General features: G+C 38.7%; 4 protein-coding genes across 4 annotated transcripts; all 4 read left to right on the top strand.

Moving 5' to 3' along the window:
- The first annotated feature begins 11,657 nt into the window (after positions 1 to 11,657).
- On the top strand, positions 11,658 to 39,939 carry scamp1 (secretory carrier membrane protein 1). The gene is made up of 9 exons (XM_053478927.1): positions 11,658 to 11,811; positions 24,620 to 24,697; positions 24,799 to 24,906; positions 32,141 to 32,252; positions 32,665 to 32,793; positions 36,272 to 36,431; positions 37,451 to 37,552; positions 37,656 to 37,773; positions 38,002 to 39,939. The coding sequence occupies exons 1-9, from the start codon at positions 11,755 to 11,757 to the stop codon at positions 38,149 to 38,151; spliced, it is 1,014 nt and encodes a 337-aa protein (XP_053334902.1). The 5' UTR covers positions 11,658 to 11,754; the 3' UTR covers positions 38,152 to 39,939.
- A 4,736-nt stretch (positions 39,940 to 44,675) lies between these two features.
- On the top strand, positions 44,676 to 48,331 carry chchd10 (coiled-coil-helix-coiled-coil-helix domain containing 10). The gene is made up of 4 exons (XM_053478812.1): positions 44,676 to 44,866; positions 45,554 to 45,779; positions 46,326 to 46,467; positions 48,180 to 48,331. The coding sequence occupies exons 1-4, from the start codon at positions 44,826 to 44,828 to the stop codon at positions 48,197 to 48,199; spliced, it is 429 nt and encodes a 142-aa protein (XP_053334787.1). The 5' UTR covers positions 44,676 to 44,825; the 3' UTR covers positions 48,200 to 48,331.
- Positions 48,332 to 49,492: 1,161 nt separating this feature from the next.
- On the top strand, positions 49,493 to 54,849 carry ddt (D-dopachrome tautomerase). The gene is made up of 3 exons (XM_053477935.1): positions 49,493 to 49,675; positions 53,426 to 53,601; positions 54,653 to 54,849. The coding sequence occupies exons 1-3, from the start codon at positions 49,568 to 49,570 to the stop codon at positions 54,723 to 54,725; spliced, it is 357 nt and encodes a 118-aa protein (XP_053333910.1). The 5' UTR covers positions 49,493 to 49,567; the 3' UTR covers positions 54,726 to 54,849.
- Positions 54,850 to 61,585: 6,736 nt separating this feature from the next.
- Positions 61,586 to 67,811, top strand: gstt1b (glutathione S-transferase theta 1b). The gene is made up of 5 exons (XM_053479141.1): positions 61,586 to 61,786; positions 63,942 to 64,029; positions 66,029 to 66,179; positions 66,305 to 66,481; positions 67,492 to 67,811. Exons 1-5 carry the CDS (start codon positions 61,675 to 61,677, stop codon positions 67,687 to 67,689), a joined length of 726 nt encoding a protein of 241 aa, XP_053335116.1. The 5' UTR covers positions 61,586 to 61,674; the 3' UTR covers positions 67,690 to 67,811.
- Positions 67,812 to 69,655: the final 1,844 nt, after the last annotated feature.

Here is a 69,655-nt window from a genome sequence, read left to right as displayed (position 1 = left end):
GTGTATGATTAACCTTAATGCAGATATTTAACATTATGCAGATTTCTGTGCTTCCCTACATGGAGGTGCTGTAGAGCATGGAGGTGATTGGGCTGGTGGCTAGGGTAGGCCCTATTTTACTTTTTGTCAGATCAGTTGTACCAACTGGAATAAATACAGTCTCATCCATCTGTTGTCTTACTTTAACACTGCAATGCCTGCACTGAAGCTTGTGACAAGTAGAAGGGGCTGCTCCAACTAAAGACTCACTTCAGGAAGATTGTGCTTTAACTGGCTTTCATAAGGCTTGTTCACATGGACGTCTCACTGTTAAGAATTTATTTTTATTAAGCCTTTATTTGTCACCTATACATTACTGCACAGTGAGATTCTATTATCACATATCCCAGCGTAACTGTAGTCAGAGCACAGGGTCAGCCAAGCAAATAGAGTCAAGGGCCTTGCTCAAGGGCCCAACAATGGCAACCGGCTTAAACCACCGACCTTTTGATCAGTCACTCAGTGCCTTAGCCCTCTGAGCTACCACTGCCCCCTCATCATTATACTGGAGATTTTTTTAATCTTTCTAAAATAAGATTCAGAAAAAGCATATTTTTGAGCTTTGCATGTACTTCTTTTCTTTAAAATATAGGAAGAAAAAAAATTCACACAATAAAAATTTTGTTTATATTGATAACCTTCATTTACACTATATTGCAAAAAATATTTGCTTGCCTGCCTTTGCATGCAATTTTTAATCCATAGGGTTTAATGTAATCTTGGCACCCATTTGCAGCTATAAAAACTTAAACTTTTCTGGGAAGTATTTCCACAAGGCTTAGGAGTGTGTTTATATATATATATATATATATATATATATATATATATATACATATATATAGATATATATATATATATATATATATATATATATATACATATATATATATATATATATATATATATTTTTTTTTTTTTTTTTTTTTTTTTTTTAACCATTTCTCATGATCATGTTGGACCTGGTGTAGGGTTGTCTCTCAGGAGTTGGGCTCGGCCCCTTACTTTCACTGAAAGGAACTCTTAATTCTTTAGCATAACAAGTCATTTTGGACAATTACATGCTTCCAACTTTGTGGGAACAGTTTGGGGATGGCTCCTTCCTGTTCCAACATGACTCCACACCAGTGCACAAAGCAAGGTCCATAAAGACATGGATGAGTGAGTTTGGTGTGGAAGATCTTGACTTTCCTGACCTCAACCTGATAGAACACTTTAAGAATGAATTAGAGCGGAAACTGCGAGCCAGGCCTTCTCATCCAACACGAGTGACTGACCTCACGAATGTGCTTCTGGAAGAACAGTCAAAAATTCCCATTAACACACTCCTAAACCTTGTGAAAAGCCTTCCCAGAAAAGTTGAAGCTGTTATAGCTGCAAAGGGTGGGCCAACATCATATTAAACCTCTATACAAACCCATTTTAAACAGTGGCTTGTTACAGTAGTTCTATAAATGTTTATTTTGTTCATTTAAAAAGAAAGCAAAGTAGAAAAGGGGTCATTATTGAAGAACATTTTGAAGAATTTTCTCAGAATGAGGTTATTACTGTCACATCTGAGCCACCTCAGTCCTGGGGAGTAAGATCTGGCTCACCCGTCTACTGAGCCGTCGCTTTGTCTCCCCCTAGTGTGTCTGCGTGTGTAACATGTCCTCCCTAATTCTTAGATTACCTGCACCTGTGTCTACCCCGTGTGTGTCCCTATTTATTCCAGCCGAACCCGTAGCCCCTCGTCTGTTCACTGTTTTCATCATGCTTTGTGTTCCCCCATGTGTCTGACCATTGTGTGTTTTTGTGTTAACCCAGGACTGAGGGAGTCTGCAGGCGGAGGACCTTTTTGTTTCGCTCACGGAAAAGTTCAAGTTCAAGGCTGACCCTGAGGCAGCGCTGAGTTCCTCGCAAGGCTGTAAATCCAGTCGTTTTGGTGTGACCTAAGTACTCTTCAATATTTCCCGCCTGCAGACCCGGCCTGGGGAAGCTCGTCCCCATTCAGTTTTGTTATCTTTGGTTTCGTTATGTTCTGTGTTTGTTTTGGTCTTTAAGGATTAATAAATATTCTCATTATTTCTAGCCCTGCGTTTGCGTTCATTCCCACCATAATCATGACAGATGAACAGACCTTTTTGAACACAGCAGGGACACCCCTCCCTGAAGATGAACCCCCCTACCTCGATTACGTCCGACGACAGCAAGGACAGATTGACGCGCTAGCGAGGTCAGTTCTCGATCTGGCGCGCGGCGTCCAGAGCCTCGCCACTGGCCCGTCCTCACCCCGACGCCGGTCGGCACGCTCTCCACCACGCGCAGCCCCACCGGAGAGATACGCCGGAGACCCCGAGGGGTGCAAGAAATTTCTTCTAGCCTGTGAACTCTATCTGGCCGACTTCCCTGACCTTTCAGAGGGGAAGAAGGTCAGTTTCGTCATTCAGCAGCTAACGGGGCCGGCGATGGACTGGGCCGCAGCGGTATGGAACGCCGGCGGGAGCACCACGTCTAGTTACCAACAGTTTCTCCAGGAATTTCGCGCGGTTTTCGACCATCCTGACCACGGAAGGACGGGGGAACAACAACTGCTGAGGCTGAAACAGGGACAATCGACAGTCGCGGACTACGCCGTGAAATTTCGGATCCTCGCCGCGGAGAGTGGCTGGTGCGACAAAAGTTTGCTCGCCAGGTTCCGAGATGGACTGCACCCCGACCTGCAACTGGAGCTGGCATGCAGGGACGCGGGTTTGTCGCTAGATGACAGCATTCAACTGGCGATTAAGCTGGACCAGCACCTCCGTGGACATCGCAGATCGTATCCGGCGAAAGGAGCCAGCGGAGGGTCCGAACCGCGTCGACAGCTCAGCCTCAGCAAAACCCCCGTCGAACCGCGCGAACCGAGCCCGCCGGAGCCAATGGATGTGGGCACATCCCGCCTGTCGGCCCAGGAGAGACACCGAAGGCTGTCGTCGGGGTTATGTTTTTACTGTGGGGGGGTACACATCAGCTTCGCAATTGTCCGTTACGCAAAGTAACTGCACACACTCCACCTCGCACACACCACAGTTTTTGTGTACAAGCCACTTTATCATTTAATAACCATTCTATTTCTGTGTTTCCCTTAATAGATTCTGGTTCGGCTGGAAACTTCGTCTCATCTGCAGTCCTTTCCTCGCTGCAAGCTCCAGTGTCGAAGCTTCCGCACCCGATCACAATTAAAGCTCTAGATGGCAAAACCTTAGTATATTCACCTGTTGAACATCTTTCCGTGCCCCTCCGGTTAAAATTTCCCGGTCATGCAGAGGAATTAAAATTCTTTGTGATTCCTCAGCTAGACCAAGCCGTCGTACTGGGTTTACCATGGCTCAGTTCTCACAATCCCAATATCGATTGGGCAGGCTCACGCATCATTTCCTGGTCCCCAAGATGCGCTAAATTCTGTACACCGTCCACGTTAACGGTCCAAACCACCACTATTGAAAGTCCAACCGCCCAGGTCTCTACCACAGTGCCATCTGAGTACACTTCGTTTAAAGAGGTATTTAGTGTTAGGGCAGCCGGACGACTTCCCCCTCACCGTCCGTGGGACTGCGCGATTGATCTCTTGCCGGGGAAAACACCGCCTTGCTCACGCATTTATCCATTGTCCGTGGCGGAAACGCGGGCCGTGGAGGAATACGTGACTGAGGCTCTCAGTCAGGGGCTCATCAGCAGGTCCACGTCACCTGCGTCGGCAGGTTTCTTTTTTATTGAAAAAAAGGCGGGGGTCTACGTCCGTGTATTGATTATCAAGGGCTCAATGCAATTACAGTAAAATACAAGCACCCATTGCTCCTGGTACCGGCCGCTATCGACCAGCTCCGCGGCGCGTCCATATTTTCCAAACTCGACCTCCGCAGCGCCTATAACCTCGTTCGTGTTCGCAAGGGTGATGAATGGAAGACTGCATTTAGCACGACATCAGGTCATTACCAATATAACGTGATGGCTTATGGACTGGTAAATGCACCTGCGGTGTTTCAGGGGTTCATGAATGACGTATTTCGACATATGTTGAACCGTTTTGTCATAGTATATTTAGATGATATCCTAATATACTCGCGGTCATATGTCGAACACGTCCGTCATGTAACCGCCGTCCTTCATCTACTAAGGGAACATGGGCTCTATGTGAAGGCAGAAAAATGTGAATTCCACAAGAGTGAGATCGCATTCCTCGGCTATCACATAGGACCACAGGGGGTCGAAATGGATGCGACCAAGGTAACGGCGGTGCAACAATGGCCGGAACCCAAGACAGTAAAGGCGCTACAGAGCTTTCTTGGGTTTGCTAATTTCTATAGGCGCTTCATTAGGGGCTTCAGCACAATGGCAGCACCGCTCACCGGTTTGTTAAAAGGGAAACCACAACGGCTACGCGCGTTTTCGCTGGAAGCACGTACGGCTTTCCAGCGCCTAAAACACGCTTTCACTTCTGCGCCTATTCTAAAACTGCCTAACCCAGAGAAGCCCTTTTTAGTCGAGGTCGATGCGTCGTAGGTGGGGTTGGGAGCAGTGCTGTCACAGCGCCACGGCCACCCAGAAAAGCTCTACCCCTGTGCTTTTTTTTCACGGAAATTGACACCTGCCGAGCGCAACTATGATATCGGGAATCGCGAACTGCTAGCAGTCAAAGCGGCGTTAGAGGAGTGGAGGCATTGGTTGGAGGGGGCCAAATATCCATTTGTGGTACTAACAGATCACAGGAATCTAGAGTACCTCCAACAAGCAAAGAGACTTAACTCTCGTCAAGCCCGATGGGCGCTCTTTTTCACGCGTTTCAATTTTATCATCACGTACCGCCCCTGCTCGAAGAACATAAAAGCGGATGCGCTATCCCGCTGTTTTCCGGCGCCGGATCCGAATTCGGATCCTGAAACCATACTACCTCCGTCACTTGTCGTGGCTCCGGTACTGTGGGATATCGACTCGGAGATCACCCAGGCGACGCGGTCCCAACCCGTGCCGCCGGGGTGTCCACCGGGCCGAACCTACGTCCCGGAATCACTTCGGGAACGAGTGACGATAGAGGCACACTCCAACTTATCTTCAGGACACCCCGGCGTTTTGAGAACCTACCATCTCCTGGAACCAAAGTTCTGGTGGCCAAACATGCGGGAAACCGTGAAAACAGTAGTTTCGTCTTGTGCTGTTTGCGCAACAACCAAAACCCCTCGATGCTTGCCAGTTGGAAAATTAATGCCCCTGCCCACACCGAACAGACCATGGTCCCACGTCGCCGTGGATTTTGTAACGGATCTGCCGGTGTCAAAAGGGTACACTACAATATTAGTCGTGGTAGATCGCTTCTCTAAGGGATGCAGATTTCTCCCATTTGGCTCGCTTCCAACCGCCCTCCAGGTGGCAGAAACCCTATTCGATTCGGTGTTTCGCTACTACGGTATTCCGGAGGACATTGTTTCAGATCGTGGTCCCCAATTCATCGCGAGGGTCTGGAAAGCTTTCTTCCAGAAGTTGGGGACCACAGTTAGCCTAACGTCGGGTTATCACCCCGAATCTAATGGGCAGGCAGAGCGGACTGTCCAGGATCTCGGGAGGTACCTCCGGGCATATTGTAGTAGTCGACAACATGAGTGGGCAGACTGCTTATTCTGGGCGGAATATGCACAAAACTCACTGAAACACTCCTCGACCGGCTTAACGCCGTTTCAATGTGTACTGGGGCACCAACCACCGCTCTGTCCATGGGATGCCACTCCCACCGATATCCCCGTGGTGGATCAGTGGTTCAAGAAAGCGGAAAAAGTATGGGAGGATGCGCACACAAAAATCTCCCAAGCAGTTCGCCGTTTTAAAAAATTCGCCGATAGACGGAGAAGGGAAAGTCCTCCGCTCCAGGTAGGAGATCGAGTGTGGCTCTCGACAAAGGACCTTTCCCTCAACCTCCCATGCCGCAAACTCTCCCCTAAATACATCGGCCCCTTTCCCATTGTCACATGCATTAACCCCGTCTCCTTTAAGTTACAGCTACCTGCACATATGCGTATTAACCCTGTCTTTCATGTGTCCCTTCTCAGGCCAGTAGTACGAGGGCCCTTGGACGGAGGCGTCGCAGAGCCTTCGCTCCCCGGGGCTGTGGAAATAGCGGGCGCCCCTGCGTTTAGAGTCAAAAAACTTCTAGACTCCCGGAGGAGAGGAGGTGTTCTGCAATACTTGGTAGATTGGGAGGGGTACGGACCGGAGGAGCGCAGCTGGGTCCCGGCCCGTGATGTGCTAAGCAGAGAGCTCATTACAGAATTCCACCTGACACGGCCGGATCGCCCAGCACCCCGACCTCCGGGCCGACCCCCCCGCCGGCAAATCCCGCGGGTCGGTGGGTCCCGACTCCCTCCGGTCACGCAGAGAGCGCGCCCGCACCTCTCCCGGGCAGCCGGTCCTGGGAGGGGGGGTAATGTCACATCTGAGCCACCTCAGTCCTGGGGAGTAAGATCTGGCTCACCCGTCTACTGAGCCGTCGCTTTGTCTCCCCCTAGTGTGTCTGCGTGTGTAACATGTCCTCCCTAATTCTTAGATTACCTGCACCTGTGTCTACCCCGTGTGTGTCCCTATTTATTCCAGCCGAACCCGTAGCCCCTCGTCTGTTCACTGTTTTCATCATGCTTTGTGTTCCCCCATGTGTCTGACCATTGTGTGTTTTTGTGTTAACCCAGGACTGAGGGAGTCTGCAGGCGGAGGACCTTTTTGTTTCGCTCACGGAAAAGTTCAAGTTCAAGGCTGACCCTGAGGCAGCGCTGAGTTCCTCGCAAGGCTGTAAATCCAGTCGTTTTGGTGTGACCTAAGTACTCTTCAATATTTCCCGCCTGCAGACCCGGCCTGGGGAAGCTCGTCCCCATTCAGTTTTGTTATCTTTGGTTTCGTTATGTTCTGTGTTTGTTTTGGTCTTTAAGGATTAATAAATATTCTCATTATTTCTAGCCCTGCGTTTGCGTTCATTCCCACCATAATCATGACAATTACCTTAATAAAGTGCCTAAATATTATTATTGTGCTTCTGGACAAACCTGCTCCATTGACGTTTAATCAATTTTACTGGCTGGTGTGAAAAATAAAACAAATAACAAACAAATAAATGGATGTATTTCACTGCGTAAAACATGGCCCAAACAAATTACACAAACATTGGGGAGTATGTGCAGTGGTGGCCAATTTATGCCATATATTATAGTTCTCCCTGTGCACAAAACAGGTGATGTCAGGTAATTAGCTCTGGCCTATCTGGCTGAAGAGTACATTAGAATCAGATGGTTGGAAATAAGGCAGCTTAGTGGTTAGCACGGTCGCCTTGCACCTCCAGGAAGCGGGTTTGATTCTGTGTGCATGGAGTTTGCATGTTCCCCCCATGCAGGGTGAATTTCCTCTGGGTGCTCCGGTTTTCTCCTACAGTCCAAAGAATGGCACATGTGTGTATATGTTTGTGAATTGGCACTCTGTCCAGGGTTTACCCTGCCTCGTGGCCTATGTCTCCTGGGATAGGCTGAAGACCTCTCTGTGATCCTCTATACAGGATAAAGCAGTATTGATGATAAGCTAGTGAGTGGTGTGGACCAAATATGGTGCAGGACTTTTATTTTCTTTAGCTGGGTGTCCACCTCTGCATAAAAATATGCCAAAAACTAGCAAATTGCGAACTTCTGTGGTGAGTTCCTGTACATGATCTTCGGGAAGCAACTGAGCAGGCATGGATTACTGCAGACGTCTTTTTGACTCCATGCCCCGCTGGATACAGCATGTTTTAAAGAATAAAGGAGTTCATACCAAATATTAGTTGTTGTGTCGCAATTTCACTGCACAAAATCAATTATTCAAATGATCTTGATTGTCAAGTTATTAAAACTTTAATTTCACTTTTGTCTCAATATTTTTTGACACCAATGTAGATCTTTTCAAGGGTCAATCATGTCTACCATTTCCAAGTTCAATCCACACCTGATGGTGATAAAGAGCATTCAATTCTCTAAGAGATTCTATACGTTAATAGTTCATAGCAGTTTCATTGTAATGTGTTTATCTGGCACAATATTACATGACTGTATAAATGATATCTCAAACACTTCTATAACCTCTGTAAGGCAATTAGGAGCTATTAAATAAATACCCTACTGAATGCCTTTGGGATGAACTGGAACTGGAACGCCAACTACACCCCAGTTCTTGTCACCCATCATCAGTGCGAGATCTCATTAATGCTCTTGTGGCAAAAATCTCCACAGCTTTGCTCCACAATCTAGGGGAAAATATTTCCTGAAGACAGCAGCAGGACTAAACCTAAAACTTTAGACCATATTGGGCAGCTTTTCTTTTTGGACATTATAAAAAAACAGTACAGTTAAACCTTGGATTGCGAGCATAATTCATTTAGAAGTGTGCTTGTATATCAAAGCAGTCATATTATAGCACACACTAACGGAATCACTGCTACTGTATATGACAGAAAGAGACTGGGTCTCTCTCATGACACAATCCCGCAGCGCACGAGAGAGACAAAAGCACATTGTGTGTACTACTAGTATGTCAAGACCTCGTACCTTTAGTCTTTTTACATTTATGTTTAGGCAGACGCTCTTATCCCGAGCAACTTATTTTTTTTTCTTTTATTTCATTATACATCTGTGGGTTAAGGGCCTTGCTTAAGGGCCCAACAGTGGCAACTTGGTTGTTGTGGGGTTTGAACCATAGTCCAATGCCTTATCCACTGAGCTACCCCTGGCCCCTAGAGAATTTTATTCGCTCATGAAATAGAATTCCTCCAGCAGTGTTTTGATATACTACTACTATTACTACTGATGATGATGATGATGATGATGATGATAGATAGATAGATAGATAAATAGATAGATAGATAGATAGATAGATAGAGAGTTTTATCTAAGACTATCTATCTATCATCATCATTATCCTCATTAGTAGTAATAGTAATAGTAGTAGTATATCAAAACACTGCTGGAGGAATTCTATTTCATGAGCGAATAAAATTCTCTATCTATCTATCTATCTATCTATCTATCTATCTATCTATCTATCTATCTAATCTATCTATCTATCTATCTATCTATCTTTTTTAGACTTTTTTGATCCTAAAGGAAATTCAAGCCATTGAAGCACAAATAGAGACAGTAACTTAAGAAAGGTTTGTAGATGTTATTGCACACTGTGTATCTTACATATAGTCAGTGGATATTTATTTATAAATATAAATTTATTAGTGCAATGATAGACACTACAGGTCACAAGTAATAATGAAAAGGACATTACAGTTTTTCTCAGTCGCTTTGGTGCGTTTCTCAGAACACTATTAACATTTGCACAGCAGTTAGTGCATTTCTCAAAACAATTAGTGCAAACTGCAAAACCTAGTGGATAGCCTGCAAAAGCACGTCACATGCTCAAAATTAATAATCCATTCCTCAAAAGCAAGTATTCATGTCAATGAAACTGTCAGTGCCATCAAAATGAAAAGTCTTGACACCATCTTTATGAACAAGATAGTCAAATGGCTTTGTCATGTTTTCATTATGACAGTTTATAATTTCAGTGTTTTCCATTGCAAAAATATTTGGTGACACCTGAAAATGCTCAAGACAGCACTATGCCCTACTTGTACAGCCATTTGAAATGTGCAGTGTAGATGTTATGGGCGTTTTGGGAGTAACTGAGACACTGAATACGTACGTTTTACATTTTTACTGTATAGAAGTGTTTGTAATTCTACAGAATTGTGCAAAAGAAAAATGTGCTACAGTCACTTGTTTACTGTAGAATACATGTAAACATAAAATCACCCTTTTGGTAGAGCTGTGCACAAATGCAGTGCAATATACAGTACATGTAACAGTACATACAGTATTGTACAGTACTGTAACATACAGGTACAGTAAATCATTCTGGCACATCCAGACGTTCCTGTCTGTCTGGCCACATATTTTCATCTACATCACAACGGATGTTATCCCTCGCAATGCAGCGAGGAAAGTATCTCCTGGAGTGGCGAATCCATCCTCTGCAGGACTCTGCTGTGATGTTGTCACATGCTGCATCCATGGCTGCTAGCAGGGCCATTTGCTCATGTGGATGCCGGTCAATTCACCTGAGATCAAATCAAGGTGAAATTTACCTGAGATCAATTGTTCAATTTAGGAGACATTTCCAGGAAAAATTATAAAGAAAGGTATAGAATTTGCTTGACAGATGACTAATATTTGACATTTGATAACTAGTTCAACAATTTTGTGTGTAATGACTCAAGCAATGAAAGTAAGACTATTAGTTTTATTGAGAACGACTATTCAGCATCCATAAGTATAATTAATTTTGACTGACATGACATAAGCAAATGGAAATGTCAAAAAACAGCAGAGAAATGTATGAAAGTAACTGATACATGTCCAAAATCATTTGCAGTTTGTTCAGAGAAAGGAGAAATTGCTACTATGATGTGCACAAATGACTAAATGTTGTGGAGGTTGAACTAATAGTTATGAGAATTTTAATTCTGATCTGAGAAACGCACCAAAGCGACTGAGAAAAACTGTAATAAAAAAGTGGTCACCAGGGTCCGGGTTTGATTCCCGTCTCTGGTTTGGGAGCACATTCTCTGTGCTTGTTGGGTTTTCTCTGGGTGCTCCAGTTTCCTTCCACAGTCCAAAGACATGCAGAGTAGGCTAATTGGCATTTCCAAATTGACCGTAGTGTGTGAAAGAATGTGTGTGTGTGTGTGTGCCCCCGACCCTGTATACAGGATAAAGCAGTACAGACAGTGAGTGAGTGAGTGAGTGTATTTCTTCTATAATTAGTAGGACTGCGGGGTGGCATGGTGGTGTAGTGGTTAGCACTGTCATCTTGCACCTCCAGGGTCCGGATTCAATTCCTGGCCAGGTTCGATTCCCCTCTCTATGTGCATAGAGTTTACATCGTCTCCCCGTGCTTGCTCTGGAGGAAACCCATCAAGCACATGCAAACAGTCCAAAGACCTGCAGATTAGGCTAACTGGCGTTTCCAAATTGCCCATAGTTTGTGAACAAGCTTGCATGTGAATGCCCTGTGATGTATTGGCACCCTGTCCAGGCTGTACCCTGCCTCGTGCCCTAAGTCTCCTGGGATAGACGATGAGTGAGTGAGTGTTTTTATTCTACTGGAAGGACTGCTGTGACTACTACTGTTGGCACTCATCGTATTAATTCATTTAACTATTTAGTCACTAGATGGCAGCACTTACATTTTGCACCTACTGTGGATGTGTTTTTCTTCTGAGCTGCTGTCACATGCCATTGATTATTCATTTAAACATTCTGTTAAGTGTATTTTTTCTAAACTTTGAAAACAAGAAATAAATTATTCATTATAACTAAAAATAACTATTAAATTGTTGAAATTATTGGAACACGATACATTCATTGCTTTCAATAAAAATGCAATTTGTTAACATAATATAGTTTACAATTAAGTGAAAATAAAAAAAAATCGAAATATATAATTATAACATAAGGTGTTACAGTTTCTGGAATAAAACACGCCACGCGCAAAAGCATGAAGTTGGCCAAACGGCACGCATACGTCACTTCCGGTCCTGCCATTTTGCAGCTGCGGATCGGTGGAGAGCGGCCGCTGCTGCTGTGCAGAACAGGGTTAACGTTAGAGTTTTATTGTTCTTAGGGTTGAAGACAGCTCATTGACAAGATGTCGGATTTCGACAGCAACCCTTTCGCAGATCCGGATTTCAGCAACCCATTTCAGGTAAAGAGAAAAAACAGCCGTTGCCATACAGCAGTGTCAGTTAGTGAGACAGCTCGCGAGGTGGCTAACGCTAACGCACCCAGCCCTATTGGGCAAGTCCACTGGCTGGAAATATGTTCGTTTATTTTATATATGGTAAATAATTTAAATGTATAATTTGCTCTATATTCATTTTAATTTTATTATACATGTTTTATTTTATTACAGTTTCGTGTCTGCTATCTTTGGCTTAATCATTCCCTTAATGCAGTTGACATATTGCTGCTCATGTAAGCAAGCTGTTCTGGGTTATTACTAGAATATTACTTTTCTTTAGATTATGATGTAAATATGTCGTTTAATCAAATATATTACATTATTAGAATGTATACTCATTATTAGCATGCTTTTCAGGTAAAATTCTCTCATTTCGTCCTTCCATAAACCGTATCCGCCGGCTGTGTCCCAAAAAGCTCTATGCTCCCTCGGTAGATGCCCTAGGTAGGCTGGTTTATTTGCTCAGTGTAGTGCACAGAGATTCCAGAGGGAGAGGGAATTGTAACGTAGCCATCTGTTCCTGAGCTTTGCTGATCATGTTTACAGAGCAGGAGCAGCCAAGTCGGCTCAGTTGTCTGCTTAAAGAGCTGTGACCGCGGTGCATGGAGTCTGATTGTCTTGTTTTGATGAGTAGGACACGTGGAAAATAGGTTAATCATATTTAATTTCACAATATTTAAGAATAAAACCTTTGAGTCGGTTTCACATTCATCCTGCAGATTTAAGTGATAACGCCTGCAGAATCAGCTCATCAGAGCAACAAGCTCCTGCATGATAAGGATGCGGACAAACATCCAAAGCAATGTTCATCCTCTTGCATCCCTATCGTTATTTAGTTCCACATTCTGTATTTTGCAATGTAATGTATTTACACGAAATACTTGTACCGTGTATGAGATGTCTCATGCTAACAATGATGTTTTGGCACTGTGTGGATGGAGATACGATATCACACCTCACCGTGAGTCGCTTTGGAACAGCTGTCGTACGAGGGGTCCAGTTGTGGACCTAGCAAGAACTGAAGTGAAGCACGTTTACAAAAGTACAGTAGTAGATTTATTCAGTGTATGTGGAAATCTTTCTGTACTCTAACTTTTCAAAACGTGCAGCTTCTAGGACATCCTGTGTTTGTGGCTTAAACATTCACTGTTTCAGTTATGAAAAACAAAACTTTATTAAACTACAGCGGATTCGATTTTTGTGTTACACAATTGATTTTTGTTACGCCTACGAGAGAAGAAAAGAATGTGGAAGTTAACTTTGCTTAATGCCTAATATTATCAACTATCACAACTGGAATATTTTTTTTGAACATAAGTTTCTCCTCTATGCAGACTGGAAAGGGCACCACACACGTAGTGGTATGTTTTTAAAGCTCCTAAACCCAAGTGGCACAGATCTGTGCCGGCAAAACAGCGTGAGTCAATGATGATTTAAAAAAAAAAAGTGCCTATATGGAAGCCTTGCCAGTGTGTGTTAAAGGGGAGGCTTCTGACTTTTTTTGGGGATATGTCCGGTAGAACGAAAGTTCTGATTAGATAGCAAGAATATGGGAATGACATCGCCAAAATGTAGCAGACACAAAATAAGCATATTATTAGTATTTTTTAGGTCATAGTAACAACAGAAAACCGCCAGAAATACTCGTGTGTATCTGTGCTATTTCTTTGCCTATGTGACCAATGTTTATCTTTTTTTCTTTAAAATAAAACTTAGTTTGTCAAATTGCCGATGTTGTGCTAAAAAAAAAGATATAGTCACTTTATAATGCACAATCTTAAGCCCTATATATATTGATTAGAAAAAAAAGAGCAAAAGAAAAACGGCTAAAATGCTCTGAGTTTTAAGGGTCACAGGAAGAGTACATAAACACTTAAAGTGGAGAAAGTATTAAGAGAATTCAAAAAAGAAGTATTAGTAGAATTTAAGAATCTAAAAATAATTGAAAATAAACAAGATTATGTTGATTATGAAGCCGTTTGCGATTAATCGCCCGGCTGTAATCTTTGATGGCTTCCTCCTCCTGCTACATCATTGAGTATGAAAAGTGTCCAGTCTCTGTTTTTACATAACTCAAGCATTAATAGCGGTTGTTTTTTTTCCCCTGCTTCCAGCACAATGCTGGCGCTCGTACTGCCTAGTAGAAGTACATCATTTAAAATGCACCAAGTGACTCATGCTGCAAAGCAGCCATTTTTTTTGGTAAACAGTTATTGGAAGTAGGGATGGGTTTGTGTGAGAGATTTATGGACTGATAACCAAGCAAGGTTTTTTTTTGTGCAGCCCCATATCATAAGAAGGATTAAATGCTGCAGGGCATGCTGTTATATGAAAATTAACGGCTTCAGGGTGGGAAAAGCAGTCAGCTTTGGGTCGGATTTCATCGTAGTACTCTGTCATTGATTGTTTTCCTAGATCAGCACACCTCACCATGCTTTATTCTTTACTTAGTGTGTGTTGTTGCTAAATCGGCTAAATCTTTCAGGTGAAGTGTAGAGATGTTAATCACAGCGCCGCCCCAGAGCTGTGTGTGGTTCATGTATCCTGTAGGTAATCTTGAGAAGGTTTAGCACCCCGTCCAACGCGATGACATAAAGCAATCGGATTGAAATGTCTTCATTTTTTTTTCTTTTCATATGTCTCAGTAATAAAGCCATGCATGTGTTTATCATCACTTTAATCACCGGCTGCCCTAACCCCCCACAATCACGCCTCCTACGCAGAAACGACCTATGAAAAGCCTCACACTCCGCACCATCGCACATGCCATCATTATCATGGCATCATTTCTCTCTCTCTCTCTCTCTCTCACACACAGATGTACAGTACTTTTTTTTATTTAGCTAAATGCTGATTAAATACATGTAAGAAAGGACAATGATTTAAATTGCGTTTGAACTTTGAATTTTTCCTCCAGTATTTTTAAAGTGTGTCATTTAAAATCACACTCTCACTTTTCGATAATTTTGTCCAGTCACTGTGTGCATCCAAAAACATGACAAAAACCTGTCTCCTCCCTTTTGTCGTCTTTAAATTAATATATTTTTTGGGGGGAGATTTATCTTTTTTTTTTTTTTTTTTTCCAAATTGTATGTTTTCATACACAGTTAAGTCAAAATACAGTTTAAGCTCGATTTGTACATTTATTGCTTGGACTACTGCTTTTTTCCCTCAGTACATAAGCATGGCAAGGATATCGATTTGTTGACCAAAGTATATCTGACTCCGCTACGATAGGTGGCAATACCGCTGTTTAGCTTGTTAGTGTTGTATTCCTGGTTGACCTATCACATCACAGTCCAAAACAATCGAAAAAACAAGTTAGTGTGTCAAGTGGTGGGAACTCTACAGTGCTGTACATTTCATACATGTTGGTTATACTGTAACCTTGGGGCTCAGCTCTCCCAGGAATCACTGGTTCATATTATTTTTGAGCTAGGAACAAGCACTCTACTGTAGCAAGGGGTGTTTCAGCATCTGTAGTTTTAAATGAACAGTACTCAAACAGTGCGTTTGGAAACTTAGAATCATTTTGGAAATTTAGAAAAAAGTCTTATTGGTGAGCTTTAAACATATCAGATTGTTATCAATATCAGGATAATCTCAAGGTTTCATTACTGGTGTAGTAAAAAAAAAAAAGAAAACGTAATTTTTGTAGTTTCTGATTATATTGCATATCGATAATCACTTGACTGCATTGTGAGGACCAAATTCTTTCCTCTGTACGCTTCCCTGGTCAGAGGATGGATTTGTCAATTATATATGATCTTTTTTAAAGCTTCTTTTTTGAAGAATTACAAAATAACATTTTTGCATTACCTACAGTAAATAAAAACACTATCTACTTTCTGCATTGTCCTTTTTTTTTTTTTTTTTTTTTTTTTTTTGGCTGTGTCAAATTTTTTTTCCCAGCACCATCTGAGTTGCTTCAGTGCTTTTGATGTGCACAGGACAGCGTTTTCTTGTGACTGCTGAACACAGGGTGCATCAAGCAGTATACAAAGCGAGTCGAGTGACAACTGCTGACTCAAAATAAAAACAAGCATAACATGTAGGCTGCTGTCTTGTAGAACACCTCCAGTCCATATTCTAGAGCAAGATGTATGCATATATTGGCAGTTTCTGTAGAATGGCGGTCAAAGTTTGAGCTTTTAACAGATCCATGCCAGATTTTCAATGATGATGTGGTCTGAAAAATGATGGAACTTTTTGGAAGAATGTCTCGCTGCTGCTGCCAGTCAAAATGTTTGAATAATTTCCTAATGTAAGGAACCTTATGTAAATCTTTTTATGCGCTGGCAAGCTAACCTGTTAATTTTTTTTTTTAACAATTTCCTCACGGTCTTCACAAATTACTGCTACTTCTTCTGTGGCAGATTAAACACTTTACATGAGGCAGAACCTCTTGATCTCTTGATTGGATTAGAGATTCTCTTGGAATCTCTGATCTAAATGATTTGAATCAGTTTGAAACAACATTGTACATATATAATCATAGCAAGTTTTTCTGTTGTTTTGTTTGCTTATAGGACGTTCCATTATCAAGGGATATGATACGAGGTTACAGACAGGAAGGGAGTGTGTTTGTTCATGCAAATGAACTTTGCATATTTGTTATGTACTTTTCTGGCAGGTTGCATTTAATTCACTGAAGTGAAACTAAGAAAGATTAGATTGATTAAGTGTCTATCGCAGTACATTTAGTGTTAAAAAAAAAAATCTTGAGGTGGTCAGTATAGTTTGGCACAAGAAGATTTTTTTGTACAGGTAATAAAAGTCCAAGTCTATGTATATGTAAAATTCAAAAAGATGTAAAAAAAAAAAAAATTGATGGACCTTGATGCTGTATGCATTACAAATGAGGACCGAGATCGCAGGCGCTGTCAGCAGCATGGCTCTCACTAGACAGAACAACTGTCACGTGCAGGAGACGGAAGATCGTTTCAGAATCAGGAGAATAGCAGTCTGTTGAAACACTGAAGAAAACGAGCTAGTAAAATAGAGTGCTTGTTCGCGTCCGAACACGTTGAGTGAAATTGATGCTGGACAGACATAGATGTTGTCCTACTTTTGCATATGCTGAGAGTTCGGCATGTCTAAAACAGCGCTGCCTTTTTTTTGTGTGTGTGTGTGTGAACATCAGGAACTTTTTTTCAAAGCTGCATGAAGTCGTCATCTCGATTTTGTGTACTAGTTTGTCTTAAATAATGCACTTAATCAACCAGATAGCTCACCATATTTTATACGATTAGGTTTCTGGGTAGCTGACCACCACATTGGCAGTTTTATTTGTCCAGGTTTGTCAAGAATAAAGCTACATTCAAATTTGGTTGGTTGTACTCCTGAACTCAAGCCAGACTTTTTTGCTACTGATGACTGTAGTTAAAACCACTGAGCAAATATTATACTGGTATATCAAGTCAGTAAAGCATGAGCGTCCGCAGGAGAAAAATAGTTAGAACCAGGATGTGAAGGTCCTGACACACACACACACACACGCACGCACACACACATACACACAAATGTCTGACTTCTCATGCTGCAGGATAATAAGCTGTGAAGAGATGAGTGGGGAAAGAAATGTAAAGTAAGGCAGAGGCAGATATGGAAAGAATTGTGAAGTAGAGCTTAAACAATGGTGTGGGTGATGGGGTCTGCCATTTAAAGTGTTCTGTTTTGAATGTGTGGTATTGTTTATTTATTTACTATTTATAGCAGTAAACAACTATTCCAAACAGCAGTGCATAAATATAATTAAGATCTGAGAATGTATCTTACATTGAAAACTTTATTATATTTTTTGCAAGGCAACATATGCAACATATTCCAATCTCTTATTATTTTATGTAGACTATAAATAAAACTGAAAGCAACAGATTAGCCTATGCTCAACTACAACGCAAAAAATTTCCATTCTTTAACTAGCTTCAAGGGGCTCACACACGGCGAAATGCGTAAGGTATAATGCAACTGTTCTGCTGTACTCACTTGGTAATACGTGCAGCACATGAAACAACTCTGTGTCAGTGAATAACAAATTGAAGCGCTGCAACATACGTTTATAAATAAACACAGATATCAGTCACTTTGTATTTGCCAAGCAAATTATGACTCTCCTTTAGTAAGCAGTGAGGGCAAGGCATTTCTTTATAAATATTATAATTTCTGTTTTTTAAGAGACAGTCCTGCCTCGGCCAGAGCTGGGAACCGCTCTTTATTTCTCTCTGGATTACCCTTTTTTTTTTTTTTTTAGCACATGCGTGATGCATGATATTCGGTACTCATAAACCAAGACTTGTTTGTTTTTCAAGTCAAAATTTATTAAAAATCTTTGCTCATCTTGAAGACTGCTCGCCTTACTTGCAATTCGGTTCCAGTTTAATATCTCCGCTCGTATTCCTACTGTAGTAATGCATGCTTTCATTCATTTGTTCATTCGTTTATTTGAAGTAACTGCTACATCCTATGCTACATTGGATGCAGAGAGTGCAAAGCCAGAGAGCACAATCTTATAAGAAAATTAGTGATCATGGTTGCAATGCATGTTTAGAATAATCGCAGATTAAAATGATTATTTAACACAAAAGCGACAATTGAAACATCTCATTGGTTGTATAATAGTTTAAATAATCTGCATTCTCCTGGATTTCATTTTTTTTTCTTTTTTTTTTAAGTTTTTATTTTTTAAATCCTGTGAACTTAATGTTTGTCTGCCTACTGCTGCCCACGTACTTTCGAGTCCATCTCCATCCACCAGTGTGTCGGATGTTATTGTTCTGGACTTCCTTTAAACGCTACCACAAAGCTGGAAGTGCATAATTGTGTAGGATGTCCTTGTATGTTATAGTATTCCATTTTCCCTCCCTTTAAATTCCTTCCTTAAATAAAGTAAAAATTCTAAAAGATATCATTAAATGATTTCACTGATGTCCTGCTAATTAAAAATCATTAGTGCACCTTCTGTATATCTCTATTACAATTACTAACTGCTTGTGATGCATCATCCCGTCTTGGAATATGGCTTTCGAAAAGCTGCTCAGATCCAGTTCATACTTGTGGATTCTGATCAGCCACCACTAGTGTCAGGTTTGCATCTTTTAGAAAAGTGCCAAATTGTACATTTGTGTTGAGTCCAAGCAAGTGTGTTATTTTAAGTACATTTTTGTTAAACCCCTAACAGTTAAAAAGTTAGGCATCACTGACCTGATTTATTATGAAGAGACTTGAGTTCGGATAAGCAATCTGCTTTGTTTGTGTGTGTCTGTGAATGCACGCACACAGTTGGCTCATGAAACATTCATGGCTATACTGTGTGAAATATTCATAGTGCCGGCCTCTTGATGGCTAACCAGAGATGCCTCAGGTACTTCAGACCTCCTTCAACAGTGTGTATAGAGTTTGTCAGGTACGGATAGACAGAGTATAAATTAAATGTTCTCACATTTCTGCTTGCGCCGTCTTGCAATAGAAGGAGGAAAGAAAAAGTCTTTTCTTATGTTTGGTCCGACAGATTCTTTCTTTTGCCTATTTATAGCCAGTGAAAATTATTGGAATCATCGTTTCTCTGCCAGATGGAAATTATAGGCTGCGACTCCATCAAATATCCCCTACTGCACGAAAGTCAAGCGGAAGAGAGAAAGGCCCTCAAATATCGCTATGCCTGGCCTTTTTTTTGTCTCTTTAGCATTATATTTTACGTGACTTAAATCTCGTCTAGCCATGCTTTTTCAAACCAGTGGTTACAGTATAATTTGATTTAGCTTTAGCTTAAATGCTGCTAGAGATTAATGTTAATCAGGAGAAAGCATGGGTTTTTGCAGTATATTTATAGGGTATCCTTGGTAGCTAAAAGTTTTATCTAAAAGATCATCCCTCGTGGGTTTCTTGCATGCATGTGGATATGCTTTACACTCTTTAAAGTGTAGGTTCTTGTTGTTTTTAAAGTAATTAAAATGTTGTCTCTTTTTCAGTAGTTCTAGGCAAAGCTCCTGACATGAAATCGGTTTTAAATATATATATATATTTAAATACACGATTGAGCAACTGATATTTACAATAATAGTAGGATTGTAATTGTGTAACAACAAAAAAAAAATAGTGAAAAAGAAAATACATTACATTTTCTTTAATTTGTTAAAAATTTAGCTTGTACACATATAAACCTGTACAAACTTGTGAACAGTGACAAAATGTCCATAATTCTCCCAGAATTTATGGAATACACATATAGACACACGCCTTTCTTTCTTAGAATAAATAAGTAAATATAAAAAATAAATTACACCCAGGTCTTAATTTGTCCTCAATGTAAAGTCCTTTCTAAGTAAAATGAATTATTATTATTAGGCTTCTATGTACACCAGTATAATGATGGTGCTGTTTCTATTTTTTCCAAAGTCCATTCTAATAAATAAAAAAATCATAAGTAAAAAAAAAAATTATAAAAAGATAAAATAATTAGGTAAGAAAGTAAAAATTCATAATTAACAGAAATTTATAAAGTCCCCCCTCTATAATTAAAAACACACTATATATACTTTGTGTGTATATGTGTGTACAGTCGTGGCCAAAAGTTTTGAGAATTACATAAATATTGGAAATTGGAAAAGTTGCTGCTTAAGTTTTTATAATAGCAATTACTTTTACTTTTATACTCCAGAATGTTATGAAGAGTGATCAGATGAATTGCATAGTCCTTCTTTGTCATGAAATTAACTTAATTAAAAAAAAAACTTTCCGCTGCATTCATTGCTGTCATTTAAGGACCTGCTGAGATCATTTCAGTAATCGTCTTGTTAACTCAGGTGAGAATGTTGACGAGCACAAGGCAATCATTATGTCAGGCTGATTGGGTTAGAATGGCAGACTTGACATGTTAAAAGGAGGGAGATGCTTGAAATCATTGTTCTTCCATTGTTAATTATGGTGACCTGCAAAGAAATGCGTGAGCCATCATTGCCTTGCATAAAAATGGCTTCACAGGCAAGGATATTGTGGCTACTAAGACTGCACCTAAATCAACAATTTATAGGATCATCAAGAACTTCAAGGAAATAGGTGCAATTCTTGTTAACAAGGCTTCAGGGCGTCCAAGAAAGTCCAGCAAGCGCCAGGATCGTCTTCTAAAGAGAATTCAGCTGCGGGATCGGAGTGCCACCAGTGCAGAGCTTGCTCAGGAACGGCAGCAGGCAGGTGTGAGCGCATCTGCACGCACAGTGAGGCGAAGACTTTTGGAAGAATGCCTGGTGTCAAGAAGGGCAGCAAAGAAGCCACTTCTCTCCAAAAAAACCATCAGGGACAGATTGATCTTCTGCAGAAAGTATGGTGAATGGACTGCTGAGGACTGGGGCAAAGTCATATTCTCCAATGAAGCCTCTTTCCGATTGGAAAAAGGCTTGTCCGGAGAAGAAAAGGTGAGCGCTACCATCAGTCCTGTGTCATGCCAACAGTAAAGCATCCTGAGACCATTTTTGTGTGGGGTGGCTTCTCATCCAAGAGAGTGGGCTCACTCACAATTTTGCCCAAAAACACAGCCATGAATAAAAAATGGTACCAAAACACCCTCCAACAGCAATTTCTTTCAATAATCCAACAACAGTTTGGTGAAGAACAATGCATTTTCTAGCACGATAGAGCACCGTGCCATAAGGCAAAAGTGATAACTAAGTGGCTCGGGGACCAAAACGTTGAAATTTTGTGTCCATGGCCCGGAAACTCCCCAGATCTTTATCCTATTGAGAACTTGTGGTCACTCCTCAAGAGGCGGGTGGACAAACAAAAACCCACTAATTCTAACAAACTCCAAGAAGTGATTATAAAAGAATGGGTTGCTATCAGTCAGGATTTGGCCCAAAAGTTGATTGAGAGCATGTCCAGTCGAATTGCAGAGGTCCTGAAAAAGAAGGGCCAACACTGCAATTACTGACTCTTTGCATAACTGTCATGTAATTGTCGATAAAAGCCTTTGAAACATATGAAGTGCTTGTAATTATATTTCGGTACATCACAGAAACAACTGAAACAAAGATCTAAAAGCAGTTTAGCAGCAAACTTTGTAAAAAACTAATATTTGTGTCATTCTCATATACTGTATGTGTATATATACTGTATATACTGTATTTATGTGGGTGTGTGTATGTATATACATACATACATACATATCTCCTCAATTAAGTCTTGGCTGATTTCCGCCATATTTCCTGATATCAACTAAGGAAGGCATTGTGCTCTCTTTTAGACACATGAAGCCAGCTGCGTCTTTTTGATGAGCTGCTTCTGCACAATCGCAGGAAACCACTATCCGCCCACTCCCACATGCATAAGCTCACAAACATCCATGATTATCTGGTGGCTAGCATTTTTAAATGTACAAACCAGTTCCTTGAGTTGAAAAAGACAGTATTATACATATAGTTAAGCTGCTTAATTGGTAACATTAGATGGTGGATAAAAAGCTTGCCACAAGGTCATCTGGGTCAGAAGATCAAATTATGTTAAATTCTGTTCATCATAGCTTTTAAATGAAAAATTAAATTATTTTAAGCATTTATCAAATACAGATGAAGCCAGTTTTAAGGAGACAGCATTAATTAGTTAGGTCGTTCTTTAATATGTTACAGTAGGTAGCATCAGTCATCAAATTAAGGTGTGATTTTGGCAGCTATTATTAGTATTCAAGTAATGTTTGTATTGTTATATTCTACATGATGCTATTACATAGTGCTTTTAAGGGTTTTTGTTTTAGTTATAGTTCTATGTTCAATAAAATTTTATTTTATGTAGTTGCTTTGAGACAGTGGTCATTGTCGCAAAGCAGCTTTACAATATCAAAATAAAATGATGGAAGTGCGCATGAAATTTGAGAAAATGTGTATAAATCACAATGATCAGATTGTCAGATGAGCAAGCCGAGGGCGATGGTGGGAAGAAAAAACTCCCTGAGATGGCAATCGGAAGAAACATGGAGAGGAACCAGACTTATCAGGGAACGTTTCCACATTTGAATGATGTCAGATAGCAGGCATTGATCTTCAGTCGTACTGTGTATTAGCCTGCTAAAAGTTCAATATAATAGATGATGTGTTTAAGTTAATATGGAATCCAGTTCGTTACTGGACTTTCGGGTACACAACTGTAGGAAGTTCCAGTCCCGAACTATTGAGCGACTGCATTTACAAGTTCTCGAAGAGCAGCTGTCTGCATTAACCGAGGCCAGCACCGTCTTTATGGTAAAGTACACCTGTCCACAGTCACCACATGCATTCCACGCAAATCACACGAGTCCTTTATTCGATGAGATCTCCAACCAGAAGTGGGGCACCAGGACATCAGACTGGTCCAGGGGGCAGAGGGGATCTGGATCACTGTCAGCTCAGGAGAAATAGACAGGGACAGGAAGAGGGAGAGAAGAAAGGGGTGTCTTAATTCTATTTTTACCTACGAACAAATTGGACTTATGGATAAGCTCTCAGAACAAAACTCATATATTGGGGACTTACTGTACTTGTCCCTTTTTTTCCCCCTTTTTTTTTGTTTCCAACAAATCAACTTTAGGGAAAAAAAATCACCTGCTTCCTATTATGTCCAACCCACTCCTAGGCATCACTGTAACAAGATAATCAACATTATTCACTTCACCTGGTCATTTGGCGGTCATTATGTCTGATCAGTGTATGTAAGCCAGTGTGAATTGCTGAGAGTCTCACGACTCACCTCAGGATTGTATTATTTGTTTACACTGGCCGGTGAGGTAAGTTTGGACACAGAGTCGTCTTTTCTCATGGCTTTGTTACAATTCACACTCGCCTATTATGTCAGTAGTCCCTTGGGTTATTTCCATTAACAGCATTTTACAGCTCTTTAGAACATATACTTAGTTTTTAGTGCTTAATCTAACATGTGTTAAGTGCAATATATCCAGCTAAGCATGCTTGAAGGAAAGCACTTTTTCTTTGTTGTTTTGATTGAGTGTATTTGATTTCCAGAAATTCTCACAATAAAGATTAGCTAGTTATTGTATGTGTTACTTTCCTGTCACCTATAGCAAGCAGCTGTGCCAGTATTTGTATACTGAAAGAATACCATTTAGGTATTATTGTGCCCTGTGTTTATGTTAAGCCACTAAGAATTTTTTTTTAACACTATATAGCAATATTTTAGTGCAGAGAAAGCAGTGTCTCACTCGAGAGTTGATTCGCACTTTTAAACTTGATAAAGTCATTATATTATTGCTGCTTCTTTTTCTTTTAATCTTATGGCGGTTGATGCATTACTGCCGCTGACTGGACTGGACTGTAGAGTAGAGGATCGGCAGAAAAAAAGTTCATCGTTTCGTATGAGACATGACATAAGCAAAAAAAGAAATCAACACAGCATTTCACTGTTTATTAAATATGTTTAGTAGTTTTTAATGCATAATAAAAATAAGTGCTTTGGAATTAAATTAAATCAAAATTTGAAATGCTCAAAAGTTAAATCGAAACCGGAGTCTTCCAGTGATTCTAAGCTTTAGTGATTACATCACTTACCTGATATGAAAAGGATGTAAATCATATGCTGTAATGATCACAGTGAGCTAATGTAACTACAGTTTAACACCTGTGGATGGTTTTAGCGGCACGTGCTATCACTATCTACCAGAGTCAACAAACCACCAGTTACCATGAATGAATAAGTGAACGATACGAGTTACTACAGAACTACTCCAGAGGCTGTGCTGTTTTTTTTAAATCCCTGTTAAAACATAAACTTCTGTGTTTTCTGTATTTTTCAGGATCCCTCGGTCACACAAGTAACGCGGAATGCGCCACCCGGCCTGGAGGAGTATAATCCATTTACAGATACAAAACCAGTAAGCCTCCTTATCACATTTGAAAATAATAACATTTTTTTTTTTTTTTTTTTTTTTTAAAGTTGTACTGTACCGTTTTAAATATGGTTTTGTTGTGTTAGGCTCCGCCTGGTTCAGGTCCCAAAGTCCCGCCCACTGCTAACACACAGCCAGCCATCATGAAGCCCACTGAGGAACCACCAGCTTATTCGCAGCCACAGCAAACACAGGTATACACGCACAAACACACACACCTGTTCTCATTTCACCTGTACTAGGGACAGTTGTCAGTGCAGCTGCATTGACTGAAAATAAATCATTAATGGAATGTTGTCAAGGGAAATAAAACACCCGAAGGAACAACTTAAACTCTTGCAGTATACCTGTAATCAGGTTTAGTTTTGCAGAAATAAGAAAGACTAATTCAGCTGGCTAATCTCTCTTTTGAAATTTAATATGGTTATTATAAAGTGTAATTGAATCTTTATCAGAAACACATTAAATGATGGAGCATTTACTTTCCTAAAACCTTGTCCTACATTGAACTGGGATTTGTGTACTAGTAGACTGAGAAGCTACGGAAGCAGTAAGCACACTGTCAGATTTGTGCATTGTAAAACATTTATTTTCATCACTAACGGCTGTAGTATTAAATACATAAAGGCCCTAATATACAGGGTCTAAAATTTTTGGCCAAATGAGCACAAAAGCATGGCACATCAAAGGCGAAATATCCCTCTACGTCAGGTTTCCAATTCCAACTGTAAAATCTGTATAGTATCTGCACAGCCATTGTACTGTTTTGATTGACATCATAAGCAGTGTCTCAAAATCTAAAAGTCTGATCTTACATTAAAACCTATTTACTAATCTAGTACCAGACTGGAAGCAACACAATGTTATAAAAAAACAAAAAATATATATCTTTAATAGAAAAGTTTCTTATTGTTAGTAATCTCTAATAATAAAAAATAGTACCTAAATATGCGATTTAAGAAATGGTGCTTGTTTGTTTAGTCAAAATACGTGGCACATATGCAAATACCTTAAGCATTACTTGCTTTAACGCAACTCCCATAAAGGAAGCAAAAGCTAAGCTAAGTATCTCTTGTTATCTCATTTGTCGCTCCTGGCCCTGCTTTAATATGTTTTTTTTTTTATTTAGGCTAATACAGGAAAGTTTTAATGTTAACAATTTATGTTTATTTGATTGATTGTTTATGAAATATTTGTACAACATTTATCATGTTTCTCCCTTCTAGTTCTTTTTTTATGCAAATTATGCTTGAGTAATATATATTTTTTTTCCAATTTGCAATTTTCTAAAATTCTGATTGTACAATTTTGTCATCTAGAATAAATAATAATAATAAAAGCCATTAAATTCTGCGATAACTGACATTTTTACCAGCTTAACAACCAGAAAACACACTTGTATTCAAAGTGAAAAATTTGGCTTCTAATTTTAAGATGATGCGGGTGTGGCTATTGCAGGTCTTTCTGTTCTGCATTTGGGTTATTAATGAATGCAAAACAATTGGAGGTCAATTAGAAAAAATCAGAATTAGGTTTGTGTGTTTCTGTGTATATGTTCGAGACTTGGCAATGAGGGTCAAACAAACGGTATAAACTTATAAAACCTATAAACAGAGGTGAAGTAGGCATAATTTGCAGGCACACACTTTCATTAAATAAATAAGCAGTAAACATACCCACATCCAGGTGCACCAAGTTGTTTAATAACAGCACTTTCTATAGCAATCATTGCAGACATTGGTTCTTTTAAACACAAATCACATAGTGTGACTATACAGTTCATTGTTTTAAGAAAATATTTGCTCAGCCTATACAGTTTCCCATTTTATGTTGGTCGAATAGACCTCATAAATGATACTAATACATAAATAAGTCATAAATAATATTAATGATGACTAAATAATTAGAAATTAAAATTCAACTATGAAGAATGAATTACAATTTAAATTAATGTGTTCATCTGACCTTTTGAAATCTGTTCAAATTCCGTCACTTTGAAGTGATCAAGATAATCATAATTGATGTGCTGCCTGTTTCATTACTGTTACTCAAACTAATGAGAAAATTCCCCAGCACTAGTTTAAGATTGACTGACTATATTCACACAGATCAAAGCATTCAATGTGGCCTGTCACTGAGTCTGAACATTTTTAGGATGTAGTAGAAATTGGGGTATCAAGGTGCTCCTGTAAAAACCTGGGAATTATGTGATGCTGTAATGTCTGCATAGACCATCATCTTAGAGGATTTTTCCAACGTCTTGTGAAATCCATGCCATGAATAACTGAGGCTGATTTAAGACAAAGCTAGGCCCTAATCAGTCTTACTATAGTGTTCTTAATAAAGTGATCAAGTGTGTGCATGCGTGTGTCAGACTGTGTCTCCTGGGACAACATACCCCGATCTGCTAACAATTTGAAAATGAGCTTAAAGACGTCTTGACAGAGAGATGTCCAGGGCAAAGAGGGGCAGAAATGCATGGATACCCAGTATAAAGGCATGTCTTGCATTTTCTGTACATAAAATGAGTAGGAAAACCACCACAGTAAACCTTCACTGAGACTGTACTGTTGCTCCACTGACAATTGTGACAATATGGTTACATTATTTATGGTGATAATGCAGTCTGTTTTACTAGTTTGGTACAAAGAAAACAAATAAATCCTTTACCATTTACCAGATCAGTACAGGGAAAACATAAACCTTTAATCCTCCTATACTATAATTAAAGAGTATAATACCATGAGAGCCTCCGTTGTGTTCACTCTCTTGCACACTTTTACATTTGTCTGTGACTGTGTACATTGTGTTACAGTGTTTGAAAGTTCATGTTCCCTCTGTAAAGTCTTTGACATCCTAAAATGTAGCCAGAAAGGTTTACCAAAAAAAAATGCTTCTTATGCACATTTAATTTCAGTACTGGTACAAGTGATTTTGGACTTCATTAGAGTAGAGTAGGTATAAATAAGAAATTGTGTAAGAAAAGTGTGAAACGTGAGGATATTTTCCCTTCAGTGCAGAGTGGCATGAGCATCATCCCAACTAGCACATGGTACAGCCTTTAGCCGTTACAGACATACGGTTAGATGTTTAATTCAATATGGCCAGAGGGGGGATTTGAGCATTGCTGAAAAAAAGGAATGACCATGGGGTTTTATTTTATTTATTCATGTATTAAAATCTCTAAAATCGATTCTTTAAAAAAGTAGCCATCTTTTGCGTTGTCACCATTTGATGACAGCTTTGGACACTCTTGGTATTCTCAATGAGGTAGTCACCTGGAATGGCTTTCCAACAATCTGGATGGATTTCCCAGAGGTGTTGAGCACTTGCTGGCTTCCTTCACTTTCCAGTAAAACTCATCCCAAACAATCTTTGTTGGATTTAGTTTTGTGTGACTGTGGAGACCAGGTCATCTGGTTCAGCACTTCATCACTTTACTTCCTGGACACATATCTCAAACGTGCCCTAAAGGTCATTGTACTGTTGAAAAATGATAGTCCCACTCTGTCCAAAACAGATGGGATGGCATGTCACTGCAAAATGCTGTGGTGGACATGCTGGTTAAGTGTGCTTTTATGACCAAGAGTGTCTCCAGCAAAGCACGCCACAACATCACACCACCTCCTTCATGATTCACAGTGGGAACCACACATTCAGGAAATGTCTTTTCTCCCTCTCTACATCTATCAAAGACATGATGAAATCTCATCAGACCAAAGGACCGTATTCCTGCTGCTTGTTGGTCTTTCAAAGTAATGGATTCTTTGCCACAATCCGACCATAAAGGCCTGACTCACTCAGTCTCCTCTGAACAGTTGATGTTGAAATTTTTCATGTCTGCCTCTTTATAAAAGCATTTATGTGGGCTCTAATCTGAGGTGCTGTAAATCATCAGGTTTTTAGGCTGGCAATCCTACTAAACTTATCCTCTTTAGCAGAGGTAGTTTTTTGTCTTCCTTTCCTGGGACAACCTAGTTTCGTCATAGCGTTTGATGGTTTTGGTGACTGCTCCTGGGGATACATTTAAATTTCATTAGATCTTTTTGGACTGACTGACCATCATTTGTTTAAGTAATTTTAATGTCTTCTATCTTTACTTAACTGAGTGTTTCTTGCCATTATATGGAGCTGCACAGTAGTTGTAGTAGCATTAATAATTAAGGCTATTGACTATGTGCCCGCCCTTCCTCTGCACAAGGCAACTAACAGTTTAAAGGTACGTTATGAAGGGAGAAAATGCTACAATGTAACTCTTGACAAGGCAGACGTGTAAATTGAAAACCCTTCTAGATAACTGCCTTGTGAATCTGATGAAAGAACACCATGAGTGTGCCAAGCTGTCATCAAAGCTAAATATAGCTACTTTTGGACAATCTTGAATATAAAAATATTTTGGGTTGCCTTAACCAGTGAGCTACCCCTGTCCCCTCTTTAATACTAAAGACACACTAAAGCAGAAGGTGTATTAAAAAAATTATGTATGTATAACAATTTTTTTTTTTTTTTTTTTTTTTTTAAGATAGAAGATAAATCTGGAATTTTTTCTGTGTGGGGATAAAAAAATAAAACAAAATTACCTAAGGGGTAACATGTTCAGGTATTTCATGTGCAAGAAATCAGCTTGCTAGTAAAGAGGTCAGGCAGCAGTTCTGGTCCTTGAGGAGACCTAATGACACCCATATCATCGTCTGTACCAGAAATTTTGACACATGGCAACTGGAACTCGGTTTTTGTTCTGTTTTATTCTAGAATGGTGTCGACTAGCAACACTGCAGATGTAAATCAGAGTACTCTTTACATATTAAACTGCTAAATATGTTGGGGTTTTTTTTATTTTTTTTTTATGATGTAATAATCAGGAAATCTCGTTTTCTGAGCTTCAGGTGAAATCGGTATACAAAGAACCACGTTTAATTTTACTTGTAATTACTCTGTGGTATTGTATGTATTCATAGATTTTTTTTCATTGAACTACAGTGCTCCATTGTGTTGGAGTAAACAAAAAAAAGTGTTATAATTCTGCACTGCAACAAAAAATGCACAGAAAGACACTAGTATGTCCCAGCAGGGGGATAGCCCACATAAAAGGGTGCACACATGCACACACAAAAAACCCTATCTGCAGGAGACTGTACATATTGATTTAATACCCTGCTTCACATTTCCAGATATCAGTTTCTGCTCCAGCTTATGCTTGGTATTTTTGTATCGCCTACGTTATTCAGGTGTCTGCATTCTGCGCCAGTGAAGCAGTGTGTGGTGGGAGCCAGAAATTTAGTAAACAGGAAAATATTACATTTTCACAGCAAATAAAAGGTTTCCTTTAGTATTTACACTGTTACATTTCTGCAAATTTTGTACACAGTACATCGGTTTACTAGGCTCTGTCAGTTGTTGTATAAACAGTGCCATGTAGCCATGTATTTACACATGACGAGTATCTTGTTACAATTGCTGTTATTTGAAAGATGATTGGCTTGCATAATTAAATTGTGTGTGTGTATATATATGTACAGTGGGGCAAAAAAGTATTTAGTCAGCCACCAATTGTGAAAGTTCTCTCACTTTAAAAGATGAAAGAGGCCTTTAATTTTCATCATAGGTATACCTCAACTATGAGAAACTACATAAAAAAAAATCCAGACAATCACATTAAAATAAACAAATAAAATTTGTATTTGTTCACCTAAAAACAAGCAAGATTTCTGGCTCTCACGGACCTGTAACTTCTTGTTTAGAGGCTCCTCTGTCCTCCTCTGTCCTCCAGGTAACATGCCATTATCTGTATTAATGGCATCTGATTGAACTCGTCAGTATAAAAGACACCCGTCCACAAACAAACAGTCACACTCCAAACTCCACTATGGTTAAGACCAAAGAGCTGGCAAAAGCCCCCCGAAACAAAATTGTAGATCTGCACCAGGCTGGAAAGACTGAATCTGCAATAGGTAAACAGCTGGGTGTGAAGAAATCAACTGTGGGAGCAATTATTAGAAAATGGAAGACATAGCAGGGTAATCTCCCTCGATCGTGGGGTTAAAAAGATCATAAATCATAAAATTTTGTGAGCAAAAATCCCAGAATCACACGGGGGGGGATGATCTGCAGAGAGCTGGGACCAAAGTAACAAAGGCTACCAGTAAGACCTTGCGCCAGCAGGGATTTAAATCCTACAGTGCCAGACGTGTCCCCTTGCTTGAGCCAGTTAATGTGAATTTCATATGGTCAGATGAAACCAAAATAGAACTTTGTGTTTGAAGGAGAAAGAATGCTGAGTTGCATCCAAAGAACACCATACCTACTGTGAAGCATGGCGGTGGAAACATCATGCTTTGGGGCTGTTTTTCTGCAAAGGGACCAGGATGTCTTATCCATGTAAAGCAAAGAACGAATGGGGCCATGTATCGTTGGATTTTGAGTGAAAACCTCCTTCCATCAGCAAGGGCATTGAAGATGAAACGTGGCTGGGTCTTTCAGCATGACAATGATTGCAAACACACGGCCCGGGCAACGGAGGAGAGGCTTCGTCAGAAGCAATTTCGAGGTCCTGGAGTGGCCTACCCAGTTTCCAGATCTCAACCCCATAGAAAATCTTTGTAGGGAGTTGTAAGTCCGCATGGAATGGGCCAAAATACCAACAACAGTGTGTGAAAAACTTGTGAAGACTTACAGAAAACGTTTGACCTCTGTCATTGCCAACAAAGGGTATATAACTAAGTATTAAGATAAAATTTTGTTATTGGCCCAATATATTTATTTTCCACCATAATTTGCAAAAAAATTCTTTAAAAATCTTACAAAGGGATTTTCTGGATTTTTTATTTTTTATTTTGTCTCTCATTGTAAATGGGAATTACAGGCCTCTCTCATCTTTTTAATTGGGGGAACTTGCACAATTTGTGGCTGACTATCTGTATGTCTACGTGTGTAAGTACACACACAAATACAGTGCAAATTTTTTTTACAAGTCTCCTTTAAATATCACTTATTTAAAAGTAATAAGTTTTTACTAGTTGCCATAGATAGTGCTGTTACTATTTTCAAATAACTAGATGTGTAGATGTACAAAAGCAATAAACCTGGAACAAATGGATTTGAAACTAAATCATAATCACCTAAAGGCTCTGTAAATTTGCATCATAAAAAAAAAAAACTGAAATCAGAGCTATATTTAATAGCTATATTTAATTTCCACGTATACAATGTGACAAGATCTTTTAAGGATTAGGAATTACTCAATGCTCAAGCCGGCAAACAAAAACAAAAAACTGTGCTAGTTTGCTTAGGATAGGGTTTTTTTTGGTGTGTGTGTGAGGGAGAAACAAATTATGGAAGTTCAGTATGGAGTATCGACCAACCTCCCTTATGATGTTCGCCTTATTCACCTTGACGTGAAATTTAATGAGGTGTTCGTGTGTCTTGCAGGATCAGGCACGGGCCCAGGCTGAGTTGCTGAGGAGGCAGGAGGAGCTGGAGAGGAAAGCTGCAGAACTCGACCGCAGAGAGAGAGAGATGCAGTCACTTAATGCATCTGGAGGTGTGAACCACATATAAAACTTCTTCATATAAAGCCACTTATAAAACTGTATATAAATCTATAATCTTGTATTACAAGCAAAGTCCATAATTTCTTCAAAATATAACTTCCCAAACTTGAGATTGTGTTATGTTTCCCCTTTGTTTTGCTTTTTCTTATTGTTATTGGTAATTATTTTACTGACCTACAGTAAAGGGACAGGAGAGGTAAATTTAAATGCAAAACAAAGTGAACAAAATGTTTCGTAAGCTAATAATAATCATGACTCGTGTAAAATGCTTGAAGTTGGCAGTTGTTACACATCTCTTTTTTTAATTCAGTTAAGGCATATAATTTAATCTTAAAACTACAACCGATATTCAAATTTAAACTTGTTCGCCCTGTTTTTCTCTCCTTCCTTTCATTTCCTCAGGAAGGAAAAACAACTGGCCACCCCTGCCTGAAAAGTTTCCTGTGGGTCCATGTTTCTACCATGACATATCTGTGGATATCCCGGTGGAGTTTCAGAAGACGGTTAAGATCATGTACTACTTGTGGATGTGTGAGTATCTCCTTTCCAATCACAAAGCACTTACTTTCCAGAAGCTCTTTCTTTCTCTCTGTCAGTCAATAAGCTGTGCTGTTTTAATACTTTTAAAAACAACACTATACAGTGGAACCTCGGATTGTGAGTAACGCGATTTGCGAGTGTTCCGCAAAATGAGCAAAGATTTTTAATATTTATATTTTGTTTTAATGCAGAGCGTCACGTGATCACAACTGTGGAATTGTGGGTAAACGTGTCCCCTTTCTGGTATAACCAACATCCATGCACGCATGTACTTTTTACTATAACACTGTGGCCACGTGTGCGCTCATAAAACATATTTTATTTTGTCTTAGTATGCGTGTGTGTACAGCGTGCGTGTACTGTTTATTATAACATACGAGTGCGCGCGTATAAAACAAAAGCAAGTCTCTTCTTCACACACACACACACACACACACACACACACACTGTCTCTGTCTAATGGAAACAATGCTTTGTCGTGATACTTTTCAAAGGTAAATTGCAGGTTAGTATGTTTTATTTTTACTTTACAGCAGTGATTCCGTTAGTGTGTCCCTCACTCGAGTGTTGTTAGCGATGTTTTTTGTTCGTTTTTCAGATAAAACTGTCTTTCCGGTTGTGTGTGTGTGTAAAACTCAAATAAGAGAGGAAGAAGGGTTAGACTAGAACAGGGGAGGGGCTGACTCCTCCTCTCCTCTTACTTTAACTTCATACACACACAGTGCCTGTGCACATAAACGTAAACACTTATCTGCACTTATCACAGCAGTTATTCTTGTCTGTAGGATTTACCTTTACCACTGCATGGTGACAAATATGCATGTTAGCTGGAGATACGTACGTAATAAGTATCTAAAATGTCAGCATGGAGACTAAGCTCCACCACGTTTGTTGTTTGTTTCCCCTTTACTGAAATCCTCCAGCAACGGGCCTTGATATGTTATGTTATGAAGATATGCTTTAAGAGGTTGCCGGGTGACTACACGGACACATCCCATGGTTGAAAAAGCAATGATATTTTCTGGATATAGAGCTTGCTACAGTGTTGAGCATGTGCAGTGGGTGTCCTTGCAAGGGAGCCAGATTCACTGTGGACTTTTAGTGAATGATTGTGCTGGAAGATATGTGGAAAACAATGATGTAATCCAAACTTCTTTTTTTGTTTGTTTCTAACTGTATTATTTAGTATTGATGTGTATGTATTTTATGATGCATTATTTAACAGAGGCATGCTACTTTAAAAAAAAATAATCAATAACACAATGATTGCCATGGAAAACTCTATGACTATAGATTAGAAAAAGACCAAGCGTTATTTTCTGCTTCCTCAGCTATTTCATTTTTTTTGTTGAGCCTGCGCCCACTGTAGCGTCAACTTCCTGTTCTTAGCTGGCCGCAGTGGAATGCTGCTGTAGCCTGAAGGTTCTCCACTTTTTGTGTGCTGACATGCTGTTCTGCACAGCATGGTTATTCCAGTTACTGATCGGCGACTAAAAATGAGCTCCCGGGCATCTGGATCTGCTACATAACTGATGCATCAAGCATACAATATAAACTTCTCCATCTTTCCCCTCTTTTGTAAGTGATGGAGCATTTTCCTTAAGCTCAGATGATTTCCTCCCTCCTTAAGCGGAGCTCTAAATTAGATCAGCTGTAATGTGGTCACATGCTGCCCAAATCATTACCCAACCCAAAAATGGGTTTTGTAAAAACAAAAGAAGTCCTTCTTTATAAAATGAAATCATTCCATGTTTTCAGAAGAGATTTTGTGATGACATTTCAAAGGTTTCACAGTTTCTGATTTAGATTACCGATAAATTAAATATTGTAAGTAAAGGCTATTCCCTTACATGCCATGCGAATGAAAAACTATATATAAAAAAATAAATTATACGGGAGGGGAGGGGTTGGCGTAACGCACTTGGAGGACAGCAAAATCCGCTACTCCGGCTTGCATGAGCATGATTGGCTGTACAGCTGTTATTGATGTAAGAGTACCAAGTGCCACTGAAGAACTCGGGCCAAGCAGCTCTCTCTAGGCCCTCGGGAGGCTACAGCATCACCTGGGCCACAAAGATAAGTTTTAAAGTATTTGGCCTGTGTACTCTCCAGATGTGATTGAAGTCAAGCCTTTCATCTTTAATTCAACAGTTTTGGAAAAAAATTTAGAAAAAGTGTGGCATCTTATCTTTGTTCCAAATTGTATGTGCCTGACTGTATGTGATCTGCTTGTTTTTAGAGCCTGAGCTTTCAGTTTTATCCACTGGTTTGAGGCCATTAAAGCTCCAGTGGAGTGTGCTGTGGGTGTGTCATTTGAGTTTGTTTAAATGTGTCAGGCTGGGTGTTTCATTTACAATAAGTCACTCATGTGTACATTGTGGAAGTGGTTACAGCAGTTTCTGTAATCTGAAACAGACTGAGCTTAGGTTTTTTTCATTGTGTTTTTTTTTTTTTTTTTTGGTCTTGACTGGAGTGTGCGACTGTATGATCAAACGTTTGCGGACAAATGACTGTCACACTCGTATAAGGTTCCTGTCCAAACTGTTGCCACAGAGTCAGAGGAACACAGCATGTCTGGAATGTCTGTGGTTGCTTTCACTGGAACTGAACATGTTCCTGCATGACGGAGCTCCTGTACATAAATCGTTGTCTGTAAAGGAATAATTAGCCAAGATTAGAGTGGATGAGCTCAACTACACTGAACACCTTTGGGATGAACTGGAACACTGACTGCTACTCAAGCCTCCTCACCGAACATTACTAACACTTTTATGGACTTGAATGAACACACATCTATATCGTCACGCTCCAGGAACGGGTGGAAATCATTTCTGAAACAATTAAGACGAATATTACATAAATACATAATATTACAAAATATTAAAAATATTTTATTTAATTATAAAACTTATTTGTATAGTGTAATAATGCATCACCTTAGGTTTATTAATATAACTCAGGATTCCGAGTTGGATACCTAGTGAGCAAGCCAGACATGACAGCAGCAGTATGTTACTGACAAAGACTTCAAAAAATGTCATTAGTGATATAAATCTTTACATTTTTATAACTCTACACTGTCAAAAAAGTATTTTTTATTTTAGGAAACTGGTATTTAAATTTATTTTTATTTATATAATGCTTTTAACACTTGTCATTGTTGCAAAGTTGCTTTTCAAAATAAAAAAATCTGAAGAAATATAGATAAAGCTAAGCTTAAATTCGGAAATGGAAAGTATGTGAGGATTTAGTTCATCCAATGCTGATCAGAAACTGATAGTTCTCTTTTCTTTTTAGATTGTATAAAGTGTGTGTGTGTGTGGGAGAGGCCTCTCAAATGCACCAGTTCTCTGCTTTTAGCACTTACTCAGGAACTTGTGGTGTTATTAGGTGAAGTGTTAAATGTGAGTAAATGCTTTCCTGGTGGTTGAATTGTTGAAGATCTGATTTTTCTTTTTCTTTTTTCCAGTCCACACGGGGACACTGTTTCTGAACATCTTCGGGTGCTTGGCGTGGTTTTGTGTAGATTCAACACGTGGTGTTGACTTTGGCCTGGCCATGCTGTGGTTCATGCTCTTCACTCCCTGCTCATTCGTCTGCTGGTACAGACCTCTGTATGGAGCATTTAGGTAACGTACACACAGGAACATTTAAACCTTCCCAATTAAACTACTCCAAAATGTGTCTGTTAATGTTCTAGCTGAAATAAAGCTCAGATTCTGCATTCTGCCATGACTGCAGTCTGCCATGAAACTTACAGTTTCTCTCTTCTTTAAAACATGTCATTTCAGTGAGTAGAGTTTTAAATAAACCACACTGGAACACCCCTTTGGTGATGTGCAATTTCCTAGCCAATCAAATAACCACTTATGTTTGGGACATTATAAGGCATTTCACACGACCAAAACATGCAGAAAAAGTTTTTTTATTTTCAAGTTTTTTTTCTTCTTCATTAACGCTGTTTGGCAGACGCCCTTATCCGGAGCAACTCCTGTTTTTATCTTGTTATACATCTAAGCAGTTGAGGGTTAAGACCCTTCCTTAAGGGCCCAAAAGGGGCAGTTTGGTGGTAATGGGGTTTAAATCTAGGCCCTTCTGAAATTTAGTCCAATGCTGTAAGCATTGAGCTACCCCTGACCCCATTTTCAGTTCGGTCCAGTCCCTGTACCTGACCGTGACCTAAAATTCATTCAAGCACAAAAAACATCTAACTTGAGGCATGAATCAGTGCAGGAAAAGTTGCAGATGACGGATCAGGCCAGTGATTAGTATACTGCTAATACTAAGTGCTGAGCGTCTGGAAAAGACGAGAGGGGAAATGAGGTTGTTGCTGAGGTTAATGCATAAAGAACCATTTGTCTTTAAGCACTTTGCAGGATGTTAAATATTCATTCCTATTTTATTTTTCTTTCTTTTTTTTTATTTTCTTTCATTTAATCTACATAATTGAATAAAATTGTATATAATATATGACAATATAAGGGATAGCTTAAGACTTTTGCACAGTACTGTATATTATATGAAACAACAGCACTTCTGCAATTAATGAGTTTTATCAATAAACACCCTTTAATAATAAACACCTAATATTTAATATATAAATATAATTTTCCTTTCTCTCCCTCTCTCTTTCTCTATCTGTCTGCAGGAGTGACAGCTCTTTCCGCTTCTTTGTGTTTTTCTTCGTCTATATTTGTCAGTTCGGTGTCCATGTGATGCAGGCCATTGGCATCGCAGGCTGGGGAGTCAGGTATTCCCACATGCTTATTTTCTATTAAAGTAGCTTTAGAATTGCTCCTGTAAGTCATTTTCTCATGCTAATGAAATTGTACATAAAAACACTTTGTGTTTAGTGGTTGGATCTCGGCACTGACCGGCCTTAATAAAAGCATTCCTGTGGGCATCATTATGATCTTGATTGCTGCTCTGTTTACCGCCTCAGCTGTCATCTCTCTCATCATGTTTAAAAAGGTAAAGCTGCTTGTATAAGGAGAGGAAACGGGGAATACAGATAAAGAGAATGTGCAGTAATAAATAATTAAAACGAATTTGTACAATCAATGATAATGGAGAGTGTGAGTTACAGTTTGTTAGTTTTTTCTGCCTAGGTGTGTTTGTTGCTTCTCAGTAGAATACTTATCTATTGGAAATGTATCTAAAGACATTACAACAGTTGTTCTATGATGTGTGTGTTTGTAGGTTCACGGGCTGTATCGGACCACTGGTGCAAGCTTTGAGAAGGCCCAACAGGAATTCGCCACCGGCGTCATGTCCAACAAAACAGTGCAGACAGCCGCCGCTAACGCCGCCTCGACCGCTGCGCGCGGAGCATTCAAAGAGCAATTCTGATTGGTTAGGAGAGAGAGAGCAGGCGCAGCTTTAAGCTCGTCCCACGTTCCCTTTTTCATTCTTTCTTATTATACTCTTTTGACTTGTGAGTCATCTGTAAGCCTGTTTCAGATGTGGAGGATCCCAGACCACACCCCTTCATCAATTCGGTGCACTCCATTGGCTAACTGAGACTCTACTCTTTTCACAAAGTGGATGGACTCAACTGGCTGTTGAGGTTTTGTGTGTGTGTGTGTGTGTGTGTGTGTGTGTGTGTGTGTGTGTGTGTGTGTGTGTGCACGCATTTGACATTATCCCATTATCCACTTCCCAGTTGTCCATTCAGATCAATCCTGTGCTTGCTTATGAACAAAAAGAAAACAGGAAGTGATGTCAGCAAAGGATTCTGTTCACTTCCTGTAAACATCTGTAAGTGAACAAAGGGTTGAAACATTATCCAGTTCACCAACAAAATATCCAGTAATATCTTACACCAACAAGCATTTCATTCCTACCCCTTATTGGCCAGTAGGAATGTCCCCCACTGATTGCACCCGGTGGGAGACTCAGGTGGCTCCTCTGTTGCTTTTTTTTTTTTTTTTTGATCTCCGAATCTGCCTTACATGCTGTTCCTGCTTTTCTGAAAATATGTCGAAGCTCCTTCATTTTGCTTCTGAGGCTTATTTGACGACCTAAAAAATCAAAACCTGGGTTAAGCGTGCTTGAGAAGCTCACTAAGCCATCGGTTCAGCTCTGGATCTGAAGCTTTTGGATGCCGGTGAAAAGTAAAGCCTCAAGAGAAGAAAACACTATCTGTATAAACAAATGGCACGTTTCAGGGTCACAGAAAACCCAAGAAAGATTATAGCATGCTAGCCTTCGTGTTGGTGGTTATGGGTGTGTGTGTGTGTGTGTGTGAGAGAGAGAGAGAGGGAGAGAGAGAGAGAAAGAGAATGTGTATTGAATGAATTTGAATGAGCTCCACAGCAAGTGATTTTCACATAGGTTTATAAATTGAAGTAGTCTTATCATTTCAGTCCAACAGGACAGTTTAGGTTTTAGATTATGTTTTTGTATTTCTCATTAATGAATGCAACTTTGTAGTCTTGAGTACTGAGAAACATCTATCTGGAAAGTATCTCAAGACTATGGTTTGCCTGTGTTTTGAGACCGTATTTGTGTGTTGGTGTGTGTGGGTATGTGTGTGTGTGGTAGCTTCAGTCATCACTATACAGTATTGATTTCAGAACTGATACTTGGATGTTAACTCACAGACACGTGAACACGTACATTAGAGACCTTTTGCTCATAGCTTGATTTTAAAAACCTTTTTTTTTTTTTTGGCTATTGTAGTGTTTCCAATTCCATCATCTCAAGATGAGCTGCTGCAAGTCGTTCTTTTTTTTTTTAGAACTTCGTTTCAACAAATGGCACCTGAATGTTTGTTCTATATTAATACGAATCGAGTCGGAAAAGTCCGTAGAAAAGATCAAACGTGAGCCTGTGCGTGCGTGTGTTGCGTTGGATTTGTGGCTTTTAATTTGTGATTTTAACTCTGACATTATTAGTTGAAACACTGAGGAGGTGGTGATGCGAAGTCCGTTCAAGCAAACCCAAGGGATATTTGTATATTTTGTAAAAAAAAAAGACAAAAAAGAATAATAATTGACGAGTGGTTGCCTGTCGTCCTGAATAATTCCATCGTACTGTACAAATGCACTCTTGTCTCCCTCTGCAGTCGCATGTTGAATAGTTTGAGTTTTGTATATTTATTGTATTAACACAGAAATAAAATAAGAAAATGGACTACTTAATGTGTTTCCAGTATTTATTTGTTTTTTTTCTCTAAAGCTTGTCTGACTTCATATTCATGCTTCGGGTTCCTACATACAGACACGAGGCGATGGTGAAATCTGGAGTCGATGTAATGGATTGGGACACAGCTGTCAGTAAATAACTGGAGCCTCACGAACATGGCACCCTAAGGAGAGACACTTCACCACCATCCTAAAAATGTCAATGTTTAGTTGTTTAAGTTTAAGAACATGCAGGTAGAAAAAAAAAACTGTAACATGGGAGTTTATTTGACTTTTTACCTTGAAACTTCCATCAAAGAAATTGATGAAACCATTGACTATCCCTGGCTTCCTTACAGTGCAGTTATACTGGGAGCTATCAGTGTACTTTGCACTAAAACAAATATTACATCAGATACTTTCTTTTCTATACCACACCATTATTCTAAAATCTAACTGTACATATTCATACAATCTTAAGTCAAGCCTGCTTAATAACTGCAGCTAATTTACTGACCTCCTGTACAGTCAGATTCTACTGATATAGAAAAACATTTGCTTTTTTTTCTCCTCTTGGAGATTTTGTCACCATTAGTCAGGATCAAATCAGAGAATGTAATGTCTCGCTAAGTTCTACTGCACTTGACTTATATCTCATTACAGTTACAGGACATAAAATTAGAATATTATGGAAAATTTTATTTTTTCTATAATTCAATTCAAAAAGTGAAACTTGTATTCTATATTCATTACATGTAATGTAAAAAAAGCACTTTATTTTATTTTTTTGTTGATTAATAGCTCAACAAATTAATTTATTCTTTTGAATGACTGCTTATAAAAAATAAAATACCTTCTGAATTCTGTTCATTTATGCACTCAATACTTGGTCAGGACTTCTTTAGCGAATTGCTGCATGGAGGCATGGAGGCAATAAGCCTGTGGCACTGCTCAGGCATTATTAAAGACCAGGTTGCTTTGATAGCACCTTTAATAGCAGCTTGTGTATTGTTCAGCCAGGTGTACTGCTGAAAAAGGAAAACTGCATCTCCAAAAGAACTGTCAGCAACTAGAAGCATGAAGTGCTGTAAAATCTCCTGGTAGACATATTTTAAGACACATTATTATTTTTATAAGCTGTAAGCCATCATCATCAAAATATTTAAATATTTTTAAGTATTTAACTTTACATTTAATAAATCCGTATTAAATTTGTATTAACTTTACAAATATATCGGTGCTATTCAACTTTTTTTTAGATTTACTGTCAGAGCTAAACAAAAAGTATAAGTATAATCGTCAGTTGGGTCTGTTGATTGGCCAGCTGTTGCGACCAGTGACGGGTATTTCATCCGACAAATTCACCCTACCCCTCGTTCTTTACCCAAAGTTTTTAGTGAATACAAAAATACATCATGTTTCGCCATTTTATGGCTTGTCCCATAAATCTGTGCTACTACTGCCATCAACGTGTCGGTTGGTACTAAGTATTAAAGTTTTTTTGTTGTTTTTTCCAATTGTATAGTTTTATTTGATTGCATGGTTAATTTAAATGAAATTATTTAACAGTTGACCTGTTAACTGATGAATAATTTTACAATATGTCAGAAAGTGCTACTAATATTAAAACTGTAGGGATGATATTTTGATAACAGACGGTTACCAGCATGTTAGAGAATTCCACCTTCAATAAAACTGTATTGTCTTTTTTGCAGTACTACCATCATTATAAACTCTAGATGCAAAGTGTTTATAAAGTAGCGCAGATAAAACAACACATTTTTGCCATGACACAGTAGGAAATGAATGACAAAACAACATAACTTAAAAATCACACAAGTCTTTATGACACTTAGCGATTTGTTTCTTCTGTTGTTTTTCTGCCACAAGAGAAGTAGCTAAAAAGTGCACTAGGTATTACTTCTGGGTACATATAATATGTAGATTAGGCTTTATATAAACCTGCTCACTGCTGGGATGTAGGATGGGGGAGGACATGAGCAAGCCAGCTATGTTATGATGAGTACACTGCAGTAATATTTTTCTAGGAGTCTAAAAAAGTATGGGGGGAGGGGTGGTTAAAGTGGTTATGATTTATTTCATGGTAGTGTTTTACTATTATCGAATTTAAACTAAACCATTAGCATTGTTGCCTCACAGCTCTAGGATCCCAGGTTTAATCCTGAGCTCAGACTACTGTCTGTGGGAGATCTCGTAATGATTAACACCTGGAACTCCGGAAATCATCATGCGTTATTACGGGTACCTCAATTCCATGTGGCTTTCCTCAGGGTTCTCTGGTTTAGAAACATGTAGGTAAGCAGATTCGATTTGTTAAAGTGTCCCATGTGTGGTAAATTCTCTAATCTCACACCTAGTGTTCCCAGGATAGGCTTTAGATCCACTGCTTTCCTGACCAAGAGAAAGCACGCGCTAGAGATCTGGGAATGGATCAATCGATGTAAAATGTTCTAGTAACCTATTTTCGGTCATTTAACATTTACTTAACCTCCTGTTTTTATTACTTCCTTCTTTACTTATTCATTAGACATTTACAATTATCAAAGCTTTGTATGTACATACTGTACCTACATACTGTACATACTCAACCTCAATGGAGATGCATGATATATGTGTAATTACTTACCGCTCCACCAGAGGGCGAAAAAAGTTCTTTATGTGGAGACATTACAGTTGTCGCTTTAGAGCATTTCTTGTATCATCCAAAGTATTTGCAAAACTGATTTAACAGCATTGACGACCTGCGAAAGCCTGTGACCTGCTCAAAATCATGAGTTTATCCATCAGTGCCATAAATGACAAATATTTCACTGCTTTAAAAAATGGTCAGAATGCTTAACCTTATTGTCAATATAATCATATTCTCTGGAAGTATTTTTTAATTAAAACTAAAGCTAGGACTGAATCAAAACCTGAAATTCATATATTCTAGATTCATCATGCACAAAGAGAAATATTTCAAGCTTTTTTATTTTTTTCATTCTCATTGTGGCTTGGAGCTTATTAAAATCATCTCCAAGTATTAGCATATGTAATTTTGAGTTTCAGTAAATTACTATTTATACAGTATAAATACCTCTTGGTCTAGTTTCAGTATGCTCAACCACAATTATAGGAAAAACTGTTGACTTGACAGTTGTCAGGAAGACGATCATCGACACCCTCCACAAGGAGGGTAAGCAACAGAGGGTCATCACTTACAGGTGCTGTATCGATGCATGTTTATGGAAAGTTGACTAAAAGGTAAATGTGGTAGGTAAAGACGCACATGCAGCAGGGATGACTGCAGACATAAGAAGGCTGTCTAAACCATGTAGAGAATCTATGGAGGATTGGAAATAAGAGGAACATGAGTAACACCTGATGCAACAATACAGATGAGCCAAAGGCTGCTATCAAAGCAATAATGCTGGACATGAACACAATTTAAGGCCTGGTAATCAATCTCCAATGCACAAATATGTTTAGAATTCCCACACAGACTTCCTTCTAATAGTACATATAGGTGCATGTCAATAAATTTGAATATTATCGTAAAGTTGATTTATTTCAGTAATTTTAACGTATAGATTTATTACACACAGACAGATATATTTAAAGTGTTCTTTTAATTTAAATATATCAGTGATTGTGTAAACCCAAAATTTAGATTTTAATATAGAAATGATGGACTACTGAATAGTATAAACATGTACAGCACTCAGTACTTGGTCGGTGCTCCCTTTGTATGAATTACTGCAGCCATACGATGGAGCTCAGCTCTTCTGTTATTGGGTCTGGTGTCTTACATCCTCCTTTTCGCAATACAATTTAGGTCGGACAGGTCGGTTCAAGCTGGAGTCAGCACCTGTATGTGTGTTTACAGTATATATTAGAATGACTACATTATGACAAAATATCTTTTGAAAAATCAGACTTTATGACTCATTTTTGTTCGTCTGCACTTTAGTTCTTATCTTTTTGCTCCCTTCCTAACTATCTTTCTGTCACACAAATCTTTATGACACTTACAATACAAATTAAAATACACTTAAAATACAAATATAACTTAAAAAAATTAATATTAATGTGTTTTAGCATATAGTATTTTAAGTGACAATAGTAGGAGTGCTACATCTTATATTTGCTAGCAGTTCAATAATTGCAAAAAAAAATAACTAGAGTACTAGACCTGGACAATAATATAAGCAATATATTAATTATTACAAAAGAAAAAAATCAGTCGCCAGGCCACGTTGCTGGCCTGATTGTAAGTAAGTGCCTATATTAACAGCCTATAACTTTTAAAAGGTTTAAAAATTTCAAAATTAGGGGAAAATGTAATATCCAATAAGAATATTTATAAAATGATGATACTTATAGGATCACAACTTTAATCAAATCAGCACCTATGTATTGAGATAATATCGTATCTAGCAATAAGTGCATAAATGAACAGAATTTTTCTAAGTTGGACATTTCTGTATTGTAAATCCTTTGTAATCTTTGAAAGTACAGTATTTTAATATCTTAAGACTGGATTGTTTTTTCTTTAGCATTTTGTTCAGCAGAACGAGACATTACTTTCGTCATGTGCACAGATAACCAGATGTCTACAATTTTTTTTGAGAATTTTAATGTACCAAATCGAGGGATTTAAAAAAAAAACTGTAACACGAGCTGAATCCAATGAACATTACACAATGTCACGTGATCCATGCGCGCTTAGCTTTGGTAGAGAGCGTGCTTGCGCATGCGCGTCCATCTTGTCCACACAAGGTCACCTGCACGTGTACCGGCTGCCAGAAGTTCTCAGTTTGTTGCAGCGCTCGAGGACAGTCTGCGTGCAGTAGCTCAGCTAACGTACAGTGACGCAGTTTCGATAAAGTTTCTCTAGTCATGGCGAGAGGAAGTCGGAGTCGTCCTTCAGCACCAGCGAGGTAAAACTGACCCAGTGTCCAGTATATTCTGTTATACAGCTCGGTCGTTCACACTGACGCATTAGATAGCCGTGGTTTTCTTTACCCGTATTCCGCCGTTTTGCTTCTGGATTGGCTGAAATTATGCCGCCTGCTTCGCTGGGATTGGCCAACAGGTGTTACAGACGAATACACTAGCCAATCTCCTAGCGATAGGCGGGAAAAGGCTAAAAACGGCTGGGGAAAATAATACTACCTAACTAATCTGTAGTTTTTAATGTTTCAGTGAATAACAACATTGTATGTTTAAACACTGAGATGAGATCAGACTGGTCTAATCCATGGGGGAGTTGTGTTTCCAGAAGATTCTGGTGGATTACTGAGATTTGATTCTTTATTTAGTGAAGGGCAAACACAAAGTCTGGAGTTATCTGATTATGAACTGAGCAGTTTCTCCTCATACTAAGCCAAAGGTCACTTAAAGTCAAACTCCTACCCTGAGCGTAAAATGTTACGGTTGTTGGGTAAGCTTATGTAACCTTCAGCACAAATCCACCCAAACCCATCAACCACAACAGATACTGCCTAATACTACACACTTTATATCGTAATTTACAATATATACTCTTACAGCTATCATATTGAAATTACTGTGTATCCCAAACAATATGATTTAATCCCCCAATCTCTTTTTTTTTCCCCTGCCAGTGCGCCTGCTCACTCCCACGCTCCAGCTCCAGTGGCTCCTCCTCCATCAGCGGTGGCCGCGGCTCCTGCCCAGCCGAAACAGCCAGGTCTCATGGCTCAGATGGCCACGACGGCTGCCGGTGTGGCTGTAGGCTCGGCCGTGGGCCACGTCATGGGCAGCGCTCTTACCGGAGCCTTCAGTGGAAGCGGCTCATCCGAAACAACGAAACCGACTCCTGCACAGCAGGTGAGTCCTCACGTTCACCCTGCACATACATAAGGATGGCTACACAGTACACACCCATCATGTACATGAAAACAGTTATTGGTAATATTATTATGATGCAAAATAATACCTCCTTGAGCACTGTAATCTGTTGCTTCTTCTGACTGCACTACTGTGAACAGCATATCGTAGGTAGTGGTCTTTCGGTATTCCTTTTTGTTAATTATGGTTTTTACCCTTGTTTCTCATAGTGATTTTTTATTTAGATTTTAATATTTTTTTGCACCTTGTTTAAAGTGCACAATCCATGAACTAGCTGCATTATTCGAAATAAGATTATCTATATCTATTTTATATTAAAAAAATAAATAGTTATTAAAGTGGAATAAATTCCAACAATGAAGGGCACATCCAATTGAATTCAGCAGCGAAAAATAATAAACATAAAGTTAAATAGTATTGTTTTTATTTTTGTAGGATTGTTAGTCCAGAGATCTTGACAATAGACCTTGACAACAATCTTCCTCTTTCTCTTTCTCTCTCTCCCTCTCTCTCTCTCTCTTGTAGGAGACTGTGCGAGCTGCTCCCCCTCAGGCAGGGCCATGTCTTTTTGAAGTGAGGCAGTTTCTCGACTGCGCTACTACTCAGACAGACCTCAACTTGTGCGAAGGTTTCAACGAAGCTCTCAAACAGTGCAAATTTTCACATGGTATGCACATTACCTTTCCATCCAATGCACCATGATACACAGTGGTTGTATTGTTTTATAGAAAAACTGCATGTGGTTGCTAATAAAATACGAAACCCAATTGTCCATTATTTACATTTATGAAATAATTTCTGCAAAGGGAAATAAGCTTGAAATGGTGTAGACTTAAGGTGAATCCCAATTCTACCCCTTACCCCTACACAAACTCCAAACGGAGGGGTAGGGCTAAGTGTAGGGGTAAGGGGTAGAATTGGGATTCACCTTTAGCCCTACCCCTCCGTTTGGCGCGTTCACGTGAAGGGGTAGGGGTGTCTCATTTCTCTTTTGGTTGGAGGGGTAGGGCTAAGGGGAAGGGCCAGATAGCCCTCGAAACGAAGATTTTTCGGGACCTCACTTCAAACGAAGGGCTAACGAAATTTTCAAGATGGCCGCTCACTCGAGCAAGCAGACCCGTAAATTTAACGATTTTTTGCCATTAATAAGGATTTTTATGACAAGTTTTTATTATATGTATATTAATTTTAGTCTTGTGTTTGTGTTTATGGTGATGTTTTGTAAAAAAACGTTTGCAAAAAAACCGCTAAAGTTTGCTAGCGGATAGCGCCGCTTGCGCAATATTACAAAAATATGTTTTTATGTCATATACACTTTACTACATGCTACAAACAAATATAAAAGTTCAGTAGCACGACAGTTTGCCGAGCTTTTGATAACGCATTGTTTGTTTTGCTTACGGCCATACTGTATGTGTACATGTAAATGAACGGATACGTATGATGACGTATAACAGTGTTGTAGTGGTGTCCCATTTCTTAGGGGAAATATTTTAACCCTTCCCCTTTCCACTTCGTTTTAAGGGACAAGGGGAAGGGGCGAGGGGTAGGGGAAGGGGTAAGGGGTAGAATTGGGATTGGGCTTTAAGGTGAATCCCAATTCTACCCCTTACCCCTACACTTAGCCCTACCCCTTCGTTTGGCGCGTTCACGTGAAGGGGTAAGGGTGTCTCATTTCTCTTTTGGTTGGAGGGGTAGGGGAAAGGGGAAGGGCCAGATAGCCCTCCAAATGAAGATTTTTCGGGACCTCACTTCAAACAAAGGGCTAAGCGAAATTTTCAAGATGGCCGCTCACTCGAGCAAGCAGACCCATAAATTTAACGATTTTTTGCCATTAATAAGGATTTTTATGGCAAGTTTTTATTATATGTATATTAATTTTAGTCTTGTGTTTGTGTTTATGGTGATGTTTTGCAAAAAAACCGCTAAAGTTTGCTAGCGGATAGCGCCGATTGCGCAATATTACAAAAATATATTTTTATGTCATATACACTTTACTACATGCTACAAACAAATATGAAAGTTCAGTAGTACGGCAGTTTGCCGAGCTTTTGATAACGCATTGTTTGTTTTGCTTACGGCCATACTGTATGTGTACATGTAAATGAACGGATACGTATGATGACGTATAACAGTGTTGTAGTGGTGTCCCATTTCTTAGGGGAAATATTTTAACCCTTCCCCTTTCCACTTCGTTTTAAGGGACAAGGGGAAGGGGCGAGGGGAAGGGGTAAGGGGTAGAATTGGGATTGGGCTTTAGTGTACTTTTCCCAACATTTTCAGTTTTTATTCATACCTTATTTGTAGTAAATAATAAAACTTTAAAAACTGTAATCTAAATAAATGTTCAGTATTCTCATTTTCCTTTTTCCACTCTAGGTATTTCATCTCTGGTGTGAAGAACATTTTGAAGGAAAACTCTAAACACTAAAGTCCAGATCCATCTAGATCCATTCAGCACTTGACTTGTATTTACTTATTCCGTTGTATTTTTAACTTGTATGTGATATAAAATAAAGAGCTGCTATTTATCCTCTTGACTCTTTATTTAGTGTGTTTCACTGAATGCTAATTCATCGTGATTTTGGACACTGGCTAAGCTATACATTACACAGACATGCCAACATAAATAGTTTTAGTAGTCAGTGTGGAAGACATAAAAAATTTAGAAAATGCCTTTTACTCAAATTCAAATTTTATTTGTCACATACACAAACATACACAGTACGAAATGTAGTGAAATGCATTATACGACTGCCATTGACCCTAAAAGAGAATTAAAGTTTACAAATAAGAAATAAATATAAATAAAAAGAATACGATAGAAATTAAATAGAAAAATTAAATTAAACTAAATTAAATTGTTGCTTGTGCATCTTTTTCTACTATACATTTCCCTTCCATTCAACTTTTCATGAACATACAGCACTCTAGCTGTCATACAGCTTAGACCTGTGGCTTACCCCAATTTGCTTGTGTTCCCATGATTGCTCTGAACTAGGCAGAGAGATAAGCAGTATATATACTGTAGGAATAGTAATTTACTGGAAGTATGAGTGAAATATTCGAATACTTGGATATTTTGTTAATGAAAAACAAAATGCCTTAAAAATATTTTACTTTGTGTGAAATTAGTCTAGAATATATGAGAGGTTTTCCTTTTTAAGTTAAAGTATGAAAGTAATTAACTCGGCAGCATGATGGAGTTGTGGTGAGCACTCCAGAATCCCGGTTCGATTCCCGCCTCGGGGTCTGTGTGCATGGAGTTTGCATGTTCTCCCCGTGTTCTGTGGGTTTCCTTTGGGTACCCCGGTTTCCTCCCACAGTGTGTGTGTCCTGTGATGGATTGGCACCCTGTCCAGGGTTTACCCCACCTCATGCCCAAAGTCTCCTGGGATAGGCTCCAGGCCCCCACCACACTGTACATGATAAGTGGTAGAGAAGATTTAAAAAAAAAATAATAATAATAATAATAATAATTGTAACTTTTTTTTTTCACGACATTCAGCTACACTGAGACGTACAGCAACGTCACTACACGAACATCACGTGCTGCATTCATAAAACAGGTCTGTTCCCGCCTCCACTCTCACGCTATTGGACCTCGCGGGAAACCGAATCCACCAATCAGAGATCAAAACCAGCAGGCGTCTCTGCGCTTCACCCAATCACGTGTTGCGCGAGCGGGGCTTGACTGCCATTCATTTTTTTAGGGACGGTATCCAGTGCGGAAGAGAAACAAAACTAGTCTTTAAAACGGATTAAAAATGCCTTTTATCGATTTAGAGACTAATCTGCCTGCAAGTAAATTCTCTGAAGACTTTCTGAAAAAGCTATGCTCCACCACAGCGGCTGTTCTGGGGAAACCAGAGGATGTGAGTATTCACTCAAACAGCTAGGTAATAAGGTCATGTCATGGGAGTCTGAGTCAGGCTCAGTGTTAGCTCTTAATGATGTTTAAGTGTGTAAGCTTTTATTATGTTAGATATTAGGACTCACTCATTTTGTACTATTAGGAATATGAGTATACTGCTGTGGACACCTGAACATTACACCCATATGTGGGGCTTTTCTCAACATGTGCCACAAATGCTGCATAGGATGTCTGTATGCTGTAGCATCACAATGTCCCTTCACTGCTCAGGCCCAAACCGGTTTTAGTAAGTCAAGGTTGTCCTGCACAGAGCCCTGACCTCAACCCCAGTGAGCACCTTTGGGTTGAACCCCAGCTGCATCCCAAACATCCTCAACTGAAATCTGTTCCTCATCTTACTGATGGCGAAATGAGCACAAATTCTCACAGCCATGATCCGTAATCTAGTGGAAATCCTTCCAAGAAGAATGGGATGGGATGGGATGTTCAAAAAGCATACAGTACAAACCTGATTTCAAAAAAGTTAAGACACTGTACAAATTGTGAATAAAAAACAGAATGCAATGATGTGGAAGTTTCAAATGTCAATATTTTATTCAGAATACAACATAGATGACATATCAAATGTTTAAACTAAGGGAAAAATTAGTTGAAAAAATTATTCGATTACATTGCATCTACACATCTCAAAAAAGTTGGGACAAGGCCATGTTTACCACTGTGCGGAATTCTCTCTTCTTTTTCTAACAGTCTGGGGACTGAGGGGACAAGTTGTTCAAGTTTAGCAATAGGAATGCCTCTAATACAGGCTTCTAGTTGTTTAACTGTTTTAGGTCTTCTTTGTTGTATCTTCCTCTTTATGATGCGCCAAATGTTTTTTATGTGTGAAAGATCTGGACTGCAGACTGGCCATTTCAGTACTCGGATCCTTCTCCTACGCAGGCATGATGTTGTAAATTGATGCAGCATGTGGTCTGACATTGTCATGTTGGAAAATGCAAGGTCTTCCCTGAAAGAGACGACATCTGGATGGGAGCATATGTTGTTCTAGAACTTGGATCTTTCAGCATTGATGGTGCCTTTCCAGATGTGTAGGCTGCCCATGCCACATGCACTCATGCAACCACATACCATCAGAGATGCAGGCTTCTTAACTGAGCACTAATAACAACTTGGGTTGTCCTTGTCCTCTTTAGTCCGGATGACATGGCATCCCAGTTTCCCAAAAAGATTTTGATTCGTCTGACCATAGAACAGTTTTCCAATTTGCCACAGTCCATATTAAATGAGCCTTGGCCCAGAGAAAACGCCTGCGCTTCTGGATCATGTTTAGATATGGCTTCTTTTTTTGACCTATAGAGTTTTAGCCGGCAACGGCGAATGGCACGGTGGATGGTGTTCACAGACAATGCTTCCTGGAATTATTCCTGAGCCCGTGTTGTGATTTCCATTACAGTAGCATTCCTGTAAGTGATGCAGTGCCAGCTAAGGGCCCGAAGATCACGGGCATCCAGTATTGTCTTTTGGCCCTGACCCTTACGCATGGAAATTGTTCCAGATTCTCTGAATCTTTGGATAATGCACTGTAGATGATGATGACTTCAAAGTCTTTGAAATTCTTTTCTGAGAAACTCCTTTCTGATATTGCACCAATTGACCTAATAAGTTGCAAATTGGTCCTCCAGCTGATTCTTTAATGTGCGTTTAACTTTTCCGGCCACTTATTGCTACCTGTCCCAACTTTTTTGAAATGTGTAGCTCTCATAATCATGCCAAATGGCTCATTTTGGATTTTATTTTAAAATGTCTCACTTTCAATATTCAATATGTTATATATCAATTCTGAATAAAATATTGTCATTTAAAACTTCCACTTCATTGCATTCTGTTTTTATTCACAATTTGTACAAAGTCTAAAATTTGGAATCGGGTTTGTATATGGCTCTGCTGGTTAGGTATTTGTTGAACATTGTGTTCCCAGCCTAATGATCTGTTACCAAAACAAGACTTGTGCGTATTTATCAGCTTTCATTGCATAACTTAAAACACATGCATTTTTTTTGGTGCTGTTTTTCCTCCTATTTTGTGCTCATTCCCATCGATTACACAGCTGTGCTCTATCTGATCTTCTTCATACATTCTGCATAAATGCCTAGGATTGGCTAGCTGTTGTTGTGAGGAAAGAGTTTGCTTTCCCTCTGTTTCAGCAAGTGCACTCTGTGTTAGTCCCTTGCCTTCCGACAATGTCCATGTAGTTCTGGTCCAAAGTCTAATGCCAGCAGTCCCAGACTTTAAATCAACAATCTCAAAGTTCAAAGCAAGACAATTATGTATCATCTGTTCATTATAATAATCTCAAACCTAATTAAATAACTAAAGTTAATTAAGTTACTTAATATGGTACACATACAACACTGTAAAATGTATCTTAAATATAAATTATATAAATAAATATATCTTAATTACTGAAATCTTACATCAAGGAAATTTTTTTTTTAGATCAAAACAAAGCAAATGTAAGATTAAGTCATCGTAACAGTTCATAACTTTTTCACAATAAGGTTGCTCTCATAAAGGTTTGAGAATTTCTTTAAAAAAAAAAAAAGTGCAGAAAAGTAGCAAAATTACACTGCTAGCCCCAAAAAGAGTTCCACTCTCTAAGATTTCATTCAGTCACACTTAACTTTGATTGCAGCACACAATGTGAATGCTAGTTCGTGTATAAAAATGATTCCTTAAACTCCCAGAAACACTATATCATAATCCTGGAGTCCAAGAATATGCTCATGCCTGCAGGGAATTAACAAACCTCTATATATGTGATAACCTGATCATTCAGAACATTCAGGTCATCAACTGACTTCATTTTTTTCCCTATAACGTTGCTGAGCCGAGACCTGACCAATTAAAGCAACCACAGATTATAACACTGCCTCCAGAGACACTATGCATGATGAGTGCATCGCTTCATTCATTTTCCTTCTTTCCATGACCAACACATTGCTCTGGAATAGCAGGCAGTGTAATTTTGCTACTTTTTTCTGAAATAAATACAGTACTTATATCTTATCTGAAATAATACTTTTATGAAATGGCATTAGAAATAGACTTAAGAAATCTTATATGATGCCATGTTCCATCCAGTGCACTCCACATTGGGAAATCCTGGAGGACAAATTGTCCTGATTGCACTTTTACCCAAATATAAAATGCATGATAATTTACGGTTGCTTATGCATCATTATTTACTCTGTTTGAATACATTTATTTATCCACAATAATGAGATCATGTGACCACCACTATAGTTAAACGGGGAGCAAAGTGAGACAGTAGCTATCACTTTGCCCAATGTCCCACATGCCTCTATATAATCCTTCTCCATGGTTAAAAGAAATGCATCACAAAAGTAGAGGGTCATTAGTTATTAGTAGATGTCAATAGCGAGTGAGAGAGAGAGGCATATATTATTGATTAAATAGGATCTAAGCCAGAAGCTTTTTTTATCTTGAATAGTTTACTGCTTTTCCTACCATAACATAATAACTTTAACTAGATTCGCCTTGATTGATTAAATCGGGTATCTTAGGAGCAGGAAAATTTTGAAAATAGGCTTTGGAACCTGGGATCTTGGCAATTACAGTACATAGTTTGGCCACTAGGTGTCATCACAGAGCTTTGGGAACTGTTCTACAGGATAATCATGGAGGTAACCAGACACATTGGTGATTTATTTTATTTTATTTTTTCCAGAGGATGAATTTGGTGGTGAAGCCTGATCTTCCCATGCTTATCGCCGGCTCATGTTCCCCTGCCGTGTCTCTCTTGGTTTCTGCCATTGCTGTGACCGACACTGCAGAGAAGAACAAGGAGCACAGCGCCAAGCTCTTCCAGTTTCTCACCCAGGAGCTGGGACTCAGCCAGGATCGGTCAGTAGAACATGTACAGTAGCACCAGTTGACGAGTTTATCAAGTGCACTTTGAGCAGAAAACAGACAGACATTGGTACAGATGTGGTCTTCAGGGTTTTTTTTTTTGTCGTGTATTGTAAGCTCTGATGTCTGTGGTCACATGGTCAATTTATAAAGTCTACTTTTAAATCAAGAAATATTAACCTTAAGGTCAAAACCAAAGGCAATGACATGTACAGTATTTTACTGTGTGTGTGTGTGTGTGTGTGTGTATGTGTGTGCATGTGTCTGTATGTGCGTGTGTCTAAATTTACTTAGATGTGCATGTATATGTGTCTGTGTGCGTGTGTCTACATTTAGTTAGAGCTATTTGCTCCTTAATGTAGTCGGCATTCAGTCTTCATGCTTTGTTTATTGTTCAACATAAGACACATTAACCTCGCTTATCTAATCTTGTCTATTCTTGAGACTTGGGTTGGAATGCAAAGAACATCTCCCACTTTCAGCCGAGACAGCTAGTAGAGTGTGTTCTCAGTCAGAGAGTGTTTCTGGTTCTAAAGCAGATAACGTTATGACAAGGTTTATGATTTTAAGTTGCTGGTGCATGATTGTTGATTAGTTGCTCTTCTGAAGAAGTGGCATGTTTATTTTCTCCTTTGTCTCCACTTGCTTGAGAAAAGATTGCTGTAGATATGTGTTAACCTTGAGAAATGTGCACATGCACTCGTGGGAAAAAGACACTCCCTCCTTCAATTATGTGGGGTTTTTTTTCCCTTAAAACATGACTGAAATATAACCATTGTGTTGTCCTCACCAACTTCTGTGATCAAACAAATAACCTCAGTTGACAATGGGCAAAACTTCAAATAACTTTTTTGTTTTATCAAAATGTGTACCTTATACAGAATCCAGATAAGAAAAAAATAAGTGCACCCTATATAATAACAATAAGTAGTGAACATCCATATATTTTTAGATCTGGCTGTATGTCTGTATGCTGTTTATGTACCATGAAGATTTGTCTATCAGCAGCCCTACTGATTTTTGTTTGTTTGTTTCGTGCTTGTAGCATCGTGATCAGGTTTTACCCGTTGGAGCCATGGCAGGTGGGGAAGAAGGGCACAGTGATGAGCTTCCTATAGAGAACCACACCCTACATCTACCGTCATGCTCATATCATACCATTTCTGTTATTGCACAATGTGTAAGACACATTTGATTTGTACATTAAAAAATTAATGGTGTACTGGCAAATATTTTAAATAACCTTTTTGTGTAAATCCTGGGGTGACAATATCCTGTTTCCTACAGCACTGTTGAATTCCCAAATCGGAATGTGTTGATTAATTTCCTGTAATAGCAGAGTTATATTAATGCACTCATACTAATGTATTATCCCACCTATAGTACCAACTATTACACATGTCTAATGTGTCTGTAATAATTACAATCCAAGCTTAATAATAAAACTATTCATTAAAAAGGGGTTAAATTACTGCAAAGTTTCTCCTGAGTGGCACAACAGAAACGTGGAACGCTCGCACACCGATCATGAGAGCCTGTCAGTTCATCCAAGCGATCGGGGCAGATAGTGCATCCCTCCAAACTTGTTACGCCACTCCAATTTAATAGCTGATTTTTGTAATCAGATCTGAATAGTGTAACATTTGCTCCTAAACCCATTTTGGTTTTCATCTATAGCCTAGCTGATTGTGATCGCTGTTTTACTTTTCGATTATTTTATAAATGTAGCTGATTATTTCATAAAATTCCAGCTGATCTGAACTGGTATTTCCTGAGGTTAGACAAAACGAAATACCGAATCTTAACACAGAAAGGAAGAGAGAGAGAGACGGCCTCAGAGAAATGCATCAGATTAAAAAAAAAATTGTTTGCATTTCTTTGCATTGGAATTGGAACCACAACGAAAGGCTATGGTCCGGGTTCGATTCCCGGCCAGGCTCGATTCCCGTCTCTGCACTCAAAAAAATATCTCGTTGAATGAACATAATTAAATTATGGAAAGAATTTCCACCTGATTTAATGGCTCTCTTTCAGCATTAAGTAATTTTGTTGGCCCAACTTAATGTTCTTAGGTTCAGTCAAATTAATTTTATTAGGTTCATTTAACTTATTTACTACAGCTGCGTCAAACATAATTTAATACTGTTAACATAAATGAATAGCATTGGTACAACAAATTTTTCAGTTGTAAATTAAGTTGATCCAACTCAAGTAAATTTAAATTTCAAGCCCTGGTCAATAGAATTCTGTGAAGGAAGGAAGCATAAGATAAACGGGATAAAACGGAGATTTTTATTTTACACCAGCAGCAACTTACAAATGAGGTCTTAATTTAAAAATATGAAAAAAAAAAAGCCCATAAAACACCACAAATAAGTATTAATCATAGAAAAACAATTAAAAACCAACAGAAACGTGTTGTACTTTATAACTGTACGTTATGACTTTTAAATATGACCGTTAGTTACGGTTGGTCAGGAAACTCCTGAAGTCAGATGCAGTCAGGACACTTTCACTCACAAACTCCTGTGAAAAAATACAGAGATAGATTCAATAAAAATTCATGATACTTAATTTATCAAATTAACAATATTTATACTTTCTTCCTCTCGCTTCACAACTCATGAGACCAGACCGAAACCAGAACCGAACTGCAGATTAAGCACGCGCATATAACCGTCGGTATTTTAAGTGTGACTAAAAATACAAGAAATAGCTTAAACCAAAATAACGTGACTAAACATCGCTAAACAGCAGGTGACATTTATGTTCAGTATTTTGTTCTATTTAGAAAGATGGGAATTAATTCCTGCTTACCTTATCCACACGCCCGCCAAACATTTGTCTTCTCAACACGCTGTGTTCTCTTCTCGCGATGTCCTCTCGAGATGTTTGATTTGATATTTCCGTTTTTCATAGTGACAAGATCTCTTTGGTTTATCTCAAATCTAATACATGTTAAGTTGTTAAATTTCATGTAAATACAACATCATTTATTCATGTTTATCTTGGAAACATGAAATTATTATGTACAAAACACATATTACATTTTAGTACATGTAACTGGTAGCCAGGTTCATTTTTTTTGAGTGTGTGTGTGCATGGAGTTTGCATTTTCTCCCCGTGCTTGGTGAGTTTCCTCCAGGTACTCCGGTTTCCTCCGATAGTCCAAAGACATGTAAATTAGGCTAATAGGTGTTCCCAAATTGCCCGTAGTGTATGAATGAGTGTGTGTATGTGTGTGTGCCCTGCATTGGATTGGTACCCTGTCCAGGGCGTACCCTGCCTCGTGCCCTAAGTCTCCTGGGATAGGCTGCAGGTCCTCGCGACCCTGAATACAGGATAAAGCGGTATAGAAGATGAGTGAGAAAAGCTATGCATTTTCATTACTAATTTTTCTCGTCGATTATTTTACCTTCTTTCTGAGTTGGCTGAGATTATGCAGCATAAAAACATTTTTTTTAATCAAAAAGTTTGTACATCTTTTAAATATTCACACACTTATTGCACACAACAGAAAGAAAGAAACAGTCTAAATAACAATAATTTCAGAAAAAACAGTCTGGGGGAAAATATCTATTTTTTCACAGTTGCAAAAAACAAATAAAACAAAAAATCACGTCATCCTCAGGCAAATATTGTATCTCAATCTTTTTCTGTACAAAATGAGTAAAAGTCTAAAGTGATGCACTCACATTTCTAGCAGTCATGTTTCTGAAAGAGAATTTATGGAGTTTTTGCCCTCACTTTTACAAAACGCATCCGTTTGGTGAATCAGTGGCTTTGTTCTGAAGAATGTTGGTCAACCTAAATACACAACACATCTCATTAGGCACAAACACGAGACACAGCACGCTGTTGTACAGTGTGCTATGAGTGTGACCTCATCCTCAAGTGGATTTTCAAAGACTTTCCTGAACTTGTACATGGACTTCAGCTTGATTCACTGAAGCATGCTGGTGTCCTGTTGCAGCTTCCTGCTAAGACCCACTTGGGTTGGTATTTATTTACTGACAAGCACTCACAATTTCTCAGAAATACAGTCTAGATGTTTTTATCTTGTACACAAGTGTTATCCCTGAAAACACCAGATGGTTGGTGAAACATACGATACAGTATCTACACCTGTCACTTTAATGGCGGCACATCGTGTTAGCTAGAGTAATCTTAAATATTGTTGAAAGGCTCATTCATCATTAGAAGATCCTTGTGACATTTTCATGGTAACAGATTTAAAACCTTTGTACAATGTACAAGGCTGCACGCACACACGTACACATTGTACTAACCGGCAATTTGGAAATGCCAGGACATGCAGAACACCAAAACACCATGAAGAACACTAGATTAAAATCAGTAAATTGCCCTGAGGTATGAACGAGCATGTGCTTTTGTGTGTGCATAATGTACTGTGATGGGACACGGATTCCGCTTCCTTATGTTGAGTGTTTTCAGGGGATAGGCCATTGTGCCGGAGCCATTGTGACCCTGACTAGGTTACAGCACAAACTGCACTTAATCCTAAAATGAACTGCTGTGCCATTTGGATCATATTCATGGATCTAACTGTGTAAGGCGAGCAACTGGTCATCAGAAAGTTGAAAGTCAGTGATCAGTCTGAAGATGAAATGTGTTTAGATGAGAAAGTACACTGCACTTTCCAACAGGTACAGACTGATTTTTCTGTAAGTATACTGCACAAGATCAGGAGGGACGTCAGAAAGACTGTTGCTTTGCACTTTGTGTTAAGTTTAAGAAGAGTGTCCAAAGTGTTAAGGTTAAAGAAGAATGATAGAAGAATGATACACTGTACCAGGAGAATGACAAACACACACACCTCAGGTACACACGGTGTGTCTGAAGATCTCTGTTTATTATTAGCAAAGAGAGCATATTTAAGCTTTTGGCGAGGTGCCCTGTGTCACGTACATACTGCACATCGAAAGAACCAGTCATTAACATGTAAGTCATGGAGAGAGGCCCGAAGACAGACAGACGATAGGAAATACATTAGCATTTTCTGGTTAAACAAAAAGGTCCCAGCGGACACAAGCTGTTTGTATGTATGTATGTTTGTCTGGACACAGGCTAACATTAAGGGGGTCGTTTTATGGGCATAGAGGCATGGGGAAAGTTCACATACTGTTACAAAAATGCAGCAAGTGTATCCACAAAGTGTTTGTCGGGCTTTGATGTAAGACTTTACAGTTATTGAGTTAAATCAGTAGAATTTAAAAGAATGTATGCATTACTATAGGTTGGTGAGTTTGGGATAACAGAACGTATGGCACCATTGCCATAACTCTTGTGAGGTATAATTCACAAAAAAATATTTTTGACTTTCCTTAGCTGAATAGCATGGAGATTTCCATGTTTTTTCTGCTTTATATGTCAAAAATGTTGAATTTCCATTCAGTTTCTCGAGGATCTAAGTATGCAGCTATTTTTTTGTCTTGACACCATTCTGTAAGCTGGGAAGGAACGTGAGAAGGTGAGACTAGTTAAGGGGGTGTTTTTTGGCTTTGGCAATAAGTGGAGCAAACCAAAGCATTTGATAAGGATTTGGAGCAGGAAGACAGAGTTTCCTCTGCACAGCAAGTGTAGATGGAGCTGTCAGATTAGATGACTTCCAAAACATGAATGCAGTACAAAGTTCAAACTAATACTTCAGCAAATAAAATTGCAACACTGAGACAACTGATTCTGTGTTGTAATGTTTAATGAACGTTATTCATCAACCATGATGAGTAGGCTTTCTATCCACCCTTTATTGAAAATGTTTTCTAATCTGTGAATAAATGAAGTACACCCAAATATATAACTGAAATTAATTAAAAGCCGAATTCATTGTTACTGTAATGTAGATGAATTGATGATAGATTAAATAAATGAATGAATTGATGCACTTGTCCCTGGCTGTTTTAGTTTGCAAAGCTATGTGAAAAAAAACACCCTGTTTTTGGTTTAACCGTCTATTCAATGCGTCATTGTGAACAATGGTTGGCCGCAATGACCCATGACTTCACGTCATTGTCATTGCTCTAGTTATGTTCCTGAGGACCCCAACCCCTTGGAATCCACAGGCATGCACAGTCAGGAAATTTGGACATGCCAATCAGCACACAGTGGATGTTTGTGGACTGTGAGAAAACCCACAAATCATAGCGAGAACATTTAAACTGCATGCACACTGACAGACACACCCTGGAGGTGTGAACCAACAGACCTACCCTTTTTATTTAGAAATGCTAAATAAGGATAAATGTGACATATAAAGAAATATATGTGAGTTTCCAATTATGAATAAAATATGAGTTTACATACTTCAAAATGAAATGTAAAAACATTTTTACATATAGGTGGCACGGTGGCAGAGCTTTAAGCACTGTGGCCTCACAGCTCCGGGTTCGAGAGTTTGGTTTCTGTGTGTGAAGTTAACATGTTTTCCTAGTGCTTTGCGCCTTTCCTCTGTGTACTCTGGTTTCCTTAAAAAATGCAGATTAGACATATAAATAAGCACATGCACCCTGAGATGGATTGGCTCCCTGTCCAGGATGATCCCTGCCTTATGCCTGCAGTATCCCTAGGATAGACTCCAGGCTTCGCATGTCGCCGTCACCCTTGGCTTGCTCATCAGAGACATTTCATTCATTCATCTCATTATTATCCAGACACATTTTTCTCATACATACACAATTTATTATTATTATTATTATTAATATTTTTATTTTTATGAATTTCTTTCATTTTTGTGAAGCTGATTTGAGACAATGACAATTGTTAAAAGCGCTATATAAATAAAATTTAATTGGATTGAATTGACTCTGAATAGAATAAGTGCTATAGACAATTAAGGAATATCACGTCTGGGTGTTTTTTCCGGTAAGTGATTTCCTGGAATTAAATTTGAAAAAAGAGTTAAGAGTTTTAATAATTGGGTCTGTAATTTCGGTCAAAAATACTGAAACGAATGATGAAGCCTTAAATATCAGAAAATCCAGTTAGAAAGAGTTCCAAATGGGCAGTAGAGATACTAATTCACTCATTGTTTATCCAGCCTTATTCTGTATACAGGGTCACAGGAGTTTATCCCAGAAAACCTAGGGCACAAGGTGGAGTACACCCTAAATGGTGTTCCAATCCATCACAGGGCGTGCACACACTCAGAAGCTCATTCAAACACTATATGGCATTAATTTGGCAACTAATGATGGGTGGTTCATGAACGATTTGTTCTTTTTGAACAAGTCTTTAGCGTGACTCAGAAGAACAAGTAGTCTCTGAGAATAATTTGTTTATCTTCTACTGAGCGTGCATGCTGGGGGGTCACGTGACAAAAAAAAAAAAAAATGACTCGGACCAGAAGATATGGGAGGTGAGCTGCTCATTCTGTTTATTCTTTAATGTCCTAAGCTGCATTGTAATATTTTCATTACTGGAACTATAAGAACCTGAATTTGAGTTTGTACAGTAGACGTGTTGGGGGTCTGTTTATTAAAAATGTAACATTTACTTTTATTTCTGTTCAAAAGAAAGAAAGAAATGACCTAAAAGGCTCAGAAAAGATTTGTTCAATAGATTAACGAGATTCAAAAAACCGAGTCACTTAAATGATCCAAACTTCCCATTACTGTTGGGAACCTCAGGCAGCCTGCTGCTGACTCTGGGAGGAAACTGGGGAACATGGAGGAAACCCACTGAGCACGAGGAGAACATGCAAACTCCACACACATACCCAACATGGTAGTCAAACTAGGACCCTGGTGGCAACAGTGCTAGCCACAAAGACACCATTAATTATAACACACAAAATTGTGCCGTTAAAGTAGACTAAGCTTACACGAAACCGGATATGTAACCGGTAGATGGGCGGGACTAAGGAGTTTGTGAACCCCTTATGATTGACACTGGCGTCCTCAAATGGTTGGAAAGGGGCGTGGTTTGTGCTCTACTGTTTTTCGTTGGTGAAACTCCTCGGCGCTGCAGAAGGAGAAGTGAAGCGAAGGGACTCGGAGGAGCCGCGCGAGTGAAAGAGAAGTGAAGAAATTGGGAACAAAACAAGTCAAAATGGTGCTGGAAATTTATCTGGACCTTTTATCTCAGCCCTGCCGCTCGGTTTACATTTTCGCCAAAAAGAACAACATCCCGTTTGAGTATAAGAAGCTGTCTCTGATGGCAGGTAACTTACAGTACTGTTACTATTAAATATCACCGTGTCTGCTGTGTACTGGAACTGGACAGGAGTGAGCACTCTTTAGTAAGATTGCAGTGTTTTACATGATGTTTGTTAAATTCTAATATAACTTACTATTCTGCATGATTGTAAAGTTGTACAGACTTTTTTTTTTTTTTTTTTAACAAAATCTGGCTTCATGGTCAGTGGTGATATTTATGCCCCCAAGAAAACTTATTATACTTTATGCACATACAAGCATGTTCATTATTGTTTCCTTATATATTTCATTATTGCACAAGGCACCAATGTGTTTTTTTGTGTTTTTTTCATGACTTCTGCCCCAGATTCTGTAGCTTAGTTGGTGCTTCATAGCTTTTTCCGCACACTGATATAATAATAATAGGTACATGTAAGATTTTATCTAGAATAAAAAACTAAAAATAAGTAATCTTTTATCATCTACACCACTTTATTCTGCATACAGGATCGTGGGGGGCCTAGAGCTATCCCCGGGCACGAGGCGAGGTACACCCTGGTCGGGGTGCCAATCTAATGCAGGGCATATACATACACACACACATACTTATTCACATTTGGTCTGATCTGCATGTATTGGGACTGTAGGAGGAAACCCGGAGGAAACACACCAAGCACAGGCAGAACATGCAAACTCCATGCACACAGAGGTGGGAATTGAACCCAGACCCTTGAGGCGACACCAAGCCACAGTGCCGCCTAGAATGAACCATTCCAGACAAAAAGTTTTTAATTATTATTATTTCTAAAACTTTTTTTTTGTTTGTTTTTTAGTTAGACATCATATTACAAGTCTTTTGTCCATACAGTTAAGTTCTCTGATCATCGCATATGTCCTAGCAGTAAACCCAGTCCATCTTTTCATTTATTGATCATCATTTGGCACACTTGCTCCTTTTCCAGCTATTGCTTAGTTGAGGCTAGTTAAAGTTTATTTATTCAAAAGAACTTAGAACTTGTCCAAGTTCGAGGTCACATGACCGGCACTTTTTGTCAGAGAAGTAGGAGTATGTTTCTGAAAGTCCCACATAATTGTTGAACATTTTTAAAAAATTTGAAGAACATGATCCCAGAACAAACATCTGGAACATAAGAATCAAGTTTTATTTGCCAAGTATGTTGACACACACTAGGAATTTTATTCCAGCTGTTTGTGCCTTTTAAAGTACAGACCAACATGAAACACTGTAATGTGTTATAGACAAGACACTCTACACAGTACAAATGCAAAATTTTATGAAAAACAAATCAGAATATGTAACAGATTAGCAACAATCGTAACTAGGCTATAAGCCTATCACCAGGATGTTTCAAAAGGCTTCCAGGAATGGGACTTTTTGCCAACAAGCTGATGGACAGGTTTTGCCAGCCACTCTTCCTGAATTCGTTGTTAATCTTTTTAGCCTTAAATCTAGCATCACAGTCATTGGAGAGATTCCCTTCCCGAAACAGGCGTGTTCTTCATTCGTCAAAAGTTCTTTTCATCTTCTCAAATGTACTTTTCATAACTTTTAAAAAGGCACCTGTCTTTCACATTTTATTTCTGATTTTCTAGCTTGAAAACAATCTGTCTGTCACTCAGGTGTATCAGATACCTCCCAGTGATGGTCCTTATTATCACTGGCATCAATGATGGCTCAAACATGGGCAAGCATAACTTGAAAAGCACATTGCGACTCGACATTTAGGATATGGTCTTAATGGTAAAATGAACTGAAGGAAGTTGTTACAGTGACAGTGTCTCTGTTTATACTTTTAGCTGTTTTCCATATTGAGCTTTCTCACTAAGTAAGTCAAGTGTTAAGACTTTGTGTTTCTAGAATGTTCCCCATTTATACTCCTGTGTATTTTGCAACTAGTTTTAAACCAGACTAGTATCCGGTGGTAACCTTCCCCAACAAAAAAGAGATTGAGATTTCTAATCCTGTAATAGACTCTCTCTCCTCTGCTGCATCTGTCTGCCCATCACAAGAAGCGCACCTGGTAGTACTAAGTTAAAACCAAGTTTAAATTGGTTTGGTCAGATGAGTTCGCCTGGTTATGTTATGAAAAGGGTAAAATTTGGGCTCCTAATGACTTTTACTGTACTAAATCTGTCTTGCTTTTGGCCCTTATTTTTTAGGTGAGCACTATGGTGAAGAATTTGGCAAGATCAACATGATGAGGAAAGTACCCACCATTCGAGATGGAGATTTCTGCCTGAGTGAAAGGTGCGTGTTTCACATCAAATGATGATCATTAACAATATATATATATATATATATATATATATATATATATATATATATAATGTTGGTAATAATAAGGTGACATAAGGTGAGCCTGCACGATATCATATAATGTTTTGTATTGTAAATTCAAATTCAAATTTAATTTGTCACATACACAAACATACACAGTACGAAATGTAGTGAAATGCTTATACGACTGCCATTGACCCTAAAAGAGAATTAAAGTTTACAAATAAGAAATAAATATGAATAAAAGAAATACGATAGAAATTAAATAGAAAAATTTAATTAAACTAGGAAAAATAGAACTAAAAATAAAAATAGAAATGTGCTAGGAAAAATAGAACTAAAAATAAAAATAGAAATATGATGTACATAAAAATAGAAATATACTGTGCAAATTGAAATATACTGTACTGGGTGTGCAAATATGCATAGAACCAAAGTGTCTTTGTGCAGAGGTTATTAAAGTGTCTTTGTGCACTGGTCCAGGATGTAGACGTAAACATGTAGTGTAGTTGTGAAGGTAGGTGTGCAAAGTTATTAAAGTGTCTTTGTGCAATGGTCCAGGATGTAAACGTACAACATGTAGTGTAGATATGAAGGAAGGTGTGCGTGTAATTGTCCATAGTGTCCATGGATGTAAAAAGATTGATAGATTTGATCAATTATGAAAAGATTGTGTTAGTTCACAACATTGTTGTGGTTGATCAATGTAAGATGCAATTTTTTTAAAGGAATGATCTATACATATTTTGTTTTTGAATTCATACAATATATTTTTTTTACTTAAATAAATGATTGAAAACATGCTTGAATAGTAAATTTTACATTTTCTCTATTTCATTTCCTCTCGAAGTTATCATTAGTTTTGTTCCTTTTTAAGCTTTTTGACACTCAGCTCTGGACTTTACCGTTTAACTTACAAGTAAAAGTTTAGTCAGTTTAAGTAGATGTGGTATTTAAGTTTTAATCAGGATGGTTTGGTAGAAATCTTATGGATTATGGTATATTTTTATCCGCTGGATAATGCTGACCTTTGCATGGAATTGGTCTATATTTGGCCACACAATTATTACATATTTTTGTATAGAAATAATCAATGTAAATAATAGTTTGATGTTTTTTGGAGTAAAAAAAAAAATATATATATATATATATATATTACTTGATGATGACCTATTTCATACAGTATGCAGCATAGTGTAGTGTAGTTTGTAGCCTGTTCAAAAGACAAACCAATGTGTGAAAATGAAAAGATGTAGATGTCTGAAGTCGGTGTACAAATAGTGTTAGCTCATTCAGTGCTTGTTGCAAATAAGACAATACTATGAAATATGCTGAGCTGTATGCTTCATAAAATGATGTGCAGGTAGCATTTACTAATACTGACATCTCAACCTTGCTAATTAATAGCTAACTAACTGTTCCGGGGATGAATCCCAAACAGTGTAAAAAATGAAAAAGCTAGTGTGCTATGTAGGGTGTACAATCACTAGCCATGAAACATAACGCGGATGGTTCAGAATCAATTTGGTACAACTTAAAAGCGATTACTAAGGAGACAAAATGCTGTTTAAGACAAAGTGTTGTTTGCAGATGTGTTTTCTTGCTGAAAATGCTTCCATGACTGGTTTTGTATGTGGGTTTTGGCAACGGCATCTAGAAAGTAAACTTTCACGGTAATAATAAGTGTAAAGATGATATAACATCTTATCTTTAAGCACACAGCTGTGGGCATAGTGACGGTCTTAGCCTCAGGTCCCCCACCAACAAGCAGTGTAGCTTCTGATATCTTAAAATAAGCATTTGAACTTTTCAATTTTAGGATTGAAAAATGTTGACAGAATGGCATCTTTAAACATTATCCATAATGAAGATGAGCATAATTGTCTTATGGTCCCTGGAATTTTAACTGATTCTCTAATAACTATCTGTAAGTCTAGTGAAAAAACACTCTATACACTCTTTCCTTCAGTGTTGCCATTATGCAGTACCTGGCAGAGAAATATGGCGCCTCAGATAACTGGTATCCAGCTGATGTGCAGAAGAGAGCAAGGGTGAATGAGTATCTCTCCTGGCAGCATTCAGCCATAAGACCGCATGGGTCCAAAGTGTTCTGGCTAAGGGTGAGAGGTCCTCATTTTAATCTAAGTCTAACTCTCTATCCAAGTCTCTGGTTTTTAATTGTAGCTTCTAGTTGTTTAGTTACATAATAGAGGCTGTGTTTTAACTGCAAATCCTTTGTCTTTAGCTCATGATTCCAAAGGTAATGGGTGTGGAGGTTCCTGCAGAAAAAATGGATGCCGCTCTAGAAGATCTCAACAACTCGCTGAAGCTCATTGAAGAAAAGTTCCTTCAAGATAGACCTTTCATCGCTGGAGACCAGATCTCGCTGGCTGATCTGGTCGCTATTGTGGAAATCATGCAGGTACGAACTAAATCATTTTGATGTAAATGTAAAGAGGAACAACAGAACTATATCATTAAAATAATACCAGTCAAAGACACATAGTCTTGAGATAAATTGGTTTCCCAGCCAATGGTCCACACATACTGGTATTCTTAGCGCCAAACCTGGATAAAAATGGACGAGTTGCGTCAAGAAAGGCATCTGTCGCAAACCCTGCGTGAATGGAAGCACCACAACACATAATAAACATATACAGTTTAACAAGTAGTGTTAACTAGCTAAGTATTTAGTAGAAAATTTAATATGTTTATTATACTATTTTAAAACTTTTTTTTCACATCTTTTACATCTTTACAACTATTCCTGTAAATAGCAGAGGGATGAATGAAATTTAACATATTGTTATCACATTCAGTTTTTGTGCTTTCTCATTAACAGGATGATGTAGTATCAGTATGTTTCCTTTCTAGTTAGTTTTGGCACAAAGGGGTTCACAATATCACATCATCATAACCCATGATTCAACTAAATACATTAGTAGTGCTGCACAACTAATTGTATAGAAATCGAAATCACAATATGAACCCATCCAATTATCTAATCACGGGGTAGTTTACAGGTAGTCCCCAACTTACAAACAAGTTCTGTTCCGGTAGCATGTTCGTAGGTCGGATTTGTTCTCAAGTCCGACAAAGTAGGTTATCTACGCCTTTGACACAAATATACAATGTAAAGCATACCAAACCACAGTAATTTATGTGGAGTTTTCCATTAAGTATTCTGAACATGACCTACGCACTCAGAGACTCATGTCCAATTAAAAGCCTCATTCATCAGTGCATTGTTTGTTTTAAACTAGTTGTGTGTGTGTGTGTGTATTTTGGTGACCAGGAAAGGTTAATTTGGTAATTGGTAATAATATTCAACAAGCAAAAGTTTTGCCCCGGTTTCTATTTACTCAGTTGTAAAACCACATTTAAATTTAAATTTAAATGCAACCCACCCTTTTTCTGTGTCATGGCTTTCAGCCTGTAGGTGCTGGATTAGATGTTTTTGATGGGCGCCCTAAACTAAGCGCCTGGAAGGATCGAGTTCGGGCTGCGATCGGCGCTGACCTGTTTGACGAAGTTCATCAGGGAATCCTCTCGGCCGAGGAAATGGCGCAAACCATGGACGGGAGCAAACTGCAGCACTTCAAACCCAGGATCCTCAAACTGTTCTTATAAGAAAAGAAAAAATCTAACTTAGGAGCACAAGATTACTTGAGCTTCATAATGTTACATCAATTTTACTTTTACAAAAAAGTTAAAATACAGAATTAATAAACAAGTGTCCCATTTGAAACCTACCACTGATGTGAAATTTATTGTTTCATCTCTCTCTTTTTTTCTTTTTTTTTTGCATTTCAGTACCCCAAAGTTAATTGTTAACATTAAGTGTTAATACTGTAGCTTTGAAATAAATTTTTTGATCTGTCATTAAAAAAATCTCTTAGAATATTAACAGGTGCAGTATCAACAGTGCAGACAATTTAAACATAGCAGACATTTTAAATAGTTTGCATTTGCTTTTGCATTAGTATTACACTGCTTAATAAATCCAGTAGATAGTCCAGCATCATAGTGTTTATCTAAGCCATTTCATTCTTCTGATTTAATGTTCTTGTTCTCTTACTGACCACAAGGCCAACTGATAGTCCTTAAAGTGTTGTTTCAGCAAATTCTTCATCACCATTGGGGGAAAAAGGCTGGGCGGTAAGGAATGTGAGTGCGAGTTTAACATGTTCCCTTCAGTTGAAAGATGGTGTCAAATTAACCCTCGCTTTTCTTCTAGTTTTCTGTACTGGAGAGAAAAAATAATGGCCCTTTATTTCCCCTTTGTCATATTAACCTCCAAGGACTAAAAAAGTTCATACAGTAACAGCCTTATGTTGCATACAGAATTACTTAATACAAAAAATATGTTATTAAAAACATAGGCCTGCTCTGTTAAAAGGATCAGGCTGCACTGGTTGCTTTCTCATTTTCCAGACACTTCCAGAGTATCTTAAAGTCGGAACACAAGGACTTTTATTTAAAAGACAATTTATCTGTTCTCACATTTTGCACTTGGCTGAAAACATCTGAAAAGACAGATGGTAAGCTCAGCTCTATTTAAAGCTTTGAGGGATAGAGATGGAAGCGTGCAGACGGATAAATGATTTCTCCCTAAATGACAGGTAGAAGATATGGTCTAGGCTAAAGCCAAGTTCAAACAGGATACTGATCTTTGCATCTGTACTGATAACAGCCAGAACTGATATGAGAATTGGCACTGTAAATTAGATTTGCCTTGAGTGGCCGATAGACCTTTTAGATAGATCTGGCAGTTGTAGTAACTTACTGTACACTCGCACGCACTATTCACAAATCCTGAGGGAGAGAGTAGGCCAAAATTAAATGGACTATTTGAATTATTTACTACGATTAAAGCCTTTTTATACTGACAGATTCACCAATTATAGCAGCAAGCATGGACCCTAGTTGCTGCAAAGCTTCTGCTCAACAGTGAATTGGGCCATGCGCTTGTGATTTACTTGGTTGTTAATGATTAAAGCCTATCATTCCTGTAATTACTGTAGTTTGCAGTTAATAAACTAATAAGACTTCAAGAGTTAAAGCGCTTACATTTACTGGCTACTGTACCAAGAATGCATGTCCCTCTGCTGATGCAGTTAAGCAATCAGCCAGTCATATAAGCATCTTTACAAATGTACTGTGCCCTTAGCCTTCACTTTGTGTTATAGGTTAACAGGAATTGAACCCTGTGTGCTCTTCTGCTTTTGTAAAGTTCTTCATATTTTATGTGCTAAGCATTTAGAGATGCATGTTCATTAACCATAGTTGTGAAGAGTGTTTATTTAAGATAATGTAGCCTTCCTGTCGGCTTAAATCCATCCGCCCATGCCATGTACATGTCTGCCCATATAATTGCTGTTTACTGTAAACTCTGTAGATTGTAGTGCATCAGAAGCACAGGAAATCAGCAGAATATTTTTAACTTGCATGAATAGTGCATGAAACTGCATACTTATACCAGTGTCCTTATTAAAAATGCCGTATCCTAAAATAACTTCAGATTAGGAAGTGAAAGGAGGATATGCAAAGTACGGTTAATCGAGAAGGTTACGGAGAAGGGGAGTGGAATTGTAGG

Source organism: Clarias gariepinus, chromosome 19 (assembly GCF_024256425.1).
Source record: "Clarias gariepinus isolate MV-2021 ecotype Netherlands chromosome 19, CGAR_prim_01v2, whole genome shotgun sequence".
In the NCBI taxonomy this organism is placed as follows: Eukaryota; Metazoa; Chordata; class Actinopteri; order Siluriformes; family Clariidae; genus Clarias; species Clarias gariepinus.
Note: the sequence above shows the minus strand (reverse complement) of the source record. Positions and strands in the feature narration are given on the sequence as shown.

Bases quoted from the DNA above. Each gene is read 5' to 3' on its own strand.
- gstt1b (XM_053479141.1), top strand. From the start codon at position 61,675: ATGGTGCTGGAAATTTATCTGGACCTTTTATCTCAGCCCTGCCGCTCG. The intron at 61,787-63,941 runs GTAACTTACAGT...CTTATTTTTTAG, and splicing joins GAAGCTGTCTCTGATGGCAG to GTGAGCACTATGGTGAAGAA. The intron at 66,482-67,491 runs GTACGAACTAAA...CATGGCTTTCAG, and splicing joins CTATTGTGGAAATCATGCAG to CCTGTAGGTGCTGGATTAGA.
- chchd10 (XM_053478812.1), top strand. From the start codon at position 44,826: ATGGCGAGAGGAAGTCGGAGTCGTCCTTCAGCACCAGCGAG. The intron at 45,780-46,325 runs GTGAGTCCTCAC...TCTCTCTTGTAG, and splicing joins AACCGACTCCTGCACAGCAG to GAGACTGTGCGAGCTGCTCC. The intron at 46,468-48,179 runs GTATGCACATTA...TTTCCACTCTAG, and splicing joins ACAGTGCAAATTTTCACATG to GTATTTCATCTCTGGTGTGA.
- ddt (XM_053477935.1), top strand. From the start codon at position 49,568: ATGCCTTTTATCGATTTAGAGACTAATCTGCCTGCAAGTAAATTCTCT. The intron at 49,676-53,425 runs GTGAGTATTCAC...TATTTTTTCCAG, and splicing joins TTCTGGGGAAACCAGAGGAT to AGGATGAATTTGGTGGTGAA. The intron at 53,602-54,652 runs GTCAGTAGAACA...TCGTGCTTGTAG, and splicing joins CTGGGACTCAGCCAGGATCG to CATCGTGATCAGGTTTTACC.
- scamp1 (XM_053478927.1), top strand. From the start codon at position 11,755: ATGTCGGATTTCGACAGCAACCCTTTCGCAGATCCGGATTTCAGCAAC. The intron at 24,907-32,140 runs GTATACACGCAC...TGTGTCTTGCAG, and splicing joins CGCAGCCACAGCAAACACAG to GATCAGGCACGGGCCCAGGC. The intron at 32,253-32,664 runs GTGTGAACCACA...TCATTTCCTCAG, and splicing joins GTCACTTAATGCATCTGGAG to GAAGGAAAAACAACTGGCCA.